Raw genomic sequence first — 72,089 nt, 5'->3', positions numbered from 1 at the left:
GTGGAAGTAGTAGTGTTAGTATCAACCAGTGCAAACCATGCCTTTGCCAAGGTCTCTGTAAGCAGTAGGGATGGGTGGAGGTGTGACATGCCAGAGAGGGGCATTAAGTGGATAGGTGGGATGTGTAGTGAGACATGCAGTACATTAGGAAGTATCTGGGTGGTCAGGAAGTATGCAGGACAGACAATTGTGTGACATGGAAGTTGTGTCCACTTACAGGAGTCCAGTCCGCCAGGCATTCCAGTCAGGCCCTCAGGATGCAGTATGTCCAAGACCCTCTCCTTTGAAGATGTGAAGTGTTGGGGCCCACCGCCAGTCTTGTGCACGGCGATCTGGTGTTGTGATGCCATGGAACGCACCTTCCCCCATAGGTCATTCCACTTCTTCTTGATGTTATCTCTATTGCCTGGATAGCTGCCTACTGAGTTGACCCTTTCAACTATTCTCTGATACAACTCCATTTTCCTGACAATTGAGGTTTGCTGGTCCTGTGCTCCAAACAGTTGTGGCTCTACCCTGATGATTTCCTCCCCCATGATCTTCAACTCGTCATCTGTGAACCATTGGTGCTTTTGTGGGGACATAATAGTTGTTGTGTTGGGGGGAGGCTGTTGTTTGTATAAGAGTGCAGTGTAGGGGGATTGATGGGGTGTGGCTGGTGCGTAGTGGGTGATGGATGCTTGTGGTGTAAGTGTGTGTTTGTTATGTGTGTTTTGGGTGTATAGTGGCATTGTGTTGTGTGTGCTGGGTGAGATGTGTATCGGTGCCTATGGTGTAATGGTGCTATGTGAGTGTATTTGCCTCAGCGGGCCTGCACTTGGCACTGGTTAGTAGAGGTAAAGTGTACAGATCCCTAAGGGCCAGCAAACGAAGATCAGAAAAACAAGAGGTCAGAGGACAAAAAGTTAAGGGAGACGACACCGAGGATGCAAGGTCTAACAATGCTTTTTAGCTGGAGTGCAGGACCCCTTGTGATTGCTCCTGTGGCTCCATGTTAGCCTGTTGAGTGTGAAAAGAAGAACTTAAACATGTTTATGGTTGGTTTGAAAAAAAAATATTTATTTTAACCAGTTCTGTGCCTAGGACGAGGTGGTCTCGTCCTCGGCACCGAGGACGAGACCACCTCGTCCGGCTATGGGCCCCTGGGGGAGCGCTAGTGCTCCCCCACATGGCCGCGCCCCCCCCTCCCCTGGGCAGAGATGGAAGGGGAATCGCTTCCCCTTCCACCCCGCGACACCCCTGTGGCGTCTGATGACGTCAGCATGCTTTTGTGTGCTGACCTCATCTGAGGCCTTCTCCACCGATCGAAGGAGAAACTCCTCCGATCACGTGGAGGGGGCAGAGAAGCCTGAAAGGAGAGGAAAGGCCTTTCCTCTCCTTTCAGTCTTCTCTGAGCATTTCTGCTGCCCAATCGCAATGCGAACAGGCAGCAGAAATGCCACTAGACACCAGGGATTTATTTTTTTTAAACATTTACTGATAAGGGGAGAGGCCCCTTGGGCAAGGGCGGCTCCTCAGGGGGCAATTTATTTAGGCCGATCTGCCCCCGGGGGGGGGGCAGAAATCCACTAGACACCAGGGAAAATGTTATTTATTGTTTTTTTAGTTTTTTTTTTTATGTTTGGGGAGCGACCCCTTGGGCAAGGGTCGCTCCGGGGGTCAAATTATTATTAGGCCATTTCTAAACCACTAGACACCAGGGAATATTTTTATTTGTGGGCTATTTCAAGTAAGGAGAGCGGCCGCTTGGGCAAGGGCTGCTCCTCAGGGGGCAAATTATTTCTAGGCCATTTCTCCCCCCCGGGGGCAGAAATCCACTAGACACCAGGGATAAAAATATATATATATATGTTTGGGGAACGACCTCTTGGGCAAGGGTCGCTCTGGGGGGGGGGAAATCATTATTAGGCCATTTCTGCACCCCCTGGTGGCAGATCGGCCTTGCGATCTGCCCCCAGGGGGGGAGAAAACACTAGACACCAGGGAATATTTTTCTGTGTGGGCTATTTCAAGTAAGGGGAGCGGCCCCTTGGGCAAGGGCCGCTCCTCGGGGCAAATAATTTCTAAGCCATTTCTGCCCCCCCGGGGGCAGATGGGCCTAATTTTATTAGGCTGATCTGCCCCCGGGGGACAGAAAACCACTAGACACCAGGGATACATTTTTTTTGTTTACTTTTATTTTTTTATGGTTGAGGAGCGACCCCATACTCAAGGGTCGCTCCCGGGGGGGGCAAATTATTATTAGGCCATTTCTGCGGGGGCAAATTATTATTAGGCCATTTCTGCCCCCCCGGGGGCAGATCGGCCTAATATAATTAGGCCGATTTGCCCCCCGGGAGGGCAGAAACCACAAGACACCAGGGAATTTTTATTGTTTTTATACTAACGCATAAGGGGAGCGGCCTCTTTGGCAAGGGCCACTCCCCGGGGGGGGCAAAATATTTTTAGGCCTTTTCTGCCCCCCTGGAGGCAGATCGGCCTAATATAATTAGGCGGATCTGCCCCTGGGGGGCAGAAACCTCTAGACACCAGGGATATATATATTTTTTTATTTACTTAATGTTTTTGTGTATGGGGAGTGACCCCCTAGACAAGGCTCGCACCCCTGGGGGGCAAATTGTATTTAGGCCATTTCTGCCCCTCTTGGGGGCAGATCAGCCTATTTCTGTTAGGCCAATCTCCCCCCAAAGGGGGCAGAAACCTCTAGACACCATGGATTAGTGTGTATGTATGTATGTATGTATGTATGTGTTTTGTTTGGAGGGGGCAGCCCCTTGGGCAAGGGTCTCTCCCCATGGGGGCACATTACTCTTGGCCATAACTGCCCCCCTTGGTGGCAGATTGGCCTATTTTGGAAGGCCCATCTGCCCCCAAGGGGGGCAGAAAACCCACCAGAGACCAGGGAAGATTTATTTTTCAAAATAGAAGGTTGGGGGTATGGCCATACCCCCACCCCAAATAAATGGGGCCAAAGCTGTTCTGCCCACCAGAGGGCAGATTTGGCAATTACCTCTGATCCTCACCCCGGCGGGACAGAAAGTCTACTAGATGACAGGAAATTTAAAAAAAAAGAAAATAGTGGGGTGGTGGTTACCAACCAGTATGGGCCTGGTTATGCCCCCATCCGAACTGAAGGGGCTAACAGTCTTTCAGTTCTCCCCCGCACACTAAAACATCTTATCCCATGGCAAGGAAGAGGACATTTGATTATTTTTGGTTTTTGTTTTACATTTGGGCCATGAGACCTTGGTAACTCTCAAAATCATCCCACTTGGAATGGTGAGAGATGCAATTTTTTGTACTTTGGGACGCTCCACAAAACCTAGACACATCTGAAAACTAAACATCTAGTTGATTCCAGGGTGGTTTGCTTCACATGACCCCACACCATTTCCTTACCCACAATGCCCTGCAAACCTGCAACTTTGCTGGAAAGCACACATTTTTCCCACAAATTTGTGATGGAACCTTCCGGAATCTGCAGTAATCCACAAAATTCCTACCACCCAGCATTGTCTCATCTATACCGATAAAATTTCTGCTGCACTTGTCAGCTTAAAAATGTTTTTTTACAAACTGCCCTTTTGGACCCACTTTGGTTCCCCCTCAATTTCGACGTGTTTTTGGCTCTTCCCTGTCACAAACACTTGGCCCACCTACACAAGTGAGGTATAATTTTTACCGGGAGGCTGAGGGGAACGTTGGGTGGCAGGAGAGCTGTCCCGGTGCAGTGATCCCACAAAGAAATGTGGGAAAAATGTGATTTTGTAGCTAAATTTGCGGTTTGCTGAGGATTCTGGGTAAGAAAATATTGGGGGATCCATGCAAGTCACACCTCCCTTGACTCCCTCAGGTGTCTAGTTTTCAGAAATGTCTCGGTTTGGTAGGTTTCCCTAGATGGCTGCTGATCCCAGGGCCGAAAACGCAGGTGCCCGCCGCAAAAACAGGTAGTTTACTATTTGATCATTTTTATGTGTCCAGATAGTGTTTTGGGGCCTTTCCTGTTGCGAGCACAAAGCCTACCCACACAAACGAGATACAATTTTTATCGGGAGAATTGGTGGAACGCTGGGTGGAAGGAAGTTTGTGGCTCCTCTCAGATTCCAAAACTTTCTGTCACCGAAAAGTGAGGAAAAAGTGTTTTTTTAGCCACATTTTGAGGTTTGTAAAGGATTCCGGGTAACAGCACTTGGTGAGAGCCCCACAAGTCACCCCATCTTGGGTTCCCCTAGGTCTCTAGTTTTAAAAAATGCACAGTTTTGGTAAGTTTCCCTAGGTGGTGGCTGAGCTAGAGTCCAAAATCCACAGGTAGGCACTTTGCGAAAAACACCTCTGTTTTCTATGAGAAAATGTGATGTGTCCACTTTGTGTTTTGGGGCATTTCCTGTTGCGGGAACTAGGCAAACCCACACAAGTGAGGTACCATTTTTATCAGGAGACGTGGGGGAACGCTGTGTGGAAGGAAATTTGTGGCTCCTCTCAGATTCCACAACTTTCTGTCACCGAAATGTGAGGGAAAAGTGTTTTTTTAGCCACATTTTGAGGTTTGCAAAGGATTCTGTGTAACAGAACCTGGTGAGAGCCCGACAAGTCACCCCATCTTGGATTCCCCTAGGTCTCTAGTTTTCAAAAATGCACAGGTTTGGTAGGTTTCCCTAGGTGGCGGCTGAGCTAGAGGCCAAAATCTACAGGTAGGCACTTTGCAAAAAACACCTCTGTTTTCTTTGAGATAATGTGATGTGTCCACTTTGTGTTTTGGGGCATTTCCTGTCGCGGGCACTAGGCCTACCCACACAAGTGAGGTACCATTTTTATCAGGAGACTTGGAGGAACGCTGGGTGGAAAGAAATCTGTGGCTCTTCTCAGATTCCAGAACTTTCTGTCACCAAAATGTGAGGAAAATGTATTTTTTTAGCCACATTTTGAGGTTTGCAAAGGATTCTGGAAAACAGAACCTGGTGAGAGCCCCACAAGTCACCCCATCTTGGATTCCCCTAGGTCTCTAGTTTTTAAAAAATGCACAGGTTTGGTAGGTTTCCCGAGGTGGCGGCTGAGCTAGAGACCAAAATCCACAGGCAGGCACTTTGCAAAAAACACCTGTTTTCTTTGAGAAAATGTGATGTGTCCACTTTGTGTTTTGGGGCATTTCCTGTCGCAGGCACTAGGCCTACCCACACAAGTGAGGTACCCTTTTTAACGGGAGACTTGGGGGAACATAGAATAGCAAAACAAGTGTTATTGCCCGTTGTCTTTCTCTAAATTTTTTCCTTCCAAATATAAGACAGTGTGTAAAAAAGACGTCTATTTGAGAAATGCCCTGTAATTCACATGCTTGTATGTGCACCCCAGAATTCAGAGATGTGTAAATAACCACTGCTCCTCAACACCTTATCTTATGCCCATTTTGGAAATACAAAGGTTTTCTTGATACCTATTTTTGACTCTTTATATTTCAGCAAATGAATTGCTGTATACCCGGTATAGAATGAAAACCCACTGCAAGGTGAAGCTCATTTATTGGCTCTGGGTACCCAGGATTCTTGATGAACCTACAAGCCCTATACATCCCCGCAACCAGAAGAGTCCAGCAGATGTAACGGTACATTGCTTTAAAACATCTGACATCGCAGGAAAAAGTTACAGAAGTTAAAGTGTTGGTACCTCTAGAATCCCTAGGATGTTGGAAAAAAAGGACGCAAATTTGGCGTGGGTAATATTACAGAATTAATAATCAATTACATAATTAATGTATAATGTAAAACTAATAGCCAATACATTTCCATTACTTTTAAATTATTTAAATTGAATTAACGTATTACCCTATTTTCCTGTAAACAAAAAAACTGCTGCTTAGATATAACTTGCAATTACTAATACTATAACTAAAATATACATTTCAATTGACAGATTTAACTAAAAAATAATATAACAATTAAAGAATTTACAGAATTAAAAAACAACTAAATAATTAATTTACAATACAAAATAATTACCATAACATTTAAGTTAGTTATATTTGACTATCATTTTCAAGCAGTTTATTTCTGGCATTTCCCATTAACACATAAAAAACAGCATCTTGGTTAAAAAATAATAAATCTTCTTAAAGACTCCGAAGTACCAAATGTTACCAAGATAAAATCTGGGGAATAAAACTTCATCGTGAGCTAAAGACAACAAATCAATGCATCATTAATGTTGGACAGTATGTTAACCTCTTCTGTGCCTTGGACGAGATGATCTCGTCCAAGGCTACAGTTCCCCTGTGCCTTGGACGAGATCATCTCGTCCATGGCACAAGGGAACTTGGGGGTGCGCTAGCACGCCCCCGTGCACCCCCCCTCCCCCCCCAAGTCGGGGATGGAAGGGGAAGACCTTCCCCTTCCACCCCGAACCCCCCACCCCCCCTGTGACGTCAGCGCGCGCGCTGATTAGTCACAGGGGCCTCCCTCGTCACGCTGGAAGCTCTGCTTCCAGCGCGATTGAAAAAGAAATGCAAATGCATTTCTCTTTCAATCACTTGGGAGGCCCGGAGGGGCTTCAAAGGGAAGGAAAAGTATTTCCTTCCCTTTGAAGTCTCTCCGAGGGTTTCAAAAGCCGGATTGCTTGCAATCCGGCTTTTGAAACCCCACTAGACACCAGGGATTTTTTTTTTGTTTACTAATCTTCACATAAGGGAGCGACCCCTTGGGCAAGGGTCGCTCCCATGGGGGGCATTTTTTCAGGACCTGGTCCGAGCCCCGCAAGCCACCCCATCTTGGATTCCCCTAGGTCTCTAGTTTTCAGAAATGCACAGGTTTGGTAGGTTTCCCTAGGTGCCGGCTGAGCTAGAGGCCAAAATCTACAGGAAGGCACTTCACAAAAAACACCTCTGTTTTCTTCCAAAAATTTGGATGTGTCCACGTTGCGCTTTGGGGCGTTTCCTGTCGCAGGCGCTAGGCCTACTCACACAAGTGAGGTATCATTTTTATCGGGAGACTTGGGGGAACGCTGGGTGGAAGGAAATTTGTGGCTCCTCTCAGATTCCAGAACTTTCTGCCACAGAAATGTGAGGAACATGTGTTTTTTTAGCCAAATTTTGAGGTTTGCAAAGGATTCTGGGTAACAGAACCTGGTCCGAGCCCCGCAAGTCACCCCATCCTGGATTCCCCTAGGTCTCTAGTTTTCAGAAATGCACAGGTTTGGTAGGTTTCCCTAGGTGCCGGCTGAGCTAGAGGCCAAAATCTACAGGTAGGCACTTCGCAAAAAACACCTCTGTTTTCTTCCAAAAATTTGGATGTGTCCACGTTGCGCTTTGGGGCGTTTCCTGTCGCGGGCGCTAGGCCTACCCACACAAGTGAGGTATCATTTTTATCGGGAGACTTGGGGGAACGCTGGGTGGAAGGAAATTTGTGGCTCCTCTCAGATTCCAGAACTTTCTGCCACAGAAATGTGAGGAACATGTGTTTTTTTAGCCACATTTTGAGGTTTGCAAAGGATTCTGGGTAACAGAACCTGGTCCGAGCCCCGCAAGTCACCCCTCCTTGGATTCCCCTAGGTCTCTAGTTTTCAGAAATTCACAGGTTTGGTAGGTTTCCCTAGGTGCCGGCTGAGCTAGAGGCCAAAATCTACAGGTAGGCACTTCACAAAAAACACCTCTGTTTTCTTCCAAAAATTTGGATGTGTCCACGTTGCGCTTTGGGGCGTTTCCTGTCGCGGGCGCTAGGCCTACCCACACAAGTGAGGTATCTTTTTTATCGGGAGACTTGGGGGAACATAGATTAGCAAAACAAGTGTTATTGCCCCTTGTCTTTCTCTACATTTTTTCCTTCCAAATATAGGAGAGTGTGTAAAAAAGACATCTATTTGAGAAATGCCCTGTAATGCACATGCTAGTTTGGTCACCCCGGAATTCAGATATGTGCAAATAACCACTGCTCCTCAACACCTTATCTTGTGCCCTTTTTGGAAATACAAAGGTTTTCTTGATAGCAATTTTTTACTCTTTATATTTCAGCAAATGAATTGCTGTATACCCGGTATAGAATGAAAACGCACGTCAGGGTGCAGCTCATTTATTGGCTCTGGGTTCCTTGGGTTCTTGATGAACCTACAAGCCCTATATATCCCCACAACCAGAGGTGTCCAGCAGACGTAACGGTATATTGCTTTCGATAATCTGACATTGCAGGAAAAAGTTACAGAGTAAAACGTAGAGAAACATTTATGTTTTTTTCACCTCAATTTCAATATTTTTCTTTTTCAGTTGTTATTTTCTGTAGGAAACCCTTGTAGGATCTACACAAATGACCCCTTGCTGAATTCAGAATTTTGTCTACTTTACAGAAATGTTTAGGTTTCTGGGATCCAGCATTGGTTTCATGCCCATTTCTGTCACTGACTGGAAGGAGGCTGAAAGCACAAAAAATTGCAAAAATGGGGTATGTCCCAGTAAAATGCCAAAATTGTGTTGAAAAATTGGGTTGTCTCCTTCAAGTCTGCCTGTTCCTGAAAGCTGGGAAGCTGCTGAGTTTAGCACCGCAAACCCTTTGTTGATGCCATTTTCAGGGGAAAAACCACAAGCCTTTCATTTGTTTTTTAAAAAAACGAAATTTTCACTGTATTTTGGCTAATTTCTTGGCCTCCTTCAAGGGAACCCACAAAGTCTGGGTACCTCTAGAATCCCTAGGATGTTGGAAAAAAAGGACGCAAATTTGGCTTGGTTAGCTTATGTGGACAAAAAGTTATGAGGGCCTAAGCACGAACTACCCCAAATAGGCAAAAAAAGGCCTGGCACAGGAGGGGGAAAAGGCCTGGCAGCGAAGGGGATAAAACAATCTTAGCAGTGCAATACTAACTCATTTTAAAACATCAATCCATCCTTTTTCCTGATCACCCATACAGTGTAAAAATAACAGCTTATACCCCAGGTCCTCGCACAATATCCTATATGCCTCCTGGAAGCGTCTCGCCCAAAATCTTTGCACAAGGATTTGAGCCAAGCTTGACACCGCTTTTTGTACCTGGCGCAAAAATAAACATAACATGTTCTGTGTATTCATTAACATAACCACAATACTGGCATGAAGCTGAGGTACCTGAAAAAGTCTTCCATTTGCAGACAAATTTATTGACTAAGAGAGCTTTCAGTCTAAATATGACAAAGAGTGTACGGGCTACAGATGGTTGGATAACATCTATATAGGGTTCTGTTCCCAGGAATACCTTATGATCTAGAGAGTCCTCCAGCATATCCTTGTTTTGGCCTTACAGTGATATTACAGGGTGTTCATCTGCCAGAAGGCTACGATAACTCACCATTTGGCATCAGAACCCATCAATTTAGGATTTGATCAGAAATCCCCTCAGCCCAAATTGGTAAATAGATACTGGACAAACTTAAACCAAGGGAAAAAGTGAGCTTTACTCAGGCTCAGCACTTCTTCCACAGCCACCCAATAGCGGAGAAGCTCATTTGTAGACCATAGCCAAACACTATACAAAAGGGGTCATAGCGCTGCCATGTCCCCCATCCTCTTGAGCCATAGGTCAAAACATAATGGGCTGATTGGAGTGCTCTGGGGAGAAAAAAAGAGCAATCTTATAACAATTTTCCTTACTGATCAAGGGCCAGATGTAGCAAACGTTTGCGACTCGCAAACGGGCCGATTCGCAATTTGCGACAGTGCAAAATCGGAAATTTCCGACTTGCAAAAAGCGATGGGAGACGTTTGCGAGTCGCATCCGTTGCGACCCCATTTTGCGACCCGATTTTGCGACCCCATTTTGCGACCCGCAAATAGCAAGTTGCAATTTGCGAGTCGCAAACCTTATGCAATTGCAACTCGCAAATTGCGACTAGTCGCAAAAAGCCCAGGTTGCATGTCCCATTTACCACTAACTCAGAGCAGGTGGTAACCAATTACCAAAGTATAAAAGGGGACCCAGAAGGCATCTGGGTTACTCAAGATGGCGGAGATATACCTGATAGCAGTGAGGAGGAGAGTCTACGCAGCCCAGCAGAGGAGGAGGAGGGGCCACAGACAGGAGAAGATATATAGAACCAGGCAGACTCTTTTTCAGCGAACTGAAGAGGAGATCTATGACAAATACCGCCTTAGCAGCACAGCCATTCTAGAATTAATAGATTTAGGGCCAGATGTAGCAACTTTAAAATTTGCGAGGTGCAAAGTGCGAGTCCATGCGACTCACACTTTGCACCTCGCAAATTGCTATGCAGTACGGTGTCTCAGACACCGACTGCAACTCGCTATGGGGTCGCAATGACCCACCTCATGAATATTCATGAGGTGGGTCGCAAATTGCGGCCCCATTGCGAGTCTAGGCACTCGCTAACATGGAGGCCTGCTGACGTCAGCAGGCCTCCATGTTAGCGACCTGCTGTTCAATAAAGCAGTTTTTTTTTTTTTTTAAGTGTAGCCCGTTTTCCCTAAGGGAAAACGAGCAGCACTACAAAAAAAAAACGAAACCTTTAGTTTCGGATTTTTCAGGGCAGGGAGTGGTCCCTGGGACCACTCCCTGCCCTGAAAAAATAATATGGGGTCCAGTCACAAAGGGGAAGGGGTCCCATGGGGACCCCTTCCAATTTGCGAGTGGGTTACCATCCACTTGAAGTGGATGGTAACTGCGATACGATTTGCGACCGCGTATGCGGTCGCAAATGGTATTGCATCCCACAGCGACTCGCAAATAGGAAGGGAACACCCCTTCCTATTTGCGATTCTGAAATGCATATTGCGAGTCGGTTCCGACTCGCAATATGCATTTCTGAATAGCAAAGAGGCTTTTGCGCCTCGCAAACGGCGATTTTCGCCGTTTGCGAGGCGCAAACCCTTTGCTACATCTGGCCCTTACTGAAACCACAGCTAGAACGCAAGACTCTGCGTGGCTGCGCCATCCCTACGCATGTGCAAGTGCTATGCGCACTGCACCTCTTGGCCTCAGGGAGCTATCAGGGGGTCATTGCCGTGGCAGGTGGGGTATCCCAAAGTGCAGTGTCAAGGTTCCTCAGGGCATTCCTAGATGCCTTAGTCACGCACATGTCTCACTTCATATACTTACCAAGGAATGAGGCAGAAATTAACAGCACCAAGCTGGACTTTTACCGCATTGTCCACTTTCCTCATGTCATAGGGTGTGTAGATGGGACACACATTCAAATATGCCCCCCTGCTAACCTGGAACACATTTTCCGCAACAGGAAGTGTACCCACTCACTCAACATACAGGTTGTTTGTGATGCCCATTATGTCATCACGGACATCGTAGCTAAGTTTCCTGGCAGTACCCATGACTCATACATTTTTAGGCATAGTGGGATACATCAACGCCTGGAACGTGGGGAATTTGGAGACGGTTACCTCCTAGGTAGAGCCACAGACACTTGCAGACATACACACAGGTCACTGTGCACGACAATCTGGACTTCCTAACCGTGTACTTTTGTGCCCAACAGGTGACAGTGCATATGCTCTCAGGCCTTGGATCATGACTCAGTTTTTAACACCCAGAACTGAATCTGAGAGGCAATACAACAGTGCGCATAAGAGGACCAGGAACCTGATCGAGCACACCTTCGGACTGCTGAAGGCAAGATTTAGATGCCTCCACCGCAGTGGAGGCGCCCTCCAATACACCCCCATTACCGCTTTCAAATTTGTGGTCGCATGCGCCATCCTCCACAACATAGCCACCCGACGTGGGCTACCTCTCACCCCTGCAGACCCAGATCCTGATGATGAAGAGCAAGAACAACCACATCGCCATCATGGGGATAGGAGTCTAGCTAATCAAGGCAGACTGAGACGGGACCACATTGCAACGCAATATTTTGGACGGTACGTGTCAACTCCCACCATACTCACCTATTAACCATTTGTTAAGTGGAACAAAAATAACTGTTTTATTAATGTCATGAAGAAACTATATACAAGTTGAAATTGTCCATGGGCAAGAAAATGCCAACCAGTCATGTGGCACATTAACGCCATGTGCCACATGAATCTGTCCTGGCTGTGATCTATGATCTCCTGCCCCTCCTGCCAGCCTGGCTGGTCCCTGCTGCGTCCATGGTGCTGTGCCTACCACTCCTCAGCACCCTACTGTGAGTGGCAGAGACACTGCTCACTGTTGAGCCCTCCTCCCAGGTGTATTTGTTAACTTCCTGGCTGTGATGTCATCATCATGTGCCAGGAAGTGTTTCCAGGGTGTTCTGGTATGCTTTCTGGAGTGTTCTGCTGCATCTGCAAGCAATTTTGAAGGTATTCGCAATTTGCGACACCCACTCGCTAATTGCGAGTTCGTTTTTGCACACTCGCAAACAGCGACCTCGCAAACTGCGGACTCGCACACAGCGTTGCGAGTCGCAAAATCGGATCACTTTTTTTTCTGGCATTCCAATTTGCGACTCGCATTTCGCAATTTTTATTTTTGCTACATCTGGCCCCAAGCCCTTTACATCTGAAAATCACCACATTTCCGCCCTCTCAGGGGCATCAACCTGGGTCTTTGCCCTGTATATCTCCTGCTGGAGAGATGGATTTCTGGGTAGTCATCTGGACTCTCTTAGCAATAGCAGAAGCAGAATGTACTAGCGCCATTTTACCCTTCCCATATTGGAAATTCCAAGATCTACGTTTATTGATCTTTATTTCTACATAGTCAAATGAATACATATGCTGCAATAATTCCTCTTTCATAGCAAATGTCCCTCTACAAGCTATATGCTGGTTAAAAACATGATTTTAGCTTTAGTGGTCTTAACCTCTAAGTCACGGGCTTCACAAAACTCAGTGAATTTGTTTCAAAGTTACTTTAATCTGATTGGGGTGCGGGAAATCAGTAAAGTATCATCGGGATAGAGCAATGCAGGAATAGAAATGCCAGCTAGCTTCAGGGAGTCATGGACACACTCACACAATGATTTCACAACATCATTTGTATATTTCAAAAAGGGATGACACCAAGACACACCCCTGTCTCACTCCTTGATGCACCTGAATGCGTTCCATCATATTTCCATTCATCGGTTAAAGGGAATGAGTCAGATAGAGCCCCATTAACCCGTATCCGGGTCGAAGGGTACGAACAGAATAAAGCTATGAGGTCCTGAAAGCCACACGGCATACCTAATTTGAATAGGATGGCAAAGAAAAAGGGCCACTCAATGGAATCAAATGCCTTTTCTGCATCAAGCAGAACAACAGCTGTGGAAAGATCTAGAGATATTTGATTAAGAACAGCAAACACCATGTGCAGGTTAGTTGAGGCTGATCGATGGCATACAAATCCTGATTGCATAGAGGCAATTACATTCTCCATTCATAAGGAGAAACGCATAGCAAGAATTTTAGCCAGGATCTTATTTTCATGATTGTGCAATGACAATATGAGGTATGAGGTGCAAGACTAAGGGGACTTCCCGGGTTTAAGGAGACTGCTCTTAATCCATAATATTAACCCACCAGACGGACGCCCTTTTCTGGAAGGTGCTGCCTCAATACTATAGCTTGAGTATCCCCATCTATATTGTTTGTCCATAGTCCATGTTTCTTGCAAAACAATTAGATCACGCTTATCGATAAACATTCCCCACTTCGGGTCTGGAATTTTCTCCTTTAAGCCTGCAATGTTCCATGAAAATAAGCAGGGAAGCAGTCTTGCAGTCTTAAGTTATTTGTTTGTTATTTCCTGCACATTGTCATAGAAGTGGGCCTGTGGCTGATCTGTACTACTGGTGTCAGGACTAGACCAAACTTGATGAGCAGAGTGGCTGCGGAGAGAAAAAGCTGCTAACAAGCTCATAGGATGGAGAATTTGATTACACCCACCTAATCTGTGACAGTCTTCACCTTCCCTACTCCCCCCTCAAATCACATCAAGCTTCTCAGCTCAGGTCCTTCATGAACTGCTATCGCGGGCAAATGTGTGACTACTACTATAACCCCTACAGTATCAGTCCTGGCTCTCAAGATCAGTAAGACTCTGGAATCTATTAGCAACGGGAACATTACATTGACTCATCACTACCATCTAGCCCAACTCACGACCTTCTCATACCTTCACTTGTTGGAGTATCTCCCTTAAATGGAAATAAATAAAAACCACAGAAGAAGAACCCTCACACCTGTACCAGATCTGCCCAATGTAGCCTGACACCCCAATAAATCAATAACCTCTCAGCAAGCTCCAGGCACCTGCAGTTAATTATAACACAGTCCCCAATTTCAGATTTAGCTAGGGGCCCAATCCACCCAACCCTTCTCACAAACAGGATGTCCTTGGACTCATGTAGCCTAAAGTCTGTTTATTGTACCAGCCAATGACAGACTTTATTTTTCAGCTCAGGGGTTGTTTCACCCCACATCATCCCACTGGGGGAGAAGAAAAGTGCCTTAAAGCACAGCAGCAGCATTAGCCTCTCCTTGCATAGGGCAGAGCAGTCCGGATGCTGTCTGGGACTGAGAGACCCATTGTTCCTCCTCGCTGTTTCCCAAGGAACCTGTGCCTCAGGGGAAGAAAATCACTTTAAAGCATGGCAGCAGCCCCTCCTTGCATGGACAGAGCAGTCCTGATGCTGTCTGGGTACTGAGAGTCAGTCCATTTCTCCTTGAGGCTTCTCAAATAGTTAACCTCTCATCCATTCCCTTACAAACCCAACAACCCACTAATGCACCTTATGGTTTTCTAAAGCAGTGGTTCCCAACCTTTTGATTTCTGTGGACCCCCACCTTAACATTAGTGGAAGCCAGGGACCCCCACTGAATCATCATGGGAATCCGGGGACCCCCGCCTGAGTCATTACTGGAAGTTGGGGACCTAATTTGTCAATATAACCACTGTTCTAAAGAACCCGTGCCGCAGGAGAAGAAAATCACTTTAAAGTGTGGCAAAAGCGTTGGCCCCTCCTTGCATGGGGCAGAGCAGTCCTGATGCTATCTGTGACTGAGAGACCCATTGTTCCTCCTTGTAGTTTTCCAAAGAACCAGTGCCGCAGGAGAAGAAAATCACTTTAAAGCATGGCAGCAGCCCCTCCTTGCATGGGGCAGAACAGTTCTGATGCTCTCTGGGACTGAGAGTCAGTCCATTCCTCCTTGAGGCTTCTCAAATAGCTAACCTCCCATCCATTCCCCTACAAACCCAACAACCCACTGATGCACCTTGCGGTTTTCTAAAGAACCCGTGCCGCAAGAGAAGAAAATCACTTTAAAGTGTGGAAGCAGCGTTGGCCTCTCCTTGCATGGGGCACAGCAGTCCTGATGCTGTCTGGGACTGAGAGACCCGTTGTTCCTCCTTGCGGTTTCCCAAAGAACCTGTGCAGCAGGAGAAGAAAATCACTTTAAAGCGTGGCAGCAACGTTGCCCCCTCCTTGCATGGGACAGAGCAGTCCTGATGCTGTCTGGGACTGAGTCGCTCCGTTCCTCCTTGAGGCTTCTCAAATAGCTAACCTCCCATCCATTCCCCTACAAACCCAACAACCCACTAATGTAACTTAAATTACAAATTCGATTTTTTAAAGCATACAAAAACACTTAAAAATTATAAACTATATTGAAAAATTATTAAAAGTTACACTAACAATACTAACACCTGAAATTAATATATTCACTAAAATATAACAAATACATTAACAAAAACAATATTTTTTCCAACTATATTGAAGAAAATGATATTAAAAACAACATTCTTCCAAATAATACTGTATTTTATATACCAAAAAGCAATATTCTTGACAAGGATATTCAGTCTCACAATTTTTTGGTAGTAATGATATTTTTCTAATAATATTTATGTCCCACAAAATGAAAAACCCAATATTTTATCCAATCACCCACTGAAAGGTTTGCCACCTCACCTGGTTGAAGCATTTACCTTGGGACTTTCTTTTTTGGTTCTCAAAATTCACAAGGAGCCTGGACACTGACGACAGGCAGGGTTCCGTGTGGTCTGATATCTTTAGCATAAAGTCCTGGTAAAACACATATCAATGCAGCAAAAAAGCTCAAAGTATGATGATCCAGTTTTTTCCCCATCACAATGCAACCTGTATGAGCAAGACTTAACATCTAATTGAGGTACCCTGAAGCTGGAAAATTATTAGGTCCCACTTTTCTCCAATAGCTGGGAATGTTCCTTCTGTTACTCCTGTAGGCCTCAGGTCCTAAGGATATGTTTCTAGGCACTGGGTCTCTCTCCTGTCAAGGTTCCTAAAAGATTCTGGCCTCCGTGATCAGCTAGGATTTATTTGAGTCAAGGGTCCTTCAGATTCTGGTGGTCATTCCAACCCTGGCGGTCGGTGTTAAACCTGCGGCTAAACCGCCAACAGGCTGCCGGTAAAAAAAATGGAATTCCGACCCTGGCAGAAACCGCCAACAGACACCGCCACATCAACACACCGGCCGCCACGGCGGGACAAACAAACAGCGCAGCGGTCACCGCCAACAGACAGGCGGGAGTCAATGTACCGCCCACCCTATCACAACACACCCATCCGCCACCATTTCCGGGGCGGTAGCCCCGCCGATAAAAACACGGCGGAAACAGCCATTTCAAACAGAAAACGCTCACCTCCATACACCCCATGAGGAATCTGGACAGCATGGAACCCGAACTCCACATCCTCCCAGCGATTGTCTTCATGCTCCTCTACCAGGAGCACGAACGCCGGCGCAGAAGACAACGGTGAGTACTGCACCTACGACACAGGGGAGGGGGGAGGAGAAAATATTACGGGGACACACATACGCGACACACCCACCCCCACCCTCACCCACTACAACACACACATCAATGCACAGTAATACATCACAGTTACCCCCCCCCCCAAACCACCTGGAAGAATGCAAAGACAAAAGGAAATGATTCTAAACATTGGAATATATTGTATTACTGGCTGAATTATATATATATATATATATATATATATATATATATATATCTACACATCAAAAACACTTATATACATATATGTACAAGTCCGAGCATTGTAGCAGTCATTGTCCGTGGACCACTGGGCCCAAATCACATGGGCAAAGCCCACACAGGATACCTGACTCCAACGGAGAGAACACTGCAGGGGCATCAGATAGGAAAACTACAGGCACCTCAGGGGGGAGGGAAGGGGGGGCACCTCAGCCAGATGAGTGCACTATGCCAGATCCACGAGGGGCCTCCATGGCCACTGTTCAATCCTGGGGAGTGCAAAGCCACAGTCTCTCAAGTCTCTGCAGTGGGTGGGTTGCCCACTGTGCCATCCTGGGGAGTGCAAAGCCACAGTCTCTCAAGTCCTGCAGTGGGTGGGTTGCCCACTGTTCAATCCTGGGGAGTGCAAAGCCACAGTCTCTCAAGTCTCTGCAGTGGGTGGGTTGCCCACTGTTCAATCCTGGGGAGTGCAAAGCCACAGTCTCTCAAGTCCTGCAGTGGGTGGTTTGCCCACTGTTCAATCCTAGGGAGTGAAAAGCCACAGTCTCTCAAGTCTCTGCAGTGGGTGGGTTGCCCACTGTGCCATCCTGGGGAGTGCAAAGCCACAGTCTCTCAAGTCTCTGCAGTGGGTGGGTTGCCCACTGTGCCATCCTGGGGAGAGCAAAGCCACAGTCTCTCAAGTGGATGACAGTCTCCACTGGTTCTGGAGGGGGACTGGTGCCCAGAGTGCTTCGTGCAGCCCTGCCCGACACAGATGCGGGCCTGCCGCTAATGGGCCAGCGGTGCTTGAGACGGCGGTGCCCAGTGCAGCGGTGCTTGAGACGGCGGTGCCCAGTGCAGCGGTGCTTGAGACGGCGGTGCCCAGTGCAGCGGTGCTTGAGATAAAGGGCCCAGTTCAGCGGTGCTTGAGACGGCGGTGCCCAGTGCAGCGGTGCTTGAGACGGCGGTGCCCAGTGCAGCGGTACTTGAGATGAAGGGCCCAGTTCAGCGGTGCTTGAGACGGCGGTGCCCAGTTCAGCGGTGCTTGAGATGAAGGGCCCAGTTCAGCGGCGCTTGAGACGGCAGTGCCCAGTTCAGCGGTGCTTGACATGAAGGGCCCAGTTCAGCGATGCTTGAGACGGTGGTGCCCAGTGCAGCGGTGCTTGAGACGGCGGTGCCCAGTGCAGCGGTGCTTGAGATGAAGGGCCCAGTTCAGCGGTGCTTGAGACGGCGGTGCCCAGTGCAGCGGTGCTTGAGACGGCGGTGCCCAGTGCAGCGGTGCTTGAGATGAAGGGCCCAGTTCAGCGGTGCTTGAGACGGCGGTGCCCAGTGCAGCGGGGCTTGAGATGAAGGGCCCAGTTCAGCGGATCCGGCCATGGCATGCAGGTCATTTGCCACCTGTCCTGTGGCTGGCGGGGCCTTCCTGCCCATCTGTCGGGTGGCTGGTGGGGCCTTGCTGGTCTGCAGTACCGGGCCTGTTGGTGTCCTCCTGCCCACCTGGGATGGGGCTGGCGGGGCCCTCCTGGTCAGCTGGGCTGATGGCGCTCTCCTCGGGCGTGCTGACCTTCCCAGCCTTCCCTGTTCGCCTGTGGCCCTTCCCCACCTTGGGCGGTGTGCCACCTGTCTCCACACTTCGTGCCGGAGCCATGGTAGGGATTTTAGTGCCTGGTGTTTTCACCCTCTCGCGCCGGCTGCTGACTATCTTCGGGTGTTTCTCCGGGGGTGGGCTGCCCGTGCCTTGGCTCCGTACTGAACTGGCTGCCCTTGAGGGTGGGGGACTCCACAGTCCATGGCAGACTGTCATCACAGGGCCCGGTTTTGTGGTGGCTAAGGTGCTGACTGGAGTCCTATGAGATGGACGGGGTCGGGGAGTTGTAGGAAAGAGGTTAAGTTTGGACAGGAATAGCATTTTAGGACCAGTGGGACGTGTAGGTGTAGTGGGTATGGGAGTGGAGGACGAGGTTGTGGTTGTAGGAGTCTTAAGTCTGGTGTCTTTGGGTGCAGGTGCTTGGGCTGGAGGCTGTCGTGAGGTGGATGGCTGTTGGGTGGGTGGCTGCCTGCGTTTGTGTATCTTGGAAGAGGGGGTGACAGACACACTGGGAGAGGACTCAGGGGACGTGTAAATGGTAGTGGGGGTGGTGACTGCACGTGTGCGGGGGTTCTGGTGTGTGTGCTGGTGATGGACGTAGTGGCTGAAGATGTTGTGCATGCAGGTGTGAGTGGAGACGTGACAGGGAGGGAGGAGGGAGACGAGGAGGAGGGGGACACAGTGGAGGCACTGGGTGTTGGTATGTCTGTATGTGGATGTTGCTTGAGTGAATGTTTGTGTGATGTGTGGTGCTTATGTCTGGATGAGCTTCCCTTGGGTGTTGAGGTGTGTGCAGGCTGGTCTGATGGTGTGTCTGGGATAGGGAGAGGTACAGGTGATAAGGTATGGGTGGAGGAATTTGGATGGGGGAGGCTAGAGACAGGGACAATTGCTGCCATCAGTGCTGAGGCCAGAGTGTTGAACGACCGCTGAAGGGCAGCCTCACCAGAATGAATGCCCTCCAGGTATGCATTACTCTGGTGCACCTCTCGTTCGACACCCTGGATGGCATTCAAAATGGTAGACTGCCCAACAGTGAGCGTCCTCAGGAGGTCAATGATCTCCACACTGAGGGCAGCAGGGGTGACTGGGGCAGGGCCTGAGGTGCCTGGGGCGAAGGAGATGCCCACCTTCCTGGGTGAGCGGGCACGGGGCAAACGCTGAGGGGCTGCTGGGAGGGCAGTGCTGGTGCGCTGGGTGGCGGCTGTACCTGTTCTTGTGGAGGGCACGGATGTTGCCGCCACCACAAGGGAGCTCCCTTCAGAGGACGAGTCCGTGTCACTTATGTCTGCCCGAGTCCCCGCTGTGGAGCTCCCCTCGCCCTCCGTCCCACTGGTGTATTCGGAATCCGTTGCATGGCCCTCCAGGGCCATGTGGGATGCAGCTCCCTCGTGCTCCGATGCCACTTCTCCTCCGCCTGATGATGCTAATGCACACATGAACAGGAAGACCACAAAAAAGGGGGGGGGGAGAAAATAAAGACATGTTGAGTGCATGCATTGGTGACACCGTTGGCAGAGAGGACAGACACAGAAGCCCCCTGCACTACGCCGCGCACTTGGGGTCCACTACTCAATCCGTGTGACATGGCCTACAAGCCTATGGATGACATATACACACATAGATGACACAGGGCCATGAATAGCTGTACTTGGCACCCTACAGAGGTGGGGGGCGGGGGCACAGGGCCATGCCTTACGGAGGGGCCTAGCCTACAGAAATCGCCCTGGCCTAGGGATACCCACAGCCCTCCTCCCCCACCCAGACACCTCCACTGCGTGCAAAGTCACCAGAATGAGAGTGTACTCACCCCCTTGTGTCTGCTGTGATGTCCTCACGCGCCCATCCAAATCGGGGTAGGCCACCGCCAGGATCCGGGACATCAGGGGGGTCAAAGTCCGACTGGCACCCCTCCCACGTTGGGAGGCCATCCCCAGCTGAGCCTCCGCCGTCTTCCTGCTCCAGCGTTGGATGTCCTCCCATCTCTTCCGGCAGTGGGTGCCCCGTCTGTGGTGGACCCCCAGGGCCCGGACGTCCTTGGCGATGGCACGCCAAATGTCTATCTTCTGGTGGGCGCTGACCTATGTGAAATGTACAGGGGGAGAAAAAGAGTCATCACCTTCTGCACCCTCAATGTGAGTGGCCCCCCATCCCTACCCTTGCCACGTGGCACATCCTGTCATCCGTCGTTTGATGCATGCCTCATTCGCTCCCCTCCCCACCATCTTTCATCCACCCGACTCAACACAGGCATTGGCCACAAAGCATGGTCCCAGTGTACTTACCTGTTGGTCTGGAGGACCATAGAGTAGCGCATACTGGGGGAGGACCCATCCACAAGTTTCTCCAATTCCTGAGCAGTGAAGGCAGGGGCCCTTTCCCCAGTCGCATGAGCCATTGTCTCTTCCAGACCGAGGTCACAGCAGCACTTGCAGTGTAGGTCCTCTCCTGTCGAAGATCAGGTATCGAGTGATTAAGTAGATAGAAAATGGCGGTCACGCCCGCAGCGGTGCGTACCGCGGTGGTGCGTACCACGACCGCCGGCGCACATCGTCATTGGCTCCTGAGGCCCATAGGGTTCAATGTTAACCAATGCTGATTTGCGCCGCGGTCTTCGACCGCCTACCGCCACGGTGTGCCACGCCAGCGCATTTACCTCACATCCCATTGTCACACTTCACAGGTCAGGCAGCCGCCATTTCAAGGGCCCACATGGCTTACTTTTAACTGCGTCACACATACCTAGGCCTTGCATCAACACTCATATAAACCATTCAATGCATTGGGAATCGTGTTTTGTGCAAACTGTGGTTACGTACCTGTGGGTTGATTGACTCTGTGCTCGCTGTTGTCCTTCATAGGCACCGTCCACTGGGACATGCGAGGAGATGGAGGAATCTTCCTGTGTACAGACCGCTGGTAGACCTGTCGACAATGGAGGAAAGACATGTCATACTGACATACAGGCTTGACCGAGCCACTATTCATGAACTGTGTGCCCAGCTGGAGCCAGACCTGATGTCACCCATCCGCCTACCCACAGGGATCCCACCTCTAGTGCAGGTGCTGTCAGTACTCCATTTCTTTGCAAGTGGGTCATTTCAAACAACAGTGGCCATATCATCAGGGATGTCCCAGCCTATGTTTTCCAAGGTGTTGTCCAGAGTGTTGTCTGCCCTTCTGAAACACATGCGGAGCTACATTGTTTTCCCTGAGGTGGGGGATTTGCCTACAGTGAAAGGTGATTTCTATGCCCTTGGACATATCCCCAACATCATAGGTGCCATTGATGGGACACATGTGGCTTTAGTACCCCCCAGCAGGAGTGAACAAGTGTACAGAAACAGAAAGAGTTATCATTCGATGAATGTACAGATGGTGTGTTTGGCAGACCAGTACATCTCCCATGTTAATGCCAAGTTCCTTGGCTCAGTGCATGACGCGTACATCATGCGGAATAGCAGCATCCCTTACATGATGGGTCCACTCCAGAGGCACTGTGTGTGGCTAATTGGTGACTCTGGTTACCCCAACCTGTCATGGCTACTGACCCCAGTGAGGAATCCCAGGACAAGGGCAGAGGAACGGTACAATGAGGCCCATGGGAGAACTAGGAGGGTGATCGAGCGGACCTTCGGCCTCCTGAAGGCCAGGTTCAGGTGCCTCCATATGACAGGTGGATCCCTATTGTACTCACCAAAGAAGGTGTGCCAGATCATCGTGGCCTGCTGTATACTTCACAACCTGGCTTTGCGACGCCAGGTGCCTTTTCTGCAGGAGGATGGTCCAGATGGTGGTGTTGCAGCAGCTGTGGAGCCTGTGGAGAGTGAAGACAAGGAAGCCGAAGAGGACGACATAGACAACAGGAACACAGTAATACAGCAGTATTTTCAATGACACACAGGTAAGATTCCAACCCGGCATATTACATATACTTAACCCCTACTACCTCTCTACTGTCTAACCTTTTCCCCCAGTGTATGGTAACTGACTTGTGACTTTCCCTTCCAATTTCAGAGATGTGGGCCATACTGCGTGGCATCTGCTTTGTTTCCCCATGGACTACAGCTGTGTGACAGTGGTATGTTGGCATCACAATGTAAATATGCATTTTGGGACGGTAATGTCTAATACATTAGTACAAAATCACAGCCAGACTCCTGATTGTTTTGTGCAATAACTGTGTTTATTTCAATGCTCTATATTGGTGGGTGATTGCAAATCGGTGAGGGGTGATGGTGGAGGATTATCCATGGCAGAGTCCAGACTATTAGTATCACAGGTGCATTGTCCAAATGCCTGTGGAAAGTGGAGCATGGGCAGTATAAGAATGGGCAGGGTGTCAATGTGGGACAGTGGGATGACAATCAGGGAGGTATCCTTTGCTGGCGGGGTTCTTGGCATCTTACTCTGTCTTCTTCCTGGATCTCAGGGCCCGCTTGCGGGGTGGTTCTCCTTCTGCAGGGGGTGGGCTGCTGGTGGCCTGTTGGTCCTGTGGCGGGGCCTCCTGTCCACTAGCGCCGGCAGAGGTGGTAGGCAGTTCTTGGTCCATGCTAGTGTCAGGGGCCCTTTGTCCTGCCACAGTGTCCCGCAATGTGGTGACTACCTGATTCAGAGCCCCTACAATGGTGGCCAGGGCAGAACTGATGTTTCGTAGTTCCTCCCTGAACCCCAAATACTGTTCCTCCTGCAGAAGCTGGATCTCCTGAAACCTGGCCAGGACCGTCGCCATCGTCTCCTGGGAGTGGTGGTAGGCTCCCATGATGGAGGAGAGGGCCTCGTGGAGAGTGGGTTCCCTGGGCCTGTCCCCCCCCTGTCGCACAGCAGCCCTCCCAGTTCCTCTGTTTCCCTGGGCCTCTGTCCCCTGGACTGTGTGCCCACTACCACTGCCCCCAGGTCCCTGTTGTTGTTGGGGTGGTGGGTTAACCTGGGTGCCCTGTAGTGGTGGACACACCGCTGATTGACGTGTCCTGGGGACAGAGGGATGGGCCCGCTGGGTGGGTGCTGTGCTGGTGTTCCCAGAGGGGGGAAGGTCTGCTATGGCCTGTGGCTGTCTGAGGGGCACCGACTGTCCCGAGGTCCCCGATGGGCCGGGCTGGTCATCTAGATCCAGGTCAACAGAGGTGCTGTCCTCACTGTGGGCCTCTTCTGGGGGTGGAGTGGACATTTGTGGACCCTCCTGCGCGGTGACGTGGCGTTTGGGTCCTGCAGGGGTATAAAAGTATGGTTATTGCATTTGTGTGTGCCATAGCGTGCAATGGGTGGGTGCCCTTGTACCCCAGTGCTGGCATTCCCGTTTGGGGGCTTTTGTGACGGTGATTTGGTGGGGGATGGGTATGTGCAGTGGGCATGCTTTGGTGATGGGTGTCCATGCTTTGTGGTCGCATGCAGGGATTGGTGTTGGGATAGGTGGGTTGTGATAGTGAGACATTTGCAAGGAGCAGGATGTGATGGGGGTGAGGGTGAGGGTGGGGGTATGAGTTGGTATGCTGGTGGGGTGGGGGGGATGAAGTAGTGATGATTTGACTTACCAGAGTCCATTCCTCCAGATACTCCTGCAAGGCCCTCAGGATGCAGGATCGCCAAGACTTGCTCCTCCCATGTTGTAAATTCTGGGGGAGGAGGTGGGGGTCCGCCGCCAATCCGCTGCACCGCGATGTTGTGCCTGGATACCATTGAACGCACCTTCCCCCATAGGTAGTTCCACCGCTTCCTGATGTCGTCCCTATTTCTTGGGTGCTGTCCCACAGCATTGACCCTATCGACTATTCTGCTCCCTAGCTCCATCTTCCTGGCAATGGTGGTGTGCTGCACCTGTGTCCCGAATAGCTGTGGCTCTACCTGTACAATTTCTTCCACCATGACCCTGAGTTCATCCTCGGAGAACCTGGGGTGTCTTTGCGGTGCCATGGGGTGGTGTGGATGAAGTGTGGGGTGGATTGTGTGGTGATGTGTATTGGTGTGTTGTGTGAAGTGCGTGGAAATATTGCTGGGTGAAAGTAAAATGCGCGTCTGGGTGCTCAGTTCTCTTTTTCTCAGTGCGTGGTCCCGATTCTGTAGGAGTGGGGGTTTGTGGGTGATGTGGGTGTGTGTTTTATATTGTGCTGGGTGTGTGGGAGTGGTGTTTGTATGTGTATCAGGTGCGTGTATTTTGAATTGTCCAATGTGGTTGTGTTTTGTAAGTGTGTGTGTATTTTGAGCGCAGCGGTGTGTACCGCCAATGGATTACCGCGGTTCAGAGACCGTCGCGTGGATTCGTGTGTCGTGATACTGTGGGCGTATTTCTGTTGGCGTGACGGTGGAGATTTGGTCATCGCCAGTTTCTCGCTGGCCTTTGGTGTGGCGGACTTTTGTGGATGTCTGTATTTTGGCGGTTTGCCTGTTGTGGGTCAGAATGACCGTGGCGGTTTACCATGGCCGCGGCGGTATGTTGGCGGTCTTCTGACAGCTGTAAGTGGCTTTTACCGCCAAGGTTGGAATGACATTCTTTCTGTCTTTGGATCAGGCAAACAGGAAGCTAACTCCCTGACCCTTGGAGAGCAGTTCCAGCCCCTGTGTGCTAGCATTAGAGAAATATGGCAGGTTGACATTGGTGAGTTAAAATGTAGAGAAATCTTGAACATTGAAAAGGTATGTTTTTATATATAACTTTGGAACTGTTTGATGAATTTATATGAATTTTGGCAAATACCAATAATGTTTACGTTACTATTTTTAGTTTTAAATTCATGTTGGTCCATCCATCAGGAGCACAGTAAAGTGGGTAAGGGTGAAAAAGTCTTTATTTGCTAACAACTGTGGCATGTCTTGATGATTCTTTTGCTAATTAATTCCGCCTATTTAGAAAGCCAGGATTTGTTGGACCCCTACCTAATTTTCATCCCCTGTAATGTTATGGCAAGTTGGACTGAACATGTTTACTGCGAGCATCCAGATAAGGTTGCTCTGACACTGTTAGGGAAACAAACACTGGGCTGGTTACACATGTGCACATGAGTGTGCACACAGGTACAAGCTGCATGTGAGAGACAACAGTTGTGCGCAGCCTAGTAGATACGCATAGGTAACCTGCCTGTGGCAGCTTTAAACTGCATATTCGACCTGCCAAAATACCCCATTTTACAGACCTAAACCTTTCTTTTAAATACTAAGAAGTCGCCCCTCTGTTGGCCTTATTGCCCATAAAGGGAGGATCTAGATTTTTAAAAGTAGGACATGTATAAAGTTATGTTGAACATATCATCACAGTGAAATACCCTGAACAACAATTATCACTGTTGTAAGGCTAGCTGCTGCCATGGGATGTCATTGAGGTACATTGTTACATTGATTAAATGCAAATTTTGCAATGGTAGCAACTGAAAATACTTCTTGTAATTTAAAACCCCCTTTAATGGTAAGGTGGGATTTAAAATTATTATGTGAGAAATTCCACTTTCAGAAAGTTTGCATTTGCCTGCCTAAAGTTTCTTTGAGTTTTCAGCTGCCTGCACCAGTGATGGCTATCCGACGGGGAAATGTGAGACGGTGCACAAAAGAGCCTGGGTGTAAACAGGAGTGAGTCTTCCTGACAGGATGGCTGGAAAGGAGCTGTAACCTGCCCAGATTACACTTTGAAGATACTTTCTCCAGCACACACAAAAAATCTAACACCAGCCTTTTGTGTCACTGGCCAGGCTGGAACCAATCTTAGGGAAGAGGGGGGAACTGACTAGAACCAATTTTAGGGTTAAACAAAGGAGTGTACCTGACCCACAGGGTGGACTAGGCATATATTGGCATTCCCAGAACATGCAGGAGAGCAAGACCCTGGATCTGTATTTTGATGGTGGCAATACCATGATCAGCTGGAAGGAATGACCCCCTAATGCCCTGAAGGACTGAGGTGTGCAGGTAAGCACATGAATAGTGGGTCCCTCTAGGATCAAAATGATCCTGGTTTCCTTACACCCCCAGATGACCAACTGGGGAGAAGACCTGGACTTCTTTGCCCCAACAGCAGGAGGGGAGCATGGGCAAGGCACAGTCCACGATCATTGAAATTGGCAGAATGGAGCTGGAGATTTGCAGCTTTAAAGCTTTAGTTCCTTTAACATTTTTGCAACAATGAGAGTGTGGTGTTCCACCTTTATCTTAGAGATTTCCATCAGGGAGGGCCAAACCAGGGCGGATGTTGTAAAACTCATTCAAAAAATGACCAGAAAGGGGCCATTAATGGATCATGACTCCTCCTTGGCCGTGGGATGCCATCCCCTGGCTCAGTGTAAACTTAAAGAGGGGTCCAGAATGTCATCCCTGGGCCTCGATGACAAAGATTGAGTCCCAGGACACCATCCTCAGGACCCGCACACAGCAAGCATTGTGCTCCCCCCCACAAGAGGCTAATGTGGGTAGCAGAGCCAAAAAAGAACTGTTCCCTCATCAGGGAAAAGGAAATGATAACTGCTCCCACACAGCAGGAGCCGAAGAAAGGCTGTCCATTCCAGGCCTGAGGTAGAAGGAGTCTGGGAGCCCTGGTGGGACTACAGTAAACCATCCCTCTTAAAAGAATATACAAACAAAAACACATGTGGCAAGACTGTATTAGGGATTAAAACCAAATAGAGAGGTTGCCATTCAACATGCATGCGTCTGACTTAAAGCAACCCATCACATGGCTTTTGTTGTGCTTTTTTCATCTTTGTGGTACCCCGGGAGATCAAGGATACCACCAACAGGTGTTGAGGGGGGCTCCAGGAGGAACAACAACCCCCCAGAATTCACATTAAACTAATTGAATGCTCAAATATGGAAGGATCATTGCCCTGAGAAGACTTGTTTCTCATTTGTAAGCATTCCCAAGGCTGAATTTTTGTTCTACGGCTTGGGAGTGCAGGTTTTTCTAATGTTTACTTCTATGGCTGCCTTTTCTGTGGCTTAAAATCATACAAGAATGACCTAGACATTTGTTATGTTGACTTCAAATGCTTTATTGACAATATATTGTTGATAGTGGTTTCTGATAAACATTACATTGCAATGCTTTACTGATATTAATGGTTGCATTTAAAAATGATTACTGATTTCAGTGGTGTAATGGTGATTTTTTAACATGTGATTATTAGTCTTCTAATATGGCAGCTGTAAGAAATGTGGTTATTGGTCGATCAAGCAGTGGGGCAGTCCTCTGGAGAAAAAGGCAATCCTTCTTCTGTAATGTCCTCAGACACAGGAGTGTACTGAAATGTTGCTCTAAGGTTCCAAAATCTATATCTGGTACCATTCTTTGAAGTGGGGGAATTTGTAGGCTACCCCCACTACTAGTTCTGGAAAGTTCTTCCATTCTTCTGCCAAGGCTCCAAGAAGTCTGGGGTGGCAAAAGACTAGTGTCAGGAGGCATACCCTTTGAAATGTAAGTGGGATAAGAAATAGCTCAGCCCCCAACCATCCTGTCAGGATGGCCCTCTCTCAGCTATACTCAAGTCATATTGTTCACTGCCGGGACTTTTTACATGAACAGGCGCAGGCAGCTGGTATCTCCTAGGAGGCCTCATAAACATTTGAGTCCAACAATGGCATTTCTACCTGATAATAATCAAAAGTTAGCACTTATTAAATGTAATAGGTTGAACCAATGTTATCCTTTGAGAGATGTAGTCGTTACAGTGGTGAAAAAAAAATATCGGGTTTTATTCACTACCAAGACATGTATAACTTAAAAGCCCTCGTCCTACTTTTTAAATACAGTGCACCGTGCGCTAAGGGCTGTCTAGGGCCTATGTTAGAGGTAACTTACATGTCTTAAAAAAGAAGGTTTAGACTTTTCAAAAGGTTTCTATTGTTAGGTTAAATAGGCAGTTTAAAACTGCATTACTGCCTACATTATATTTTAAAGTACTATGGGGGTCATTCCAACTTCGGCGGGCGGCGGAGGCCGCCCACCAAAGTTCCCCCGCCAGAAGACCGCACCGCGGTCAAAAGACCGCGGCGGTCATTCTGGCTTTCCCGCTGGGCTGGCGGGCGACCGCCAAAAGGCCGCCCGCCCGCCCAGTGGGAAAGCAACGAGGATGCCGGCTCCGAATGGAGCCGGCGGAGTTGCTGGTGTGCGACGGGTGCAGTTGCAACCGTCGCGATTTTCAGTGTCTGCCAAGCAGACACTGAAAATCAATGTGGGGCCCTGTTAGGGGGCCCCTGCAGTGCCCATGCCAGTGGCATGGGCACTGAAGGGGCCCCCAGGGGCCCCACGACACCCGTTCCCGCCAGCCTGATTCTGGCGGTGAAAACCGCCAGAACCAGGCTGGCGGGAAGGGGGTCGGAATCCCCATGGCGGCGCTGCTTGCAGCGCCGCCGTGGAGGATTCACAGGTGCAGCGGGAAACCAGCGGGAAACCGGCGGGAAACCGCTGGCTTCCCTTTTCTGACCGGTAGAATTGCCCTTGATGCACCGCCAGCCTGTTGGCGGTGCATCCTCCAACCCCGGCCCTGGCGGTCCATGACCGCCAGGGTCGGAATGACCCCCTATGTTAGTGAGTGGCACAATGAGTGCTGCAGGACCACTAGTAGCATTTAATTCACAAGCCCCCACTATATGTAGTACCATACATTGGGGACTTATAAATAAATTAAACATGCTAATTATGTGTGAGTCCATTTGACCTTTTTTTGGATGAGAGCACAAGCACTTTTAGAATTGGTTAGCATTGGTAAATTGGACAGAGACCTAGTGGCAACAAAAACTAATTCAGAAAAAGGGCTGAAGGTGAAACATTTGGAGGTCACCCTGCAGAGAGGGCCAAGCCCAAGAGTAAACTCTTGAGGTGGTGACCTTTGATAAAGCCAATAGGCTTGCTTTATATATTGATGTGAATATCTTTGACAATGTCAAAAGTCTTGTCTTACATTTTATTGTAAAGTCCCCTTTACAAAGCCAATAGACCTGCTTTATTTAAAATTATACCCCCTTTAATGTGATATTCTAGGTAGTAGAGGTATGGGGTAATGTGATTTTGGAGGTCATGACCTATTAGGGGTCAGATGTGATTACAGAATGTCACCCAAGGTAATTTCATCTGCCTTATGTACTGTGAATTTAAACGTTGGAATGTTAAGAGCTCCATTGAAGACAATATATATAAGCTGGTATAGGCCTGCTGCTCACATTATTTAAATGTTCTAATGTCCTCTGGCTTTCCATTTAACCTGCCAAATATATTGAGTGGGCAGGGGAAAGTGAAAGGCAGGGACCTTGTAGCAGGACATACGGAGCCTTCACTGTTTTCTCCTCCTGAAGCTTATTGTCACTGGGGCTTCAGAAAGAGGGAGAGGTGAATGCTGCTCAGCTCCTGGATCTCCCAGCTTGGCTGAACTATGAAAAGCAGTTTAGCCAAGCTGGGGATAAACAGAGTCTTATTTCTGACCGTCTGTTTTCAAAGCTGTTGCTGTGAATAATTAACAGCCATAGCCCTGTGTGCGGCTGTTAACAGTTGAACACTCAGCTGTGAAAAAAGGCTTCCTTTCCCCAGCCTTTGTTTTCTCATTTAGGACATTCTGCATTCATGGGTAGGAATGTTCTAATAGCTTTATAGCCTAACTTAGTTGGGCTATACAGTCCTTTAGAGGCCCACTTTCTTGCTAAAGACCCTCTCCTTCTGCTTGGGCATTTAATGCTGGAGTGGTCATTTTATGGCAGGTATAGCCCACTACAGAGGGCTACAAAGCTGTAGTATTTAGTAGTGGGTGTATATTAGGTATACGTTTCCTTTTTCAAAGCAAAACCACTGACTGGTCAATCATTTATTGAGTGGTGTTATTGTGTGTTATTGTGTGTCAGCGAATTGGGATCACTAGCCGACACCACCTTCCCCAAGTAGACTTTGGACTGCTTTGTTTCACCACCATGAGAGAGTCAAGTGTTACAATAGGGTATTTCATTCCCAGTAAAGGGACAGTTGTGGATCTATTGCTTCCTGTGGCCGCACATCCTGCACAACTCATCACCCAATTTCTTACAGAATCGATAAGGAATTTAGTAGTCATTTTGCTTCCTCTTGTCATGTAATGCTTTGTTTAGATTCATAAATGGGACAGTCAAATTATGTTCATGTACTAATAACTTTGGTGCATTTTAATTCATCTTTATGAGTCCTGGGAAACTGCTAGAAAGTTAAACTGAGGGCAGAAATCTCATGTTTTTTGTACATCTGAAAGGGAAGTACGTAAAGGGAAGAATAAAAAAATCTGATTTGCTAATGGAGTGCAGTTTCACTCTATTAGCAAGTAGCGGCAGCTGCCGCAAATGTTGATGAAGGTGAATCAGGACATTGCTTGCATGCTAAACCAAGCATGAGAGCAGCATCAGGATTTATCTGAGCAGCTTGGACTGCCGTTTAGACACTGCCTTGGGGTCTGTGCAGTTTCTCCAGCCCATCTGTTCAACACAGCCTGGTTGGAGAAACCTAAGTGCGCATGTGTGTTTGGCCGATCTGAGACGGCAGGCCAAACACACATGTGTACTTAGGTGTACTCTCTCTTCCTCCGCATCCCGCTCCCCCGTCCGTGGTCCAGTCCCACCCCTCCCTGCACTGCTGGCTGAACCAGCAGATGAAAAATAAAACAATAGTATGCTGCTGGCTCTTAGCCAGGGTGGCAACGCTCCTCCACCATTGCGGAGGAGCCACCCCTGTTAGCAAGTTAGCAAGTTTAATTGACCCTAGATATTTGGAGCCTCATGGCAAGGTTAAATGAGGGGGTTCCAATAAGGGATCATTTGCTAATAGCTCTGGAGGTATTCAAGGAGTCTGCATGAAATTGAGCAAGAGAATCTCAGTGCAAAACTGTCAGGACAAACATATTTAATTTACTATTAGCTCTTTGCCACTTCACAGACCTTAAGAAAATTTAGAAGACAATTAGCCCAATTACTTTATTCTTGAAATTTTGAGTTTCATGTAGAGTCATCAAAGTTGGCACGGTTATAGCGGAGATCAAAAATGTGTTCATTAGCTAATTTGCTAATAGAATGGATCCCCTTTGACAAATCATGTTTAGTTATCTGTTGGTTTGTCAAGATAATCCAAGCGCAGGAAGAAATGTAAATGTCAGAGGTTAAAAAAAGCTGTGATATGCCACTGACCTTGGTGTTTGATGAATATGAAAGAATGGTGAGATAACAGGTTGTAAACTGCAGATTGTTGTGAGTGTTGGAGGCAAGGGTATTTGGACTGAGTACCTCACCATATGCATGGCCCTGCATCAATCTCATGCAATACAAGGCCAAAGGCTAAGTAAGGAAGGAGTTTGATCCAAGTCGTGGATGCAGCCCTTGCCCTACATCCAACCCATGTCAGTTACAACGGAATGCCATTCATTGCAGGGTTTGGATGTGTAGGTGTGCACAAGGACTCACATTGTGTCCAAATGCCGTTGGTCATGCTTGGTTGTGGCCAGATCCATGAGTGGTAGTCATGCACCCAACAGCTAATTTTCCTTTTAAAAGAACTGAGAACATTTCTGAATAAATTACATTTTAAGTATTGTCATGGTTCAGATAGTTTGAACACATTTATACATAGATGTCAAAAAAGCCTAAAAAATTCATTGACAACACTACAATTAAAGTTCTAATATAGTACCACATAAATATTTTACCTCTTAGTGAATACCCACTGTACAAACCATAACTTGCAGCCCTAACATCAAAACTATAACTCAAATCTAAATAGGCAGATTGCAAACTCAAAATAATAATAATAATAAAGACATGTACTCATTGTAATGCTTCCATTGATCTAATCAATAATATTTGTATTGGCCTCTGTCTCATCATTTGTGAGGTCATGAGCAGATCATTTTGGATGCAAATTACGGTTTTGATAGCATGGCATTTTGTGGAGGACAGCTTTGGGGTATTAGGTCAAAAGTTTAAATAAAGACTTAGAAAACCAAAAGCTTGACATTTAATGAAAGCAAAATGTTTGAAAACAAACTAAGGGGCCTGATTTAGATATTGGTGGATGGGTTACTCCGTCACAACGGTGACTGGTATCCTGTCCACAAAAATCTAAATCCCATTATTTCCTATGAGATTTGTATTTTGACAGACAGGATATCCAACACCAATATCTAAATCAGGCCCTAAATCACAACAGAAAGAATTAAAACATGTTAAAATATGTTATAATGTTTTTAAACAGTTAGTTAAATTAGGATTAAAGACAAGTGCAGTGATACATTATAGTTAGAAATAGTAAGTATGAATGAACAGTTAACGTTAGGTTTATGTGAAAGACAGGCAGTGGGTAAGATCTAGAGTTGAGTTAGGTTTTAGTCATGTTTCTGATTGAACATCGGACTTCAGTTAGGATAAAGGTGAAAATGGTTAGGCTTATGTTAGAGTTGGGTTTAGTATTATGGTTAATGTACTGATGTTGTCAGCATTTAACAACTATTGTGGATTGGGCTATTTAAAAACATGGAAAAGTGATGGTGACAGGTGAACTGTTAGGGAGGGACAGTTAAGAAACCTAACAGCATAAATACCTATCTTTACAAACAAAATTATTATTTCGGAAACGGAAAGAATGTAAATGAAACAGATTAATTGCAAACCTTTGACCTTCAACCTAATTGATCATTTTATATACTGCATTGAGTTTGTAACTGAATATCTCAAGTATTTTGAATAACATGTTTAGCATTCTTTACTTTCAAATTTGGGACCGGGGAGAGTAGGGATTCATATGAAATACGATTTTATGATCAAAGGACCTTGATGATCAAGGACCTTGTTTCCCTGCTGCAAGAGTGGGGAATCCATGTGAGCACATCAGCGCCGGAGAAATATCTTTACTTTTTATCCCAGTGCACCCTGGATAACCATGCTATTACGAGAACCAGCGAATCTGTGTTAGCAGATGCAAAAGATCCTCTTAGTGACTGGATACAAGTAAAACAAAACTTTAAAATTACCTTATCAAGAATAGATGGAACCAGAGGTTAATGTTCAATGCCACCTGGCAACACAACTCTTGATTGCCTTACGGTTGCCCTTCATGGACATTCCTGGCATGCAGGCATCAACAAGAAACCTAGACACTTCCCCTAAGAGTAAGAATAAGATTGCTTTAACTTCATGAGACATTGCAGGTGCAGATAAAATCGTACTGGACCCCGAGCTAGAAACCTACTGATGTGCATTTGACATAATATGCCTCCTGGAGACTTGGAGCCTTGGAGAAATACCCCAAATGGGATATGCAGAATTACATAAACCTGTAGAAAAAAATGAAGGCAACGGCAGGCCAAAAGGTGGGCAGAGAAATTATGTGACCCTTAACAAAACGAAAATCAAAACAAAACAAAACTTGAAATAAATAATCCTCATATGCAAGGGCTACTAATTAACAACCAGAAATCCGAGTCTCAGAAAATCAAGGTCCTGGTAGTGAACGTCTATCTGAACCCTAAGAGTGCCCACAGCCAACAGCCAATTGCAGCCTTAGAACATACTTTGTTTGAACTTAACAGCCAACTTTCATGCGCAGAATGTATAGTGAAAGGCAGCTTTATCCTAAATCTCACTAGCCATCGCTGGAGTAGCACGGAAACAGTGCCTTGGATGCTAGCTGGAACATACCTGCGCAGGCTTCAAAATATGAAAATCTTCACAGAGCTGATCACCAAATGCTGTCAACAATGGGTCAAAGGGCACTGAATGGAAGGTTTGACTCAGACCGCTCAATGGCGGTGACTCAAAAATCCAAGTCAACAGAGTCAGTGCTAGGTTACATATTTGTCTACTTCTACTTTTTCCGTAGGGTCATAACTTTCTAAGTAGAATGCTATTGAGAGAGCGACCACCATCTTTTAATGGTAGAGATCATGAGCAACAATGATTATGCTGCCCAGATGTGCAACATAGGCTTCCAGGAGCAATGTGGCATTGAATAAGATAGACGGAAGTCACCGAAGAAAAATATGAGGGATGGAAAACGACCAATCCACTAGAGAGGTGGGAATCACACAACCCGGTGGCTCTCTGGGCTAACATTCTAGTAGATTTAACCCTTTGGGTGCCCTGGACTTAATGTTTACATCCTGGGCAGCACCGGTGCCAAGGACGTAACTGTTACATCGAGGTAGGGGCCCTTGGGGGAAGCGCTAGCACTCCCCACGGGGGCCCCGCACCCCCCCGGGCAGGGATGGAAGGGGAATCGCTTCCCTTCCACCCCCTCTGCCCCATGACCCCCCGTGGCGTCTGATGATGTCAGCGTGCGATTGTGAGATGACCTCATCCGATGCCTACCCCTCTGTGCTGGAAGCTCAGCTTCCAGCGTGGATTGGAGGAGAAATGCAAAAGCATCACATGGAGTGGGTGAGAGCGGCATGAAAAGAGAGGAAAGACCTTTCCTCTCCTTTCATGTCTCTGTCAGCATTTCACAAATTTATTTTAGGCCATATCTGCTCCCCTTGGGGGAAGATTGGCCTATTTCTACTAGGCCAATCTGCCAAGGGGTTTGGGGGGGGGGGGTCAGAAACCACTTAGGCACCAGGGATTGGTGTGTAAGCATGTGTGTGTTTTGTTTGGGGGGGCAGCCCCTTGGGCATGGTGAGGGCTGCACTTTTTGAACTTTGGGTCGCTGTCATGTAGGAAAATCCACAAGACCTAGGCACATCCAGGGTGGTGTGCTTCACATGCACCCGCACCATTCTCTTACCCACAATGCCCTGCAAACCTCCAAATCACACATTTTTCACACATTTTTGTGATGGAACCTTCCGGAATCTGCAGGAATCCACAAAATTCATACAACCCAACATTTTCTCATCTATACCGATAAAAATTCTTCCCCACTTGTCAGCCTAAAAATGTTTTTTTTTAAACTGTCCTTTTGGACTCACTTTGGTTCCCCCTCAATTTTGACATGTTTTTGGCTCCTCCCTGTCACCGGCACTTGGCCCAACTACACAAGGTGAGGTATCATTTTTACTGGGAGACTGAGGGGAACGTTGGGTGGTAGGAAATTGGTCCTGGTGCGGTGATCCCACACAGAAATGTGGGAAAAATTTGATTTTTTTAGTTAAATTTGAGGTTTGCAGAGGATTCTGGGTAAGAAAACACTGGGGGATCCACGCATGCCGCACCTCTTTGACTCCCTCGGGTGTCTAGTTTTCAGAAATGTCTGAGTTTGGTAGATTTCCCTGTATGGCTGCTGAGCCCAGTACCAAAAATACAGGTGCTCCCCCGCAAAAACAGGTAGTTTTGTATTTGATAAGTTCGATCTGTCCAGATAGTGTTTTGGGGCATTTCCTTTTGTGGGCACTAGGCCTACCCATACAAGTGAGGTATCATTTTTATTGGGAGACTTTGGGGAACGCTGGGTGGACGGAAATTTGTGGTTCCTCTCAGATTACAGAACTTTATGTCACTGAAATGAGAGGAAAAAGGGTTTTTTGTTGCCAAATTTTGAGGTTTGCAAAGGATTCTGGGTAACCGAACCTGGCGAGAGCCCCACAAGTCACCCCATCCTGTATTCCCCTATGTCTCTAGTTTTAAAAAATGCACAGGTTTGTAGGTTTCCCTAGGTGCCGGCTGAGCTAGAGGCCTAAATCCACAGCTTGGCACTTTGCAAAAAACAGCTCTGTTTTCTTTGGGAAAATGTGATGTGTCCATGTTGTGTTTTGGGGCATTTCCTGTCGCGAGCACTAGGCATACCCACACAAGTGAGGTACCATTTTTATTGGGAGACTTGCTGGGTGGAATTAAATTTGTCGCTCCTCTCAGATATCAGAACTTTCTATCACTGAAATGTGAGGAAAAATAGTTTTTTTGGCCAAATAGTGAGGTTTGCAAAGGATTCTGTGTAACAAACTTGGTGAGAACCCCAGAAGTCACCCCATTCTGGATTCCTCGTGGTGTCTAGTGTTAAAAAATTCACAGGTTTGGTAGATTTTCCTAGTTGCCGGCTGAGCTAGAAATCAAAATCCACTGCTAGGCACTTTCCAAAAAAACACATCAATTTTCAATGTAAAAATGTGATGTGTTAATGTTGCGTTTCCTGTCGCAGGTGTTAGGCCTACCTACGCAAGTGAGGTGCCATTTTTATCAGATGACTTGGAGGAATACAGAATAGCAGAACAAGTGTTCAGAGATGAGCAAATAACCACTGCTTCTCAACACCTTATCTTTTACCCATTTCGGAAATACAAAGGTTTTCTTGATACCTATTTTTCACTCTTTATATTTCACCAAATGAATTGCTGTATACCCGGTATAGAATGAAAACCCATTCCAAGGTGCAGCTCCTTTATTGGCTCTGGGTACCTAGGGTTCTTGATGAACCTACAAGCCCTATATATCCCCACAAACAGAGGAGTCAATAGACGTAACAGTATATTGCTTTAAAAAATCTGACATTGCAGGAAAAAGTTACAGGGTAAAACGTGGAGAGAAATGGCTGTTTATTGCACCTTAATTTCAATATAATTATTTTTAGCTATTATTTTCTGTAGGAAAACCTTGTAAGATCTACACAAGTTAACCCTTGCTGAATTCAACATTTTGTCTACTTTTCAGAAATGTTTAGCTTTCTGGGCTCCAGCATTGGCTTCACACGCATTTCTGTCACTAACTGTAAGGAGGCTAAAAGCACAACAAATAACAAAAATGAGGTATGTCCCAGTAAAATGCCAAAATTGTGTTGGAAATATGTTTTTCTTATTCAAGTCTGCCTGTTCCTGAAAGCTGGAAAGCTGGTGATTTTAGCACCACAAACCCTTTTTGATGCCATTTTTAGGAAAAAAAGCCACAAGTCTTCATTTGCAGCCCCTTTTTAGAAAAAAGTGAAATTTTCGCTATATTTTGGCTAATTTCTTGGTTTTCTTCAGGGGAACCCACAAACTTTGGGTACCTCTAGAATCCCTAGGATGTTAGAAAAAAAGGACGCAAATTTGGTGTGGGTAGCTTATGTGGACAAAAAGGTATGAGGGCCTAAGCACAAACTGCTCCAAATAGCCAAAAAAAGGCCTGGCACCTAAGGGGGAAAAGGCCTGGCAGCGAAGGGGTTAAAAATGTCCTCAGAACAAACAATTGGCAACATCTAGTCCACCAATAAATGGCCGATAACAGATGGTACAGTAGCACTTAGCACTCTCAAACAACAGCAGCAGGCCTTAAAAGCAGCAAAGGCAAAGCAACATTGGCATTCACTTGATACCCGTTCTACTTTTACAGAGATCCAGAAGCAACATAAGAAAGCTATTTGGGAGGCAAAGTGTTCAAGGAACAAGCAAGAGTGGATTGAAACTGGGCAAGCCTGCAAATCTAAAAACATAAAAAACCTGTGGGCCTTGCTCAACCAGTTAGAGCACTTGTGCTGCTGGAAATAATGTCCCACAACAAACCTCACTTTTTCATATTGGCTCATTATATCACAGCAACAAATTAGTTGTGCTATGTATAAACAGCAATATGGACACTTCAGCCCTTGTTTCCTCCCAAGCCACTATTGCAGTGCAAATAAAGAAAATAAGGGGGAATAGAGCGCTGGGCCCAAATGGAGTGCCAGCTTGAATCTACTAGTATGACCCAGACTTATGAAGCAAAATACTCTGCCAACTAATCAACTATTGCCTCTGTGACAATACCATACCAGTCTTAACGTGAGTCAACCCTCCACCCAATCTACAAAAAAGGCCCTTACTCTGCACCAGATACCTATTGCATGATTGCATTACTAGACATTAATGCAAAAATCTTCACTGGCATCCCGCTGTAGGAATTTGAAAACTGATTGGAGGAATCAGGCTGGCTTTCATGCAATCAAATAGGCTTCCGTCCAAACTCAAGCACGACAGACAATCTTGTCCCCCTTTGTATGCTAATATCAAAACATACTCAGAAAAAACAATTGCTTTATATGTGCTGCATTGATTTTTCAAAGGCTTTCAACCATGTGGACAGGAATATGCTGTGGCATACATTGACATTCTACAAGCACTGCATCTTCTGTACTCTGAAACTTGGGCAAAGATTTGCCTGGGCACAAACAAGGGTGTAATTACAACAATGCCAACAAGATATGGCCTAAGACAAGGCTGCATTCTTGCCCCAACACCATTTAATCGTTTCATCTCAGATTTGAGAACAGCTGTGGATGAAGCTCACTCACATCCCCTATAATCGGGACAACAATCACTGACGTTAGTTCAATATGCAGACAATATAGTCATTAATTTAATGCCCATTGGCCGGCTCTTTACTGCACAACAAACTGGGTGGCATTTAATTTAGACAAAACTAAAATAGTCATTTTCAGGAATGGCCTTAAATAGAAGGGCAAATGGTTCCTGTAAGGCAGCAAAACAGAAAGGAGTCCCTGCTATAAATACCTAGGGGTTTGGCTTCATAAGCACCACTGTCCCAGGCTTCATCTAAACTCATTAAAGCCTCATCTTGCCTCACTAATTGCTGCCTTTCAAAAACTATACAGCAAATTTCCTACACCAACTTGGAAACCAACTCTGGCAGCAATCAAAGCAAAACTGATCCCATTGTTGTCTTATAGATCAGTATCCTTTCCAAGAAAACTAAGGAGGTCATTATGAACATGGCCGGAAAGACCGCCGATCGCCGTTTCGGCGGTGAACAGAATCCTGCCGTTGGCGGGCAATGGAAACCTGCCATATAATGATTGAAAAACCCAACCCTGCCAAAAAATCCCAGACCACCACTCTCCGCCAGGATGCTGTCGGGCGGGAATACCGGCCCACCCCACCCCGCCACCGCCAAGCACACCCACATCCTGCCCTCCAAATAATGATACACAAATCACCTCGGCAGACAGTGGAGGCCGGACGACCATTGACGGCTGCGACCCCCACAGGTGGCAAATGGACTCAAAAGCAACAAGTGCACACATTGGCTAGGCCTATCACCCACACACCTGACACACATCCAGAACCCCATAAAACACCCCAGACACACCCCACAATCCCTTGCAATGAAACCAGGACCAGAAGACGGAGAGCACCAGAGCCAGACAGCGAACGCCAGCATACAGGACATGCATATCGACCCACACAGGAGCACCCACACCCCGTCCCCAGTCCCGGCGCTATCCACCTCCCTCACCATGTACCCCCCAAAAATCCATGCTTCACCGAAAGGGAGCTAAGGACCATGGTGGATGAGATCCTGAAGGTGGAGCCACAAATATTCTGGTCCGAGGTGCAGCACACACCCATCGCGTGGAAATTGGAGCTGTGGCAGACCATTGTCAACAGGGTGAATGCAGTGGGACACCATCCACACACCAGGGACGACATCCGCAAGAGATGGAACGACCTGCAGGGGAAGGTCAGTGGCATGGCATCCAGGCACCACATCGCAGTGCAGAAGACTGGGAGAGGACCATCACCAACACCACCCGACTACACTGACTGGGAGGAGAAGGTACTCGGCATCCTGCACCTAGAGGGACTCACTGGACTCACTGGAGGAATTGACTTGGGTAAGTCATCACAATTTCCCCATATACAACACATGTGCAATGCATGCACCACCCCACCCTACCCACACCTACCTCGACCCACACCCCACCCAGCCATTACCCAACACATCCACTCCTGCAGTGCACAGCCACCCACCCCTGCATGTACCCACAATGGAATCATACCCCCCATCACAATGTAACTCCACCACAGCCACTAAATGCAAGGTCCACCTCACAAAAGCACCCTGGAAGGCCACTGAAAGTCACACCAGCACACAATTGCACAGTTCTGTACACCTCAATTCCTCAGGCATATGTGACAGACATGTCTATGTCCCCCAACAGGCACCACCACCCATGCAACCCTAATGGAGGGGACAAGGAGTGCCACGGCACTCCAGGGAGACAGAGGCACATCACAAGACCTTGGCGAAGGACCCCTGGACACTGATGAGCATGCAGGCCCCTCACACAGCCCTGTATGCTCACCATGCAGAGGCCCCACCCAGGAAACCATTGTCACCCCTAACACCCAGTAAAGACCAGCAGGCCAGGAGAGGCGTACCCACACCAGTATACCCAGGCCACAGACAGGTGGAACACAACTACAGAGGCCACAGTCTCCCTCTCCCAACATGCAGAAAGGCGAAGGCCCCAGTACAAGTGGCACGTCAAGACCTGCGCAGGGGACACAGGCACAGGGGGCTAGGGCAAGTTCAAGTGCCCCAGTGGGTTAGGGTGTAGGGCACCGGATAGATGGAGCAGCCCAGGAGGTCATTGCAGAGGTATTGGGGGCCTACCAACATACCCACAGGTTGGCACAGATTGTGTCCACCCTGGAGCAAAGTCAGAGGATGCAGCAGCAACAACACCAACAGGCCATGGAGCAGTGGAAAGAGCACAATGTCACAATGGCCACCATTGCTGGATCACTGCTGCAGTTGGTCAACAAACAGTCAGACTCCCACACCGGACAAGAGGCCCCCACAACAGCCCTGGACAACCAGCAACAGATGACCCAAGCAGCAGAAACAGCACAGGAAATACCCTCCCAGGAATCACAAGGGCCAACCATGCCACCCCAAGAAGCTCCATAGCAGGCAACCAAACGTAGTCTCAAGCCAAGATATGGCACTGGAAACCCAGCTAAGAACAAGCCCCACTCCAACAATTGACACTGCTACTACTGCAAAGCAACCATCCCATCCATTCACCAACAACACTTAGCTGAGGGCAAATTGAAGTACTATACTACAAATAGGACCCACCTATGACATCCAACAGGGCTGTCCCCCGTCGGTTTTGAGGATACCCAACCCTTACGACTTCCATCACTGTATATAGCACAATTCACTTTATTCAACCAATAAAACACATTTCTCACTTGTAACACTGTCCCCTGTCTTCAATGTTGAACAAAGTGGAGTATGGATGCAACTGGCAGAGAACAACTTTATTGTCAATTTGTGCTTGGTGGTGGTAATGTGTGTTTCAAATTAGGCAAGAAGGGAATGCATATATTGTCTGTCAGTACCATACAGAAGAGATCCATGTCTCACCTATCATGGCCAATCCCCCTTATATGGCATGGCACACTGACAGTATCAGTCGCTAACCACAATTACAAGCTTAAGTCCCAGACAGTTATTGGAAGTAGAGTTGTATCAGTTGGTTCCTGGAATTGACATCTTCCCCTTCCTCATCCTCACCATCACTCTCCTCACCTCTCTGAGGTAGCTGATCAGAACCTATAGCACCCTCCACCTCCAAAAGTGGGATGGAATGTCTCACAGCCACGTTGTGAAGCATGCAGCAGGCCACCACTATTCTACACACCTTATCAGGCCCATAGGCCAGGGACCCCCAGAGATATGTAGACACCGGAATCTAACCTTCAGGAGACCTATAGTACGCTCTATCACCCTCCTAGTACGTCCATGGGCCTCATTGTATTTCCTCTCTGCATCTATCCTTGGATTCCTCACTGGTGTCAGGAGCCAATGCAATTTTGGATAGCCAAAATCACCTAGAAAAAGGGTCAATACAGAGTCATCATTGTAATGTCCCTTAGTCAGACGGGCAGGTTTTCTGCAATGTGTCAGTTAGTGACAGGAAAATTTACCTATGATCCACCCTCTGTCCTCTTGTAGTTGTTCCATCTTCTGTGGCACACTACTGTTACTCAAAACAAATGAATCATGGACTGAACCCAGAAACATGGCATTCACATGGGAAATGTACTGGTCTGCAGTACATACCAATTGGATGTTCATGGAGTGAAAGTTCTTCCTGTTTCTGTACACCTGTTCACTCACTCTTTGGGGGGGGTGATAGCTATGTGGGTGCCACCTATATTATTGGGAATGTTTGCAAAGGCATAGAATTCAGACTTGATGGCAGGGAGGTCAGCACTTTGGGGGAATCGCACATAGCATTGCAGATGTTGTACAAATGCATTCAGAAATCTTGTCAGTACATGGCTGAATATTGGCTGTGAGAAACCAGCACCCATGCCCACTGTCACTTGAAATGAGCCTGTGGCCAGGAAATGGAGTACGGAGAGCACCTGCACCTCAGGTGGAATGGCATGCTGATTACGATTTCCGGGAGTCAGTGCAGGATCCAGTAATGCACATAGGTCCTGAATAGTTGCACGTGTGAGTCTGTAAGTGATAATGATCTGACGCTCCACCATGGTCCCCATATCCACAAGTGGTCTTTACACCGATGGTGCCCTTCCTCGCCACAAGGGTCGGTACCTATGAGGGGTTACAAAAAGGAGTGATGTGCACACATACATTGGCATATTTGCTAAAATCGTGCAGTGCATTGTTCATAGTAGTGTTTGTACAATAACAGCAACCTGACAGATGTACATGTACATCACTAGGAGGGAACAGAGTAAATCATGTGTGCTACTATACACAATGGATAGAGGCCTATGTGCTTCATGTGGCTAGGAGGCCCTGCATTGTGAGCAGTATGAATTTCAAGATGCGTAGGTGATGGAAAAATGTCTGCCCACTGTAGTTCTGCCCCTTCGTTGTGGAAGTGACCTAATACCGCTAGCGGTTGATGTCACAGCGTACGGCGGTGTTGACCGTTGTTCGCACCCTCATTGGCTAACATGGATGACAATGGGAAATCCTGGCGTATCATGATCGCTGCCGGCGGTGACAGTGAATACCTCCGCGGAACGTACGCGCGTTCGTCATTGTTTGATCACTTGACTCCCTGATCTTGTGCGGACAGGTACTCCACTCTGTGTACTGCTGTCGCCTGCCTCTGGCTATGGATGTTCCACGTGGTGCAGGGGAAAGGGCCCCGGCCTTCACCCAGGAAGAACTGGAGAAGTTAGTGGAAGGGGTCCTGCCCCTGTACGACAGACTCTACGGCCGGACAGAGGTACAGGTGAGTTCGGGTTTGGGGGGGCACTGTGTGAGTAATGGATGAAGTGGATTGCACAAATGTGTGCTCCTGTGAGCCAGGATGGGCCATGGTGCATGGAATGCTGCATGCCACTGTCCTGCATGTCTGAGAGTACTGTCAGTCCTATGTTTGACAATCTGCCAGCTCTTCCCATCGTGCAAGTGCCTGACCTCTGTGTTCCATTTCTGTGTCATCCTACTAGGTCAGCGCCCACCAGAAGAGGGCACATTGGCATGCCATCACCAAGGAAGTACGAACCCTGGGGGTCTACAACTGGCGGAGAACCCACTGTCGAAAGAGGCGGGAGGACCTGCGGCGCTGGGCACGAAAGATCACTGAGGCCCAACTGGGGAAGTCCTCCTATTGTGGAAGGGGTGCCCGTCGGACACTGACCCTCCTCATGCATTGGATCCTGGCGGTGGCATACCCAGATCTGGATGGGCGCTTGAAGGCTGCACAGCAGTCACAAGGGGGTGAGTACTCACAGACCATACGTCAGTCTGGAAGGATGAGTGTGTGTGCGATAGGGCTCATGCTGCTTAGAGCAGGGAATGTGACTGGTGTACATCTACTGTAAGTTCCCCAAAGGGTGTAGGGGTGTCCCTGTCAGGTTTCCCCTACCTCAGCTCCAATACTATTTCAGGGGATGGGTGTAGGTCGGTATTTTGCTCAGTAGTCAGGGGCATGGCCATGGGCATAGTGCACGGTGCTGGCTGTTGGGTGTGTCTGCTGGGTGGGTGTATGTCTGGCCATTGTGTATCAGCATTCAGCTTTTTACAAGTGTCTCTCCTGTTTTGTCTGTCTCTCCATCCCTGTTCTCTTGTGTTGGTTTGGTACAGTATCAACATCAGGCGAGGGAGCTGAGGCATCAGCAAGTGGGGAGGCAGAAACCCACGGATCCTTCGAGACAGAGACAACGGATGCCCAGGGGACCAGTGGGTTGGAGGGCGAGGGAACTTCCACGGGGGAAGCTGCTACCAGAGGAGGTAGTGACTCTGAGACCTCCTCCGATGGGGGTCCTCCGGCGGTGGCAGACTTTAGTGGACACACCACTACCGATATCATCACCGCCCTCTCTTCTGCTCCCCACCGAGTTGCCCGTGCCCGCCCACCCAGAAAGGTGGGCGTCTCCTTCGCCCCAGGCACCTCCTCCCCTGCCCCAGTCAGACCTGCTGCCCTCACAGAGGAGGCTATAGACCTCCTGAGAACCATCTCTGTAGGACAGACAACCATCGTCAATGCCATCTAGGGTCTGGCATCAGAGGTGCAGCAGACCAATGCCTATCTGGATGGTATTCATGGTGCTGTGTCTGCCCTACAGAGATCTTTTCCGGCTCTTGCCTCCTCTTGGATGGCAGCCAGTTTCCCTGGCCATTCCGTCCCCCCTCCAACCTCCTCTACCCCTTTCAGCACCCCACTCCCTTCACCCGTCCAAAGCACACAATCAGACCCGCTTACAGGCACATCAACACACAAGAAGCACACTTCAAAACACAAGCACCACACCTCCCACCACAAACATTCACACAGCCAACAGACACCTGCACACACAACAACGTCCACTTCCCCCAGTGTGCCAACCTCTTCCGCCTCCTGTCTGTCCCCTCTACATCCACCCCCTCATGCACTGCACCTTCACTCACTGTAACTGCTCCTCTTCCTGCACTCACCACCTCTAGCAGACAGCCATACATGCACCCCATATACCACACCTGCTCTCACCACCTCTACTGTAGTTTACACATGCAGCACACTCACCAGACTTGCAGATACCCACTCAACATACATCCACATTAGCCCTCTGTGTCCTCCCATTGTGTCCCCCCCACCTCCCAAAACACACAAATGCACCAAGTCACCCACCCATCAATGCCCAGAGTAAAGTTCCCTTTAGCTATTCCATCTCCCACAATACACATCACCTGCACAAATATGGTTGGAATTTGGGCTTCAAGAGCAAGGTCTAGTTCAGAAAGCGCCCTCCTCAAGTACCTGTCATCCTTAAGATAGGGACCTCCGGAAACTCTAAAAGCACTAACATGGAAAGAGATTCAGGACAACAGTCTAATGAACTGCAGGGCCCAGGTAAGAAGTGAGGCTTTAGTAGTGCCTGCCTCCCAGTATTTGATGGAAGCACACTTACCACATCACACCTTAAACTTGCAGTGAACAAATGAGGCTTTTATTCGGGGCACAGGACAAAGAACTCTTCCACTTGTCGCTATGTATCAATACATATCAATTGCCTACACCACAGAGCTATTTCTTCAAAACCATCAAAGGCTTTTACTAATCTAGATTTTTAGCTTTAAGACTCGGCCTGTTACCAACAAAGAATGTAATGCCTCAGTGGGCCCCACACATGACTTCACTGTCTTGCAGGCTTTTTCAGACGAATCTTTCTTGCATGTATTGTGCATATGCCCTATTTTGCCCTATTTTGTAACCGACTCACAAAAATTTTAACTCAACCTCTTTAATGCTAATGGAGTAAGTATATGCCACAAACCCTGTGGTGCTTGCAAGATCGGAGCCCCCAAGTAATAGCTTGCCTGGTAAAATTTACTATCATTGTGGAACAACAATTCAAAGTGGTTGTACAGTCCATTGGAGGAACCATGTCGTAAAGGCTTTCCCTGTCTATCCTGCACTTTCTGTGCACTGGCACTTTACTGTGTGTTAGTCTGTCTCAACAAAGGAGACTTAGGGGGTCATTACAATCCTGGCGGACGGTGTTAAAGGTGCGGTAATACCGCAAACAGTCCGGCGGACAAAAAAAAGGAATCATGACCATGGCGGAAACCGCCAACAAAGACAGCCCCTTTAACACACCGCCCGCCACAGCGGTACAGTCAAGCAGCGCGGCGGTCACCGCCATCATACAGGCGGCAGAAAATGTACCGCCCATAGTATCACAACCCGCCAATCCGCCACCTTTTCCGGGGCGGATTCACCGTGGATAAAAACACGGCGGAAACAGGTTCTGCAATGGGAAAACACTCACCTTAACACATCCCACGAGGAAGGAGGACACCATGGAGCCGGAATTACAAATCCTACCTGCTCTTGTATTCCTACTTATCTATGAAGAGCAGCGCCGGCGGCGGCGAAGACAATGGTGAGTACTGCACCTACGACATAAGGGAGGGGGGAGGCAAAAGTTAGGGGGACACACACGCAACACCCCCACCCCCACCCTCGCATATTACAACACACACACCAATGCATTTACAAACAGCACTTTAACAACCCACAACCCCCCCCGGAAGAATGCAAGGACAAAACAAAATCAGTGCAAACATTGCAATGTATCAAAATACATGCGTCAAATATATACAGATATATATAAACTAATACAAAGGTATATACATTACGAGAAGTAGTGCAGATATGCACATCTCAATGTCCATGCACCACTAGGCCAAAAATGCATGGGCGAGGCCCACACAAGATACCTGTCCACAAACGGAGAGAACACTGCCGAGGCATCAGAGAGAAAAACAACAGGCACCTCAGGGGGAAGGGAAGGGGGGGCACCTCAGCCGGATTACAGCATCACGCCACATCCACAACAGGGGTCCATGCCCATTGATGTATCCTGGGGAGTGCAAATCCACAGTCTCACAAGTCTCTACAGAGGTTGGTTTGGCCACTGTTCAATCCTGGGGAGTGCAAAGCCACAGTCTCACAAGTCTCTACAGTGGTTGGTTTGCCCACTGTTCAATCCTGGGGAGTGGAAAGCCACAGTCTCACAAGTCTCTACAGTGGTTGGTTTGCCCACTGTTCAATCTTGGGGAGTGCAAAGCCACAGTCTCACAAGTCTCTACAGTGGTTGGTTTGCCCACTGTTCAATCCTGGGGAGTGCAAAGCCACAGTCTCACAAGTAGATAACAGTCTCCACTGGTTCTGGAGGGGGACTGGTGCCCAGAGTGCTACATCCTGTGAAGGACAGAGGTAGTGGATGGATCTCTCCACTGGTTCTCTCGGGGGACTGGTGCCCAGAGTGCTACATCCTGTGAAGGACAGAGGTAGTGGATGGATCTCTCCACTGGTTCTGGAGGGGGACTGGTGCCTAGACTGGATTAGGCTCCCCGTGACAGTTCATGTCCCGTCACTGTCCCAACTGCACATGGGATAACGATGCTTGATGTGGCGGTCTTTTCCTTCTTCAGCGGTGCATGCCCTGTTCAGCGGTGCTTTGCCATGGCGGTCTCTGGACTGTTCAGCAGTGCTTTGGCATGGCAGTCTCAGGACTGTTCAGCGGTGCTTCGCCATGGCGGTCTCAGGACTGTTCAGCAGTGCTTGCCCTGTTCAGCAGTGCTTCGGCATGGCGGTCTCAGGACTGTTCAGCGGTGCTTGCCCTGTTCAGCGGTGCTTCGCCATGGCGGTCTCAGGACTGTTCAGCGGTGCTTGCCCTGTTCAGCGATGCTTTGACATGGCAGTCTCAGGACTGTTCAGCGGTGCTTGCCCTGTTCAGCGGTGCTTTGCCATGGCGGTCTCTGACCTGTGCATTGGTGTGTGGCATGACGGTCCCTCGTTGCCCAGCGGGGCTGTGGCTGCCGGGGCCCTCCTGGGCACTGACTCCGGCGGTGGTCTCCTGACCAGTGACGATACTTGTGCCCTCCTGGGCAATGACTCCGGCGGTGGTCTCCTGACCAGTGACGATACTTGTGCCCTCCTAAGCAATGACTCTGGCGGTGGTCTCCTGACCAGTGACGATACTTGTGCCCTCCTGGGTAATGACTCCGGCGGTGGTCTCCTGACCAGTGACGATACTTGTGCTCTCCTGGGCAATGACTCTGCCGGTGGTCTCCTGACCAGTGACGATGGTGCTGGCGGTGGTGTCCCGGCCGCCGGGAAGGATGCCGCCCTTCTCCGCCGTGATGGTCACATCAGGCTGTGCAGACTTCTTCGGGCCCTTCCCCACCTTTGGAGGAGTCACAGCTGACTCTGCAATCCCCCTGGGACCCCTGTGAGTTGTTTTGCCTCCAGGAGTCTTCACCCGGTCCCATCGGCCACTTTCCAACTTTAGAGCCTTTACAGGGGGTGGACTGGCAGTGCCTTGGCTCCGTGTCACACTGCCTGCCCTGGTGGCCGGTGCACTCCACACACCTGTAACACGCACCACTGGTACTGGAGGCTTTTTGGCTGAGGTGCTACGACGGGACTGATGAATTGGAGGGGTGGGAGTGGGGGCAAAAAGGTCAACTTTGCAGAGGGACAGTTTCTGACGAACACTGAGATGGGTAGCTGGAGGGGGTCTGGCAGTGGAGGAAGAGGAGGTGGTTGTAGGAGGCGTCACTTTAGGTGTTTTGGGTGCAGGTACTGGAGGCTGTCGTGAGGTGGATGGATGTTGGGTGTGTGGGTGCCCGTGTTTGTGTACTTTGGGAGGGGGCGTCACAGACACACTGGGAGAGGACACAGGGGACGTGCAAATGGTAGTGGGGGTAGTGAGTGCAGGTGAGCGAGGTGTGGTGCTGGGTGTTCTGGTGCGAGTACTGGTGCCTGTAGATGTAGTGCATGCAGGTGAGAGTGTACACGAGACTGGAAGGGAGGAGGCAGACGACGAGGAGGGGGACACAGTGGAGGCAGTGGATGTTGTTGTGTCTGCATGTGGGTGATGCTTGTGTGTGTGTCTGTGGGTTGTGTGGTGCCTATGTTTGCCTGAGCTACTTTTGTGTATTGAGGTGTATGCATGCTTGTCTGATGGTGTGCTTGGGACAGGCTGGGGTACAGGGCATTGGGTCTGGGTGGAGGGAGTTGGAAGGGGGAGGCTAGAGACCGGGACAATGGCTGCCATCAGTGCTGAGGCCAGAGATTGCAGGGTTCGATGATGGGCAGCCTGACCAGAATGAATGCCCTCCAGGAATGCATTAGTGTGTTGCAACTGCCTTCCTACACCCTGGATGGCATTCACAATGGCAGACTGCCCAACAGTGAGTGACCTGAGGAGGTCAATGGCCTCCTCACTGAGGGCAGCAGGGCTGACTGGGGCAGGGCCTGAGGTGCCTGGGGCGAAGGTGATGCCCACCCTCCTGGGTGAGCGGGCACGGGGCGAATGCTGAGGGGCTGCTTGGAGGGCGGTGCTGGTAGGGGAGGTGGCGGCTGTACCTGTAGAAGTGGGGGGCACAGATGGTGCCGCCACCACTAGGGAGCTCCCATCGGAGGATGAGTCTGTTTCGCTGGTTGGTGATCCGGTGACCGACGTGTAGATCCCCTCGCCCTCCATCCCACAGGTGCATTCTGAGTCCGTGGTGTGGCCCTCCATGGCCATGGCGTGGGATGCAGCTCCCTCATGCCCCGGTGCCACTGTACCTCCGCCTGATGATGCTGATGCACAAAAGCACAGGGAGAGCAGAAAAAGGGGGAGGGGACGACAGAAGAAAGACAGGTTGAGTCCATGGCTTACCGCTACCGTTGGCGGACAATACAGACACAGCAGCCCCCTGCACTACGCCGTGCTCTTGGCCTCTACAGAAGCAAATCCTGGGATCTGGCCTACATGCCTATGATGGACATCTGCACACATGGATGCTACAGGGACATCTATACCTGTACTTGGCCAACTACTGAGGTGGGGTGGAGTGCCACATGCCCTGCATTACGGAGGGGCCTAGCCTACGTATTTCTGCCTGGCCTAGGTAAACCCACAGCCCTCCTCCCTCAGCCAGCCCCTCAACTGCGCACCAAGTACCCAGAATGAGGTTGTACTCACCCCCTTGTGTCTGCTGTGATGCCCTCAAGCACCCATCCAACTCAGGGTAGGCCACTACCAGGATCCGGAACATCAGGGGGGTCATGGTGCGACGGGCACCCCTCCCACGTTGGGAGGCCATCCCCATCTGAGCCTCCGCCGTCTTCTTGCTCCAGCGGCGAATGTCCTCCCATCTTTTCCGGCAGTGGGTGCCCCGTCTCTGGTGGACCCCAAGGGTCCGTACGTCCTTGGCGATGGCACGCCACATGTCCTTCTTCTGGTGGGCGCTGACCTACATGACGTGCACAAGGGAAGAAGAGACGTCATTACCAACTGCACCGTCGATGTGAGTGTCCCCCCTCCCTACCCTAGCCATGTGGCACATTCAGTCACATGCATTCATGTTCCCTGAACTCTGCCCCCTTCCCTCTTACAACCAGCCCTCTCCACACAGGCCTAGCCCATACAACGTGCTCCCTGTGTACTAAGCTGCTGGTCTGGAGGACCATAGAGTAGCGTGTACTGGGGGAGGACCCCGTCTACTAGTTTCTCCAACTCCTTAGCAGTGAAGGCAGGGGCTCTTTCCCCAGACGCAGCAGCCATCGTTGCTTCCAGACCGAGGTCAAAGCAGCACTTGCAGTGTAGGTCCTCTCCTGTCGAAGATCAGGTATCTAGTGATTGAACAGATAGAAAATGGCGGTGACGTCCGTGGAGGTGACGTCCGCGGCAGTGCGTATCATCACCGGCGGCGCACTTCTTCATTGGCTCCTGGGACCCATAGGGTCCAATGTTAACCAATGCAGCATTGCGCAGCGTTCTACGACTGCCTACTGCGACGGTGTGCAACGCCAGTGCAGTTACCTCACAATCCCATTGTCCCAGTTTAGAGGTCAGACAGCCGCCATTTCAGGGGCCCACATGGCTTCATTTACTTCTGCGTCACACATAGCTAGGCCTACACTCAACACACATACAGGAAGGGTTTTGTGTTTGGTGTCGTGTTCTGTGTATCTGTGGGTACATACCTGGAAAAAAGTTGACTTTGTGGTCACTGTTGTCCTTCCTAGGCACCGTCAGCTGGGACAATTGAGAAGATGGCGGAATCCTCCGGTGTACCGATCGCTGGTGGACCTGTTGACAATGGAGGAGCGACATTTAATCGTCACCTGCAAGTTTTACCGTGCCACTATCCAGGAACTCTGTACCCAGTAGGATCCAGACCTGATGTCACCAATCCGCCATCCCACTGGAATCCCCCCTGACGTGCAGGTGCTGTCAGTGCTCCATTTCCTTGCAAGTGAGTCTTTTCAGACAACAGTGGCCATGGCATCAGGGATGTCCCAGCCTATGTTTTCCAACGTGCTGTCCAGAGTGTTGGCTGCCCTGCTGAAACACGTAAGGAGATACATCATTTTCCCTGAGGTGGAAGATTTGGCTACAGTTAAAGGTGACTTCTATGCCCTTGGACATATCCCCAACATCATAGGTGCTATTGATGGGACCCATGTAGCTCTGGTCCCCCCCCACAGGAGTGAACAGGTGTACAGGAACCGGAAGAGTTATCATTCTATGAATGTACTGATGGTATGTTTGGCAGACCAGTACATCTCTCAGGTAAATGCTGTGTTTCCTGGCTCAGTGCATGACGCCTACATCCTGCTGAATAGCAGCATCCCTGATATGATGAGTCAACTCCAGAGGCACTGTGTGTGGCTATTAGGATACTCTGGTTACTCCAACCTGTCCTGGCTATTTACCCCCAGTGAGAAATCCCAGGACCAGGGCAGAGGAACGCTACAATGAGGCCCATGGGCGGAGTAGGAAGGTGATCGAACGGCCCTTCGGCCTCCTGAAGGCCAGTTTCAGGTGCCTCCATATGACAGGTGGTTCCCTATTCTACTCACCGAAGAAGGTGTGCCAGATCATCATCGCCTGCTCGATGCTTCACAGTCTTGCATTGCGACGCCAGGTGCCTTTTCTGCAGGAGGATGGTCCAGATGACGGTGTTGTGGCAGCTGTGGAGCCTGTGGAGCCTGTGGACAGTGATGAGGAGGAAGCTGAGGAAGAAGACATCGACAACAGGGAGTCAGTCATACAGCAATATTTCCAGTGACACACAGGTGAGAACATTTTCATTTTTACCATTACATTCACTGTCACACGTCTTCCTCTATCCTGTGTGTAATTTCATAGCATTATTTGGTAACCGAGTTGTACCTTTCCATTACGGTTTCACAGGTGTGGTTACCAACGTGTGTCATCTGCATGCATCCTTCAAGGACTTGTGATGTGTGACATAGGTATGTGGGCTTTACAACTAGAAACGCATTTTGACACTGTCATTGATGATACATTTTACCAAATCACAGACTGACTCCAGATTGTTTTGTGGTTCAAGGGTGTTTATTTAAGTGCTAAAAATGGAGGGGGGTTGTAATATGGTGATGGGTGATGGTGGAGGAATGTCCATGGCAGAGTCCACTCTATTGGTCACACAGGTGCACTGCCCATATGGGCAAAGGAAGTGGAGCTGGGGCAGTTAAAGTGTGGACAGGGTAATAAAGTGGGACAATGGGAGGAAAAACAGGGTGGTCTAATTTCCTGGCGGGGGTCTTGCCATCTTGCTCTGTCCTGTTCCTGGATCTCAGGGACCGCTTGCGTGGTGGTTGTCCGTCTGCAGGGGGTGGGGTGCTGGTGTGGTGGTCCTGTGGCGGGGCGTCCTGTCCACTAGCGCCGGCGGTGGTGGTGGGTAGTTCATCGTCCAGTCTAGTGTCAGGGGCCCCTTGGAGTGCCATGGTGTCCCTCAAGGTCTGCTGTATGTCCTTCAGCACCCCTACGATGGTGCACAGGGCAGAGCTGATGATCCTAAGCTCCTCCCTGAACCCCAAATACTGGTCCTCCTGCAGGCGCTGGGTCTCCTGAAACTTGTCCGGGACCGTCGCCATCGTCTCCTGGGAGTGGTGGTATGCTCCCATGATGGAGGGGAGGGCCTCGTGGAGAGTGGGTTCCCTTGGCCTGTCCGCCCCCTGTCACACAGCAGCCCTCCCAGTTCCCCTGTGTTCCTGTGCCTCCGTCCCCTGGACCGTGTGCCCACTACCACTGCCCCCAGGTCCCTGTTGTTGTTGGGGTGGTGGGTTATCCTGGGTTCCCTGTAGTGGTGGACACACCGCTGATTGACCTGTCCTGGGTGCGGAGGTTTGGGCCCGCTGGGTGGGTGCTGTGCTGGTGTTACCAGAGGGTGGAAGGTCAGTGTTGGGCTGTGCCTGTGCACGGGGAACTGACTGTACCGAGGCCCACGATGGTCCGGGCTGGTCATCAGGATCCAGTAGGGCAGAGCTGCTATCGTCACTGTGGGCCTCTTCTGTGGGTGGAGTGGAGTTGTCTGGACCCTCCGGTGTGGTGACGGTACTTCGTGATCCTGCAGGGGCATTAGAGCATGATTATTGCATGTGTGTGCATCATGGTGTGCAATTGGTGGCTCACCGTGTACCCCAGTGCAAGCATTCCTGTGTGGGGGTTGTGTGATGATGGTTGGGGGGTTGTTCTGGGAATGTGCAGTGAGCATGCTTTAGTGAGGGGTGACCATGCTTCGTTGTGTCATGCAGGGCTTGGTGTTGGGATGTGTGGTTTGTGTTATTAGTACATTAGTGAGGAGTTTGAGTGATAGGGGATGGGGTGGGGGTGTGTGATAGCATGCAGGTAGGGTGGGGGATATGATAGTGAAGATTTGACTTACCAGTGTCCATTCCTCCACCGACTCCTCCGAGGCCCTCTGGATGCATGATGGTCAAGACTTGCTCCTCCCATTTTGTTAGTTGTGGGGGAGGAGGTGGGGGTTCGCCGCCAGTCTGCTGAACCGCGATGTTGTGCCTGGAGACCGCTGAATGCACCTTCCCCCGTAGGTCATTCCACCTCTTCCTGATGTCCTCCCGATTTCTTGGATGCTGTCCCACAGCGTTGACCCTGTCCACTATTCTGCGCCATAGCTCCATCTTCCTGGCTATGGATGTGTGCTGCACCTGTGAGCCAAATAGCTGTGGCTCTACACGTAGGATTTCCTCCACCATGACCCGGAGCTCCTCCTTGGAAAACCGGGGGTGTCTTTGGCGTGACATGGGGAGGTGTGGGTGATGTGTGGGGCGGTGTCAGTGTTGATGTGTTTGGTGATGTGTAGTGGTGTGTGGTGTTTTGTGCGTGGATGTTGTGTGGGTGATGGTGTTGTGTGCCTCTGTGTGGTGGTATTGTCTATTCTGTGCTCTCTCTCTGGCCTTTGTGATTCATTTTTGGTCGTATGGGGTTTGTGGGTGATGTGGGTGTGTGTTTTATATTGTGTTGGGTGTGTGGGAGTGGTGTGTGTATGTGTATCAGGTGTGTGTATTTGGAATTGTCCAATGTGGCGGTGTTTTGGAGATGTGTATGTATTTTGAGCGCAGTGGTGTGTACCGCCAATGGAATACCGCGGTTGAAAGACCGCCGCGTGGATTCGTGGGTCGTAATAACATGGGCATGTTTCTGTTGGCGTGGAGGTGGAGGATTTGTTTTCGCCAGTTTAACACTGACCTTTGGTGTGGCGGACTTGTGTGGGTGTCTGAATTTCGGCGGATTCCGAGATGTGTGTCATAATAGCTGTGGCGGAGTTCCGTGGCAGCGGCGGTGTATTGGCGGTCTTCTGCACGGCAGTAAGCACCTTTTACCGCCAATGTTGTAATGACCACCTTAATGTAGAGTCTGTTAGTGATTAGCATGCAACTGCAGTTTTTTAACTGTGTTATTCTAGTAAAAGGCATCCTATTCTTCAGCTCATCTGCTGCACATTAGTTTCTTAGGCAGCATCAAGAACAATTACTGAAGAGTCCATGCACTATCACTTTGCCTTGTGTAGATTTGTACGAACTAGGATATTTACTGAAGTGACATTCTGCTTTAGTATGCCCTTGTTCTTTTAATCTGATTGTATGCTGATTAACATTGTGTTTACATATCATGTAAGAGTTTTAGTTAACTGTAACATAATTTAAAACTTAGACTTCAAAATTGGTGGAGGTAATAATTGGAGGGAGTAACCGATGTGGGGACTCAGGGCCTCATTACGACTTTGGTGGTCTTTTTGTAAGACAACCGAAGCCTTTGCAGCCAACAGACCACCAGTGCTGGTGGTCTGCTGACTGCCATATTAGGAGTCATTGGAGGACTTCTGCCCATTTATGGGTGGAGGCCTGACTCTGAAAAGGCGGTTGCATCGACATCGCATTGTAATACGGCTTGGCAGAGTGTTGCTGGCATGGCGGTGCTGGCAGTGCAAAACCACTAGGACCCATCCCCTCGCAGACGACCAGCTTGCCGGAAAAGGTAAGTTGATCGTCCAATGGGGATGTATGTCTGTGTGTGTGTCTGCATGAGTGGGAGTATGCGGAGGGGGGTGTAGTATGAGTGTGTTTATGCAGAGGGGGGAGGGTGTGTAGTATGAGCACAAGTATGCAGAGAGAGGTGTAGTATGAGTGCGAGTATGTGGAGGGAGGAGGGGGTAGTAAATGCATGCGTGTATGTGTTTTTGTGCGTGTATGTGTTTGGGAATGGGGGTGTCTGAGTGCATCTTTACGAGTGAGTAGGGGTGTGTGTCTGCATGTATGCGAGTGAGTGGGGGTGTCTGTGTGAATGTATGCATATGCTGAGGGGTGTAGGTGAATGAATGCGTGCGTGAAGGGGTGGGGGTGTTTGTAAGTGTGTGGATGAGTGGGGTGTGTCTGCATGTGTGTGGACGTGTGGGGGTGCGTGTGCCACCAACAAGAATGGGGACCTCTGTCACTGCATGCATTACTGCCAGGGTTTTCGTGGAGTGATGACTGCCATGGAAAGCCTGGCGGTCTGCAGCCTCGTAATCTGCCCGACAGTCAGAGGCCTGCCTCCGGGCTGGGGGAGCTCACCATCGGCCGCTTTGGTGCGACTGCACTGGCAGGCCAGGCGGCTTTGTGGCGGTTTGGCTTCTGCCAAACCCCACAACTTGTAATGTGGCGGACTGGCGGTGAGACCGCCATCACGGCCCTGAAGGTCTTCGGACTGTCAAGGTCGTAATGAGGGCCTGAGTGTGTGCTTTTGATGACATATGAACTGATATTTCATAACCAAAAGATGAGATTCAGAAGGGATGAGTTCTGTTGGGGAATCCAGCATTTTTACTTTCTAGATTAGCAACAATGACAGTTTAGTGCTCGAAATACAAACCTTTTTGGAATTAATAACATCTTCAGAGGGACAGACATGATTTTGCATGGTCGTATACTAACCTGCTAATGACGTGGATGTCACTCAGCTAAAAAAAACTATTGAGTTAAATTGGCCAACAAGCAATGGAAAATCAGCACATAACAAAAGCTTAAACACCTGTACTGCAAGCAAAAATCTTTTTAGTGTCAGAAACTCTCAGAAGTAGAACCCCCACCAAAGGGCTATCCAAAACAACAGAAAGTTTAAAGCTTTCTGAAATGGGGCATAGTGAGAGAGTCCCTTACAGACAAGGAATATCAGAATAGAAAGTGTGAAGGGGTGGACAGATGCAGGGAAGTGGGCAATTTTGTACACCAGATAAGAACACTCACAGATATTGTAGGGGGCAGATGAACAGAAGAGAAAGGGCAAATCAACCCTCATTGGAGCAAATAATAACCATCATTAAGAGTTTATAGAGAAAAGATTTAGATTCCTCCACAGCAAAAGCAAAGTAGAATATCTCAGTGAACAAATTTTTTATGGGTAATCATTTTGTCAGCTGAATAGAAAGGGGGCAATACAAACACTGTATTGGACCTAATGCCTAAAACAGGGATTGTACTTACATGTCCCTTTTGCCCAGTCAGAAAAATACAGAGGGGATTTCTTAGAAGATTTGAATATTACACAGTAACATCAAGGAACTCAAGATCATGTGTAACAGCAGATGAGGACGTGGCGGGGATTACCTTCTGAAATCCAGTAGTCCATTCTTGTAGAAAAGAAATGCAATATAGATGAAGATAAAATAGGACACTTACCAATATGCGCAGAGCCTACAAGACAAGTAGCAGATACATGAATAATTTAAACAAAAAAACAATCATCAGTAAAGTAGAAGACCTTGGAACAGGAGTGTGGGAGTAGCATGGAACCAGAGCAAACTTTCAGATGAACGGAGTATTGTTAGACCTGTCATCCTAGGTATGTTTTCCCCTAACGTTTTGGCCTCTGACCTCCTGCTTTTCTGATTAATTTTTCGGGACTTTTAGGATTCTGGGCACTTTACCACTGCTGACCAGTGCTAGAGTGCAGTTGCTCTGCACTCCAAACATGGAAGCATTGGCTTATCTGCATTTGGCATATTTAATTTACTTGTAAGTCCCTAGTAAAGTGGATTATATATGCCCAGGGCCTGTAAATTAAATGTGGCTAGTGGATCTGCAAGACTGAATATGCTACCTACTACAGTAGCCTTTCAAACATGTCTCAGTCCTGCCACTGCGGTGACTGTGGCCCTCATTCCAACCCTGGCAGTCGGTGACAAAGTGGCAGTAATACCGCCAACAGGCTGGTGGTAAATACCGCCTAATTATCACCAATGGCGGAAACAGCTCAGACAACCACTTTACCACACCGACCGCCAGGGTGGAATCAACAAGCACCACGGCAGTAGCCGCCTACAATCAGGCAGAAGCCAATGTTCCACCCACTGTATTATGACAGCCAAATCCACCACCTTTTCCAGGGCAGTACTAATGACATCAAAAGCTTGGCAGAAACACTGCACAGAAGGGAAACGACTCACCATTGGAGACTCAGAGAAGAACCACGCTGCCATGGAAACTGAACTGCAGATCTTCCCCATGATTTTCTATGTCCTGCTCCACTACGAACACCAACGACGGCGAAGACGGCCACAGTGAGTACAGCCACCTAGCACACAGGGGAGGAGGGAGGAAAAAGAGAGTGACACACACATGCACAACACACACCCAAACCCCCAACACCAGACACACAAGCTTATTCAGTAACATAGCACATTTGCCCTGTACACCTCACGAATAATGCAAGGACCACAGGAATAGATGAAAGTGAATGTAATAATAGAAATACAATAGAAATACGTACATCCAGTCTAAAAGTATATACATATGTACAAATCAAGGGACACTGCCCAGTCCTCAATGTGCGTGGGCCACATTACAAAGTCCAAGGCCCCACTTGACTCCTGCAACAGCACAGAAAGAACACTGCAGGGGCATCATTTCGAAAACAGGCAGGCACCACAGGGGGATGGGGAACGGGGGTCACCTCAGCCGGCAGATGGAACAACACCACTGGTCCTGGAGGGGGCAACATGCCCTGTGCTTGGTCCTGGGGAGTGCAAGGCCACAGTCTCTCAAGTGGGAGATATGCCCACTGCTTGGTCCTGGGGAGTGCAAGGCCACAGTTTCTCAAGTGGGTGACTTGCCCACTGCTTGGTCCTGGGGAGTGCAAGGCCACAGTCTCTCAAGTGGGTGGCTTCCCCACTGGTTCTGGAGGAGGCATCGTCCCCTGTGATCTTCATCCTGGGGAGGATGGGGTGAGTGGGTGGCTTCCCCACTGGTTCTGGGGGTGGCATCGTGCCCTGAGAACTTCATCCTGGGGAGGATGGGGTGAGTGAGTGGCTTCCCCACAGGTTCTGGAGGGGGCATTGTGCCCTGTGATGCAGATCTTGGTGTGTGCAAGGTTGCAGTCTCTCAGGTGGGTGTCATACCCACAGGATTTGCAGTGGGCAGGCCGCACAGTAGCCAATGGATGCAGGACTACACACTGTCTGCCGGCGGTGACGGCTATTCAGTGGTGGTGCTGCTGATGCTGCGCTGGTGGTGGGGGGAGGCTCAAGCCCATCCCCTGCAGCCTCGGACGGCTGCCCACTGGTGTTGCTGCTGATGGTGGTGGGGGGGAGGCTCCAGCACATCCCCTACAGCCTCGGACGGCTGCCCACTGGTGCTGCTGCTGTTGGTGGTGGTGCTGGTGCTGCTGGTGGTAATGGGGGGAGGCTCCAGCCCATCCCCTGCAGCCTCAGATGGCGGCCCACTGCTGGTGGTGGTGCTGCTGATGGTGGCGGTGGGGGGAAGCTCCAGCCCATCCCCTGCAGCCTTGGACATCCGCTCACTGCTGATGGTGGTGCTAGTGGTGGTGCTGGTGCTGCTGGTGGTGGTGGTGGGGGGAGGCTCCAGCCCATTCCCTGCAGCCTCGGATGGCTGAACCACCATGGTTGGTGGTAGGGGCTCCGACTGAGTCCCAGCACCAGGCCCCTTGTTTTTTCTGCCTGCTGGTGCAGGCCCCTTGCCCTTCCTGGCAGCAGCTGGGGATTGCTCCTTGCCCTTGCAGCAGCTGGGGATTGCTCCTTGCCCTTCCATGCAGCAGCTGGGGGTGGCACCTTGACCTTCATGGCAGCAGCTGGGGAGGGCACCTTGCCCTTCCTGGCAGCACTTGGGCCAGGCACCCTTTCTGTGTGGCTGCCCAGTGCCCGGGATCCTTTCCCACCACAAATAGCTGTGGCCACTACTGGGCCCGTGGACTGGGTGACTGAGGTGCTTGCCTGGGTTTTACCCATCTTGGCCAGACCTAAAGGACGGAAGGGAGGGGTAGGGAAGAGGTCAGTGGTGGAGAGGAAAAGCTGCTTGTGGACATTGGGGCGGGAAGAGAGGGAAAAGGGTTGGGAGTGGAGGAAGAGGGAGTGGTTGTAGGAGGTTTCTACTGTGTTTGGGTGCAGGTGCATGGGCTGGATGCTGTTGTGAGGTGGATGGCTGTTGGCCTAATTTGGGCCCCCCTACATGCCACTATGCCCAATGACCATGCCCAGGGGACAGAAGTCCCCTGGGCATGGCCATTGGGCAAGGGGGCATGATTCTGAGTGCTTGGTTTGTGTACTTTGGGAGGAGGGGGCACAGACAGTGGAGAGGACACAGGGGAAGTGTGCATGGCTGTTGGGGTGGTGTCTGCCAATGAGGTGTGTGTTCTGCTAGGTGTGCTGGTGATGGCGTAGTGGATGAGGATGTAGTGCATGCAGGTGTGAGTGTGGAAGGAACTCAGAGGGAGGACGAGGAGGACGAGGAGGGGGGCACAGTGGAGGCAGTGGATGTTGGTATGCCTGCATCTGGATGGTGTTTGTGTGAGGGCCTGTGGAATGAAGTGTGGTGCCTGTGTTTGCTTGTGCCACTCTTGTGTACTGTCCTGTGTACATGCTCATCTGTCTGTGTGCCTGGGATAGGTTTGGGTTGAGGGGAATGGGACTGGGTCGAGGAAGTTGGAGGGTGGAAGCAGGGACAATGGCTGCCATCAGAGAGGAGGCCAGAACCCGGATTGATCTCTTTTGGGACGCTAAGCCAGTGTGAATGCCCTCCACAAGGCATGTTGCATTTGGGCTGCCAGCCCGGGGATGGCATTCACAATGGTTGAGTGCCCAACAGAGATGGATTGCAGGAGGTCAATAGCCTCCTCACTCAGGGCAGCAGTGCTAACGGGGCAGGGCCTGAGGTGCCTGGGGCAAAGGAGATGCCCGGCCTTCTGGGTTAGCGGGCACGGGCAACTCGATCAGGGGCTGCTGGGAGGGCAGTCCTTGTACGGGGGTGGAGGCTGTACCTGTAGCCTGGGTGGTCACAGATGTGTCCACCACCACCAGGAAGCTTCCATCGGAGGATGTATCTGTGTTTGAACTGTCCCATCCAGTCTCCACCGTGGTGCTCCCCTCACCCTCCGTCCCACTGGTGCCCTCAGCGTCGGTGAACTCCACCTCCTGGGTCCTATGGGATGCACCTCCCTCCATGCTGGTGCCTCTGCTCCTCTGCTAGATGATGTAATGCACATAAGGACAGGATGACAAAACAAAAAGGTGGGATAGAGACAAAGCAAGGTCAATGGCTGCACCAACACCACCATTGGAATACACACCACCCTCACACACAGGGAATAGCCCTAAGCACTATGCAATGCACTACCAGTAACAATGCTAGTCACCAGGGCATGAATAGAGACACATACCGCCAACTGCAGCATACCTGGGACCCACACAGCCCTGCCCAGTAGTAGAAGCCTACTAGCTAGGTATGAGGAATTTCACATCAGAACCCTGCCCAACATGGCACCTACTCTGCAGTGTCAGGCCTGGACTAGGGGCACCCACAGACACACATCCCCCACACAGATACCACCCCACCAGGCATAAGTAGTTATGATGGGCACTGTACTCACACCCTCGTGGCTGCTGCGATGCCCTCAAGTGCCCATCCAGCTCAGGATAGGCCACTGCCAGAATGCGGGCCATCAGGGGAGTCAGGGTTCGACGGGCACCCCTTCTTCATTAGAAGGCCATCCCCAGATGGGCCTCCGACGTCTTCCGTGCCCAGCGTCTCAGGTCCTCTCACCATTTCCGACAGTGGGTGCCCTGCCTGCCGTAGACCCCCAGGGTCCGCACGTCCTTGGCAATGGCACGCCATATACCTTTCTTTTCATAGGCACTGACCTGCAGAGGAAATATACACGGGGAAAGGTATTAGTCAGATCGTCCTGGCTGTTACACTGATGGCCCACCATAGCCCTTCCCATCCCTATTTGCACAGACATGGACCAGCATACATGTTGCATGCTGCCCAGGGCCCATCCACCAACCCCCCTACTCGAGGCCTTCACATAGACCACTCCATGCATTCCTGCCCCATGCATCATGCTCATAGTGTACTCACCTGTTGGTTTGGAGGCCCGTACAGCAGTCCGTACGTGGGTAGGACCCCATCCACTAGTCTCTCCCACACCGCTGAGGTCCTTTCCCCAGTCATATGTGCCATGGTAGGTTCCAGACACAGGTCACAGCAGCACATGCAGTGTAGGTCTTCTCCTGTTGAAGGTCAGGTAGCAAGTGAGTGAACAGAAAGGAAATGGCGGTGACGTCCACGGGGGTGCACACCATCACCGCTGGCGTACATCACCATTGGCCACTGTACCTTATAGGACCCAATAATAACCAATGAGGAGTTGCACAGCGGTTCCCAACCGCCTCCCACAACAGCACACAATGTCAGCAGAATTACCTCACTTCCACCTGTCCCTGCATATAGGACAGGCGGATACCATTTCAGGGGCGAGGGGGCAGGCCATGGATCATAACTGCGTCACAGATCACAATTGTACATACAGGACATATGCCTCTAATTCATTTCAAATACACATCATGCAATGAACTGTAGTGGCTAAAATGTACAGGTTATGACGGGCTCCTCACTCTTTTGCCCCATAGATTGCAACCACTGAGGATGAATAGGAGATGGAGACATCACCCCGTGTACAGACCCCTGGTAGACTTGGCGACAATGGAGGACAGGCACATTATCCTCACCTACAGACTTGACAAGGCCACAATCCCGGAGTGTGCCCAACTGGAGCCTGACATGATATCTGCTATCCGTCACCCCAATGGGATCCCCCCTCTTGTGCAAGCCCTATCTGTGCTCCATTTCTTGGCAACTGGTTCTTTCCAAGTGACAGTGGGCTTGGCAGCAGGAATGTCACAGCCAATGTTCTCAATAGTGCTGACAAGAGTGTTGTCTGCCCTGATTAAATACATGTGCAGCTACATTGGTTTCCCCCAGGTGGAGGATTTGGCCACAGTGAAGGCTGAAGTCTACGCAATGGGACATATACCCAACATCATTGGGCGAATGATGGAACACATAGGGGCATATTTATACTCTGTCTGCGCCGAATGTGCGTCAAAACTTTTGACGCACATTCAGCGCAAACCTTGCCCCATATTTAAACTTTGACAGCCGAGCCCGCGGACGCCAAAATCCCGCTGTGTGTGTCATGTTTTGGATGCGGCAACCCACCTTGCGTTAATCATATGCAAGGTAGGCGTTCCCATCCAAAAAATGACTTTAAGGCCTGTGAGCCTTAATATACCCCAGCGTCATTTTGACGCACAGGATGGGGTGGGCCTTAAGAAACGGCGCACAGCCTGATGTGTGCCGTTTTTTAACGCCTGGGTCAGGGCAGGCGTTAAGGGATCTGTGGGCTCGGAAGGAGTCCAGAGGTGCCCTCCCCTGCCCCCAGGGACACCCCCTGCCACCCTCGCCCACCCCTGGAGGACACCCATGAATGGGGGGACCCATCAAAGGTAAGTAAAGGTAAGTTCATGTAAGTATTTTTTTTTGTTTTTTTTAAGTGGCATAGGGGGGCCTAATTTGGGCCCCCCTACATGCCACTATGCCCAATGACCATGCCCAGGGGACAGAAGTCCCCTGGGCATGGCCATTGGGCAAGGGGGCATGATTCCTGTCTTTGCTAAGACAGGAGTCATGTCAATGGGGGTTGTGCGTCAAAGAAAATGGCGCAAGTCCGGTTTGAGGCCTGATTTTTGCCTCAGACCTGACGTGCACCATTTTTTGATGCACAACCCCCATTTTCCCCTACGCCGGCGGTGCCTGGTGTGCGTAATTTTTTTTCACTCAGACCAGTCCACAGCGCCAGCTAAAGTCATTCCTTAAATAAGGGGCCCGCAAAATTTTTGACGCACAACTGCGTTGGCGCAGTTGTGCGCCAAAAAGTATAAATATGGCCCATAGTGCATTTGTTCCTCCCTGGCAAAATGAACAGGCCTTCAGAAATAGAAAAAGTTTTCACACGATGAATGTCCAGATGGTGTGCTTGGCGGACCAGTGCATCTCCCATGTCAATGCTAAGTTTCCTGGGTCTGTGCATGATGCCTTTGTCCTGAGGAATAGCAGCATCCCAAATGTGATGGGACAACTACAGAGGCACAGGGTGTGGCTAATAGGTGAGTCCTGGCTCCCACCCAGTGGATGTTGGTGTATGGGTATGGTGTGAGCCATACAGGATAGTAGGGGGCTAACTGTTGTCCCTCGATATTTCTAGGTGACTCAGGTTGCCTCAACCTATCATGGTTACTGACCCCTGTGAGGAATCCCAGGACAAGGGCAGAGGAACATTACAATGAGGCACATGGGCGAACAAGAAGGATCATTGAACGTACCTTTGGCTTCCTGAAGGCCAGGTTTCGGTGCCTCCATCTAACAGGTGGATCCCTGTGCTACTCACCCAATAAGGTCTGCCAGAAAATCGTGGCATGCTGCATGTTGCATAACCTTGCCTTGAGATGCCATGTGCCTTTTCTGCAGGAGGAGGAGGCTGGAGATGGCCCTGTGGAAGCAGTGCCTGTGGACAGTGAAGATGAGGAGGCAGAGGATGAGGATGAGGACAACAGAACTGCAGTGATTAGAAAATACTTCCAATGACACACAGATAATACAGTGTAACTTCACATTTCATTGTCATTTTTTTGATTCACATTGTCACTGGCAGGCTGTTATTTCCCACTTCTATGCCCACTCACTGTACCCACTGGCAACTCTGTTTGCAGATGTTGGTACCCCACTATCGTTCCTGGTGTGTTCAGTGCAGCCAACTACAGGTCTTTCCTATGTAAACAGTTGAATTGCAATGTTTAAACCTTGTTAAACGTATACATACTTAAATCATTTGACATACTCCATACTTGTATTTTTTCAAAGTGGGTTTATTGCAGTGCTATGAAGAAAAGGGAGAAGTGCAATGGGCTGGGGTGATGATGGAAGAAAGTCCAGGGTATAGTTCCAGTCTATTTGTAGCTCAGGTGCATTGTCCAAGGGGGCATAGGAACGGGAGCAATGGCAGTTCAAGGTGGACAGGGTGATAGAGTGGGAAACAAGGGTGACAATCAGTAGAGTCTCATATCCTCGCTCGGGTCTTGGCAATAGTCTCTGGCTTCTTCCTGGATCACAGGGAACGTTTGCAGGGTGGTTTTCCTTCTGCAATGGAAGGGGTGCTGGTGGCTTTTTGGTCCTTCGCGGCAGCGAAGGTGGAGGGCTGTTCAGTAGTTTGGCTAGTGGCAGGGGCCCGCTGTTATACAACTGCCTCCTTCATAATTTTGGCCATGTCTGCCAGCAACCCAGCAATGGAGACCAGGGTGGTGTTAATGGCCTTCAAGTCCTCCCTGATCCCCTGGTACTGTCCGTCCTGCAGCCGCCTGTTCTCCTGCACGTTGTCCAGGATCTGGCACAGTGTATCCTATGAATGTTAGAATGCTCCCAGAATCTCAATGAGTGCCTCCGGGAGAGTCAGTTCCCTGGGCCTGTCCTCCACCTGGCACACACCAGTCCTCCCAGCTTCCCTGTTGGCCTGTGCCTCTGTACCCTGAACCATGTGCCCACTGCCACTGACCCCAGGTCCCTGATTGTCTTGGGCTGGAGGTGTGCCCTGGGATCCCTGTAGTGGTGGACACACTGCTGATTGACGTGTCCTGGGGACAGAGGTATGGGCATGGTGGGTGGGTGCTGTAGTGGTGTTTCCTGAGGGGGGAGTCTCTGTGGTGGTGTGTGACTGTGCCTGGGGAACTGACTGTCTGGAGGTCCCTGATGGGCCAAGTTGGTCATCCAGATCCAGGCGAGCAGAGTTGCTGTCATCACTTTGGGCCTCTTCTGTGGGGGGACTGGATAGTGCTGGCACCTCTTCTCTGGTGACATTGGCTGGGATACCTGTGGGGATGTAAATGCAGTATTATTGTTTCTGTGTGTGACATATTGTGCATGGTTGGGTTGCCCTCTATGGTTGTTATTGCCCTGGCAGCTTTACCTTGTGTGAGTTGTTATGTGGTGGGATAGCTGATTCTCTCTAGTGTGCATGCTTTAGTGATAGGTGTTCATTCAGGTCTGTGAGTGTGTCCATGCATTGGTATATCATGCAGGGCTTGGCATTTTTGGCATTAATCTCTAAAAATGAATATCTCAACTTCTGTTTATTGGATTTTTGTTGTTGTGGTCTTGCTATACTCAAATAAATATTTCCCATTTCTCTAAAGTTATATGGAGTCTTGCTGTGGCGGCTCTCCCCAGAGGAGCTGGACGACGTGCAGGAGGAGAGAAAGTAAAAATTTTAGCTGGCTAAGCTCCTATTGGACAAGGAGAAAGCCTTGGAAGAAAGGAAACAGACCTTGGAGGAAAAAAAATTGGTCATGGAGATGGAGGCAAACCAAAAGATATTGACTATGGAGGAGAAAAACATGATGTTGGCTCAGGAGTTGGGCCTGAAAGAGATGGACATCAAGGTCAGACAGTTGGAGTCCAGCAGTGATGGTGGCTGCAATTCCTCTATGCCCTCTGACAGGAGGGTCTAAATACCCAAGGTTCTTGCATCTGATTTTGTGGTGGAAGGCGGCGTAGATAGGTGGTATGATGCCTACAAAATTGCTACGTTAATACCCAGGGTCCCTGAAGCAGATGGGAGAGCTTGTTTGTGGAGGCATATGGCTAGTGAGGGGAGGGACACTCTATTGGCCCTAGCATGGAGTGACAAGATGAGGTATCCACACAAGAAAGGGACCAGATCAGGAAGTTTGGTCTGACCCCCAGAGAAATATAGACATAATTTCAAGGGTAGTCAAAAGATTTCCCAACAGACCAGGATGGATTGTGTGGATTCTTTTTGTGGTGTCTTTCAATGTGCTACTGTAATTCAGGTGTTGCACAAACACTTTACACATTGCCTCTTAGGTTAAGCCTGACTGCTCTGTACCAATCTACCAAAGGGTGACTACAGGTTAGTTAATTTAGGGTATCTGACTTACCCTGAATAGGATTGTGGTCCCTACTTGGATAGGATGCATACCTCTGCCAACTGGAGACTCAATTTCTACCAAATAGGTACTTAACAATTGTAGTAAGCATATAAGAGTAAAGTAGCACGATCAAGTTGGAGAATAAACTTGTCAGGGCAAGCACAAGATGACTCAGGACTTTAACAAGAAAGAGAAATTGACTGCAAGGTACATTTAAACCTATCAAGAGGAGACGAGAAGTACTATCAAGGAGAACAATGAAGCAGTATGATGAGTAGGTACAGGAACTAAAGGCAAAAACAAAGAGGATAAGCAGAATGTACCAACAAACAGAAAACAGTGTACCAGGAGAGCGTGAAAAGTTGAACGATGAAAATGGAAGAAAAAAACAACAGCTAGCCCTGCGTGGAGACATAACTTTGGGCTGGAAAGACTTGTCAAAGGTGAGATTAAACTCCTTCTTACACAAGGCCTGGCAGAGGGAACGAAGTAGTGAGGAATTTTAGGGCAAGTGCTAATGGAAGCATTGTTCAGTGTTTTCACTAATACTTGGCAGTACATTCTAGGATATGTAATTTAATGAAGCAAGTGTACATGTTGTCTAGTGTTGAGAGTCACAAAGGAATTTGTCATAGAGAGATTTAGATGAATTCAAGGGATGGTTTTCAAGCTTCAGCTGGTCCATGCATATCGCCTACTAGTGGTATAGAGCCAGAATTGTAACTTCTTACTAATAATCCTGCCACTAGACTCCTTTTTCTGTCATTCGGTCTCTTAAGCAGGGTCAAGGTCTTATGATGAATCCTTGTTCCCAAGAATGAGTGACTATACCCACTATCTGCAAGTGCTTGTGAAAATTAATTACTGAAGTGAGCAACCTGGCAAAGGCTAGAGCCAACAGAACTCCCTTAATAGCACTCACTAAGAATCTTTTGGTGTTCCCAGCTAGGACCAAGATGTTCTAAGAGATGTTGCTGTTTCCAACCCTGTGATCCTCAAAATCACAATATTTGTGACTGCAAAATCATTTTTTAAATATATTTACTCTACCACTCTTTACAAGTCAGTAAAGATTCTATCAACTAGTAATATAGATTTAGAAGTGTTTACGGAATTTGGATGTGGTGTTTTCTGGGTTTTTCTTCCAAATTGTACATTGATACCAAATATATCTGTGCCTTGAATCCATAATTCTGGTCACAAACCATTGAAGGTTGAGCAGTTACCAACTCTCAAGTACGAGGGTTGTAACTGATTTGTAAATGTAACAAAGTCATATTTGAACCTCTTCCCTGATGGGAGTAGGGGTGGGAACTTCAGAAGCTATACGCAGAGGTCCTGAGTACCATTGCCGGCCCTCAAATAACTTTTTAAAAATTGAAAACCTTTTTTTTTTTATTTTCTTTAAGGAAATTGTCCTGCTTTTAAAAGTTTTTTTCAATTTTGCAGTCCCTGGGATAGGAACTCACAGTTCCTTTCAGGCTTAAATCCCAGTGATTGAAGCCAATCGTTGGGCGGGATCACAAACTGCGACCTGCCTAATTAACATTCATTAGGCAGGTCATTCTGTGACCACCTACAGTTCCTTATTTTGTAAACATATCCATTAGTACCTAGATCAGTTTAATAAATTAGACACTAGTTGCAAATGTCAAGTCACAGTTTGTAATTAATGTTGGAGACCAATATCTTAGTGCATATTGCCGAAGGAGAGCTTGGGAATGCCACTATGTTGATGCAGAGGGCTTAGAGCACCTGCCTGCACATTAGACTCAGAAGCCTTACCACCCAATCTAGAGCATTCCACACCCTCTTGAATCATTCATTCTGTACCCTCAACTGAGCCAGAGTTGAACTTACAATTGTATATCATGAGTGCTCTAATCTTGAACTGTAGGTGGCACATGATGAGTTATAGAGTCACTGGTGGCAAACTCTGAGTTCACCTCAAATCAGCTCTTGCAGCAGAAGAATTTTGACATGCTGAGATCCTAGCAAGCTTCTCTCAGATAAAACAATCAAGAAGTGAGGGGACTGTCAAAAGCAAACTGCAACCAACTGCTTCTGAGCCGCACCCACCCACATGAGAGAGATAGAGTCATTGCTCAAAGTTGTTATTCACAGTGTTGAAACCATTGTGGAACTGTGCTGTTGGAAATTAGCCTTTTCTGCATTCTCACCCCGGATATTTAGCCTTTTTGCTGAACCCTATTTTTGCTGGCCTTAGAACTCTGTGTACTTTACCACAACCACACCTAAAGTGCTTGTGTGCACCATTTAGACATGGCTGAGGTCGTGTATGCCTCATTAGCATACATAACTTGTCTTTAAGTCCTTAGTATATCAGACAAAATGTATCCAGGACATGGATGTTAAATGCCACTAGTGGACTGCAGCCCCTACATCCACTACAGTGGCACTGAACACGTGGCTTCCGGTTTACCACTGAAGCCTGGGTAGAGCAGTGTCAAAACTGAAATCTGACTTGTCAAAATTAGTGTTTTGACATGTCTAAACCTTCCTTTGAAATGTTAGTATGTTACTTCTAAGTAGGCCTTGCAGCCTACAAGGCAGGGTGCACTGTTTTTAAAAGCAGAAAATGCAGAAGTCTAAGTTCATCATGTTCTTACCAGTATTGGCACGTAAAACCTATTTTCACTGTAAGAAGATGGCCTGACCCATAGACAAACACTGGGAAGCAAACATCAATATTGTTCTGCTATCTCAGGGTAGGGCTGTATCAATTAACAGAATTTACCTCAAAGGGGTGTCCCTTTAAAGTCAGATGGCACCTTATTAGCCTTTACTCTTTGTCCTCACGGTCATGCAGGGACCAAACCCATTGGGCGGAGAGCAGCCCATAAAAATGGTTTGGAGTGACCACAGACAAAGAGTTGTTTATTACCCTGGCCCCTCCACTGGGTGAGCACACAAACTATGCACAGGAGGGCATGGATTTTACTATTTTGGATTTTATAATAAGGGGCTGTGGGATAGTTTGCTGCAGGCCAAGCAGGAAATGTTGCTAAAGTAGCTAGAGTTACTCCTGGGATCTTTGTCCCATTTGTAGGTGGTCCAGTTGTCAGCAGCCATCTGCACGCTAGTGCCAGACATTAATGTGGCATCCTCTGGTACCCTCTTCAGATCACTTTCTGGACCTGAGGAAGAACAGGACAGCTCTGAACCTGCTGTCTGTGACCTGAGGGGAGAACTGAAGGACCGGAACTACTTTCACTTGTACCCAGGACAAAGAAGTTGACTGAAATGGTCATAAAGCTGATCCCTTGTTGAAGCCACAGGGAGAGAAAACGCTACAAGAGACATTTTCCTGCAAGTACCTAGCTGACTAGTTGCATCTGGACCTGCCTGAACCCTGCTGTTCAGCCTCTGCTGGAGTAAGTCCTTATACCTAACTCCAGTTCCTGAGCTCATGTTACCCTTGGATGTATCTGACTGGACTTCTCCTACTAACCTGGAAAACCCGGGACTCACAAACTTTTGAAATTTGAAGACCTCCAGAGGACCAGGACAAACCTACCAAGCTGATCCACCCAACTTGCAGTGCCACTGGGGTGAAGTGATAGGGCACAGGTGTCAAAAGTACATACCAAAAAAACAAAAGTACACAGTTCCAGCCAATAGACTAGTACAAATGTATACAGTAAATAATAGAGTCTATGAGTCTGCTCTTATTAGAACAAGAGCCCTCACTCACCAAACGGTGATATGCTTCATCATCAAGCTTTTGCTCCTCGTCAGGCCGGCATTGCAATGCCTGATGGGCCCCTCGTTTTTCTCTAAACACTCCTGACATATTAGCTCTTCTTTGTTTGTATTCGCCAAAAGTAAATAGCAAGCAAGATGACTTTCCTGGCTCTGAGATTTCTGGCTAAAAACCACCAGCTTCACTGGGACTGCATCCAAAAGCTATCTGACCTTGTGAAAGCCTCTTCAGCTACTGTCTGCTGCTGTGCCCTGTCAAGGGTTTTTGTCTTTCATTTCCGAGATTAAAAGCCTGACTTAGATATTGATGGAAGGGTTACTCCGTCACAACGGTGCCGGATATCCCATCCACTGAAAATGAAATACCATTATATCCAAAGGGATATAGATTTCAGTAGACAAGATATCCATTACCACTGTGACAAGGTAACCCTTTCACCAATATCTAAAGCAAAACTTCAGTCCCAAAGTAAAACCTCCAACTGTCTCTGTATCCTACCCATTCACCATCACAGTCAGCCTGAAATTACACTTAGGTCCTGGTCTACAGCAACCACCTGACAGCTGTTGGTGCTTAACACTTTTTGATGTTATTTTTATATGAAACTATTGTCATTTTGGTGTTGTTTTCTTTATTATAATGTACACTAATTTGTAATTCAGCTATTTTTTTTTATTTTATTTTGTTGTGGTTTTAACATTATTACTGTTTTGGTACTGCATAAATACTTTACACATTTCCTCTAAGTTCAGCCTGCCTGGGCTATGCTATTGCTACTCGGGGGTTGACCTCAGGCTATTTTTGTGACTGCATGGATTCACTCTGACAATGACTGATTATTATCCAAGGCTGGTAGTCATCTCACTGACTAATTGACTGATTTCTTACAGGTATGTTTGCTGCATGCACACCAGTGGTGCACTTCGTAAGCACACTTTGCATATTTACAACTTATTTACCGGTCTTCATTGAATGTGGACGTAGGTTTTAATAAGTCCGTTTTATTTATGACTTTCAGATGCATTTCATATTGCTTCAGATGTACTTATCTTTGTAATGGGATACAAAGTGGTTTAAGGGACATAGGCTCTCATTATGACCCTGGTGGTCAGTGATACAGTGGTGGTAATACCGCCAACAGTCTGGCAGTAACTACCGCCAAAATATGACCACGGCAGAAAGATCTCCAAAAGACAGCCAATCTACCACACCGACCGCTGGGGCAGAAACAACAGCCACCACGTCGATAGCCGGCTACAGCCAGGTGGAAGTCAATGTTGCACCCACCATATTAAGACCTTGCAAACCGCCACCTTTTCTGGGGCGGTAAAAACAACTTCAAAAGCCTGGCGGAAACCGAGCTCAGAAGTGAAAGGACTCCCCATTGGAGACACAGGGAAGACCCACGCTGCCATGGAACCAGAACTGCATGTATTTCCGATGATATTCTACGTTCTGCTCCGCCACGAACACCAACACCAGTGAATACAACGACGGTGAGTACAGCCGCCTAGCACACAATGGAGGGGGGAGGAAAATGACAGTGACACACACACATGCACCACACACACCCCATACACACACACCATACACACAACCAGCTGCACAAGAAAAACAATTTATCCCCTTAAATCGGCTGAATAA

This window comes from Pleurodeles waltl, chromosome 5 (genome assembly GCF_031143425.1).
Source record: "Pleurodeles waltl isolate 20211129_DDA chromosome 5, aPleWal1.hap1.20221129, whole genome shotgun sequence".
Lineage (NCBI taxonomy): Eukaryota > Metazoa > Chordata > Amphibia > Caudata > Salamandridae > Pleurodeles > Pleurodeles waltl.
Note: the sequence above shows the minus strand (reverse complement) of the source record.